The 72089-nt window shown below is 37.8% G+C and overlaps 2 protein-coding genes across 5 annotated transcripts; one reads left to right on the top strand and one right to left on the bottom strand.

Annotated features, from left to right (window-relative positions):
* Positions 1-1479: 1479 nt before the first annotated feature.
* On the bottom strand, positions 1480-2653 carry LOC138911637 (uncharacterized). Its single transcript, XM_070211018.1, has 2 exons — positions 1949-2653; positions 1480-1584 (listed from the first exon to the last, which is right to left on the bottom strand). The coding sequence occupies exons 1-2, from the start codon at positions 2651-2653 to the stop codon at positions 1480-1482; spliced, it is 810 nt and encodes a 269-aa protein (XP_070067119.1).
* Positions 2654-24224: 21571 nt separating this feature from the next.
* Positions 24225-68646, top strand: Stim (stromal interaction molecule). 4 transcript variants are annotated; one of them, XM_070211020.1, is made up of 6 exons: positions 24225-24336; positions 25571-25686; positions 25764-25930; positions 25993-26587; positions 27551-27598; positions 27666-27840. In XM_070211020.1, exons 1-6 carry the CDS (start codon positions 24299-24301, stop codon positions 27737-27739), a joined length of 1038 nt encoding a protein of 345 aa, XP_070067121.1. In that variant the 5' UTR covers positions 24225-24298; the 3' UTR covers positions 27740-27840. The 4 variants fall into 4 exon arrangements, with proteins under 4 accessions (XP_070067121.1, XP_070067122.1, XP_032289306.1 ...); XM_032433415.2 differs by lacking the exon at positions 27666-27840 and adding an exon at positions 27874-29344 and having other exon boundaries at positions 24234-24336; positions 25758-25930; XM_070211019.1 differs by having other exon boundaries at positions 24234-24336; positions 25758-25930.
* Positions 68647-72089: the final 3443 nt, after the last annotated feature.

The raw sequence follows: 72089 nt of genomic DNA, 5'->3' as shown, positions 1-72089 counted from the left end.
AGACGTTCCCTTGGAAGACTTGCCATCATAGGCTCGACAAAAATGGGCCTCGCTCTGAAGCACCTCACACATCTACTGACTGCTTTAGAGACTGTTCTTAATCCACCAATCGGCCAATATTTAAGTCTAATTTTGGCTAGAAGTGCACGGGGACCAGGGTGTAGATTCCTCTCAAGAAACTGAACAATGACAGCTAAGGTGATTGCATGACGCCGAGGCAGTATAATGGGGCGTTGCGCATCATAGTCCAGGGACGAATTGTTTAGCCGGCCACCGACGCGGAGGAGGTCACGTTCATCCAGAAATGGTGCAAGAGATGCAACGGAGCTGGATTTTTTCACATTTCCATGAGAATTAATCTTCTTGATGTCATTCCACAAGTTAGCTCTCTGTACAACCCGAAGAAGAATGCGAGTGCCGTCATGAATGTCTGTAACGGTGAGTCCATGATGCCTTATACGCCCTCATAAATTTGTACACATAGCCGAATGTGCACTGCATGGAACCAAAAGTTGGCGTGCTTGCATCCCAGAGTTAAATCTGCATATGGAGACTTAAGAATAAGTACTCTTTTGGAGCTTCAGGCTGACAGGTCGCCGGCTAATTTAGGCGACCATTTAATAGATACGATGGGCCATGAAACCAGAGCTCCGACTGGGCTAGGACGTCAGGAACTGTGCCTCTTGAAAGAATGTCAGCTGGATTTCGGTCTGTCGAAACATATCGCCACTCCATACTGGCAGTGACTTCTTGTATGGCAGCCACACGATTTGCCACGAAAACGTTAAATTTGAAGGGCTCATCTTTTATCCAGGATAGGACAACGGACGAATCGCACCAGCAGTAAAACTGACTGCCAAAGATGCCTGTGCGCTTGACTTCATGCATCAGACTAGCCAACAGCTTTGCTCCACACAATTCCAGTTTTGGGACAGTCAATGTTTTCAATGGCGCAACTCGAGACTTGGAGCAAAGGATACGACTTGTGGGTAGTGGACTCCTGGCCACTACGTAAATGAAGGCTCCATAGGCCTCCACACAGACATCGCAGAATCCATGTATTTAAACATCAGCTCCTTCGAAGAGTACTACTCTGGGAAACGATACATGGCGAATGTTGCGAAAACTGCTGCATAGCTCCCTCCAGGGCGTATCACGTGCAATCGGCAAGCTGTCATCCCAAGTTAATTTGTGCTTACAAAGCTGTTGAAGAAATATCTTTACCTTATGACTGGTCCCAAAAGTCCATGCAGAAAATGAAAATAGGACTTGGTCGATCGCTGGATCCCATACAAGACCAAGGGCCTTGGTGACATCGCTTCCACCATCGAACTTTAAGTACTGTTCCCTATCTTCATAAGCTATTCCATTGAGTACTTCTTGGTGACTGGAACACCACTTTCGAAGCTTGAAGTTTACACGAGACAATATCCCAGCCGTCTGACGAATTTTCTCTCTGGCTTCAGCAACTGAGTTGGCTCAGGATATCAAATCGTCAACGTAAAACTCCTGCTTGATGGCATCCGATCCAATTGGAAATACATCACGCTCATCAAAGGCCAACTGGTGCATTGCGCGCACGGACTGATATGATGCTGGTTTGGTCCCATATGTTACTGTATCTAATTTAAAGATTTCGATATCCTTCTGAGGCAAGTCCCTCCACAGGATGCACTGAAAGTAACTATCAGGCGAAGTCACTCGGACACAACGATACATTTTGCAAATATCAGCTGTGAGAGCAACAGGATATGTGCGGAAGCGAATCAGAATGTGAAACAACTTAGGTTGAATGATTGGTCCTCCCATCAGTATATCATTAAGAGAATGTCCAGAATCTGTAGTTGCTGAGCCATCAAACACAACACGCAACTTGGTTGTGGAACTGTCTTCTTACGCAATGATGTGGGAGGAAGTATATACAACAGCCACTCAACTCTGGACTAACTCGCGACATGTGATTTAGATCCAGAAACTCTTTGAATGCCGAATACTGCTCCTTCAGATGCGAATTCCGACCCAATTTTTGCTCAAGACTGAGAAAGCGAAGATGACCCTGGCCATAAGACTCTCCTAGAAGCTCTGCACTCCGCTTCAGAGGCAACCGCACTGAATACTCGCCGGATGGTAAACGGAAGAAGTTATTACCAAAATGCTGCTCGCAGTTCGCCCCTTCTTTGGTGGCCTTTACTTTAGGCTTTTCCAAGCTTTCAATTTCCCAAAACCGCCGAAACAACTCATCCAGACGGACGTCCAACTGACTAGCTTCGCTATTAGGAGTGCGGCCGGCAGCCAACAACGAGGTACTGCGCGGTCTCTCAAATCCACCGGTCACGACCCAGCCAAGACGAGTTTTTTGCAGAAGAGGTAGTCCTGGCAAAAGCACAATTTGCCCAACAGACAAAAGTTTATAGAAAAGGCTCGCTCCAATTAAGAGATCCACTCGCTGTGGTTTGTTGAACGCAGGATCAGCCAACCTTATGTTCGAGGAAATTTTCCAGTCTGATGTACCGATGACGAAGCTGGGCTGACTATCGGTAATTGTTGGAGTCACAAGAGCACCAAGGGTGGCTGAATAATCTGAGTCTTGTGACTTCATGTTAATCCTAACAGCTGATCCTTCAGTAGAGACGCTTGTGTCTCCGAGACCCATGACAACTTCCGACGACCTGGTTTTCCTTAACTGAAGTCTGTGCGAAACGGGATGTGACTATGTGCAACTGCGAGCCTGAGCCCCTACAGGGAAACAAGAAACCAAAACTATTCTTTACCAGTACCACTGCAGTGGCCAGGAGCACAACACCAGACTGAAGACCTTGGACAGCAAGAGAGGTAGTGGAGTGAGAGTGCGTCGAAGTGGCTGCGCCCAAATCAGCCGATGTATGTAATGGTGTCGGCGCGTAAGCTTCTCTTGAAGTGGCAAAATGCAACAGTTTATGATGCTTTCCTTCACAAGTACAACAATGACTACTACTGCAAGACCGAGTTTGGTGTCCCTTCCTTAGGCAGTTATAACAAAGGGCTAGCTTCTTGACTTTCCTATGCCGAAGGGATGGAGACAAATTTCAGAATTTTCTACATGTGTAGATCCCGTGACCAGACTTGTCACAAAAACTGAACCCATTTTGGTTAGTCTCAGCTACAAGCACTCTTTTGCTGTGGTTAGTGTTATGGTTGGATTTGCCCACCTGATAATTGGTTATATGGGACGACATGGCATGTTGCACGCTCTCCAGCCTTTGACTACGCCTTTCCAGAAATGTGAAGAACTAATCGACTGTCGAGATTTTGTCAATGCCTGCGGCCTCCTCCCGTTTGGTCTGAGTCTGGGTGTCCACTCTTTGAAGCAGCGTGTGGACTATTAAGCATCCCGAAATTTGCTCCAAACTGGCCAAATTCTGTAAGGCACGCATATGCGAATTGACCTTGTCCGAGAACTCACGCAGTTTTAAAGCCGACTCCGAATCTACCCTCTTGAGGAGCCAATCCCTTTAACGCGTACCATAATAACGTTTGGTCAGAAAACAAGACATAACATAAATTTTTATACCCTGAACCCATTAAAAATGGGTATAATGGTATATAGTATTTGTGCAAAATCCAAATGTATGTAACAGGCAGAAGGAAGCATCCCCGACCCCATAAAGTATATATATTCTTGATTAGCAATAATAGCCGAGTCGATCTAGCCATGTCCGTCTGTCTGTCTGTCCGTATGTATGAACGCAAGGATCTCAGAACCTATTAGAGTTAAAGACTTGAAACCTTAGGTGCTCCTAGTCACTGCGCAGATCGAGTTTGTTTCCGATAATCGATCTTACTCCGTTTTCCAAGCAATCGATAAGAATAGACATCGATATCCTGTTTTTTGGGCACTTTTGGTAAATAATAAGAGTCCCTAAACTTGACATATAGAAAGGGTTCAGGGTATCCACTAGTCGGGAACTCCTGACTAGAACCTCTTACTTGTTTTATATATTACGACGGCTGGCTGTTCGAATGCGGAAGTCGCGCCTTCCTGATGTCAACTCGAGCAACGAAGTTAGTCGACAGCCTGCCTTCAGCGAAGCTGGTTGATGGTACTTTGCGTCGCTTCAGTTTTGAAGAGCGGTTGAGCGAAAAAGTTTAGAACTTACGATCGACTCAAAGTGCTTGTGCTTTATCCATGAAATGCATGCTTTATTTAAATGATATATTACCCTAGATATTAACGATTAATTTTACAGGAATATTTAAAAACTTATATAATTTTTACACAAGGCGCTTCTTGCGCAATAACTATGTTAAGAAAATAGCACACATAGATTGATTTCACTTTTGTTTTTGGGCAGTGTATGCTCGAGTAAGGTTCTTGTCTCAGCCAATGTCGTACAAGCACCTTTGGTTGGTATACGAACTTTAAAATATATATATATACATATGTGTTGCTATTCACTGATCTGGCTTTAACTGGCAAGAAATTAATTTAGTTATTTTTCTAGCGCTAATCATTACCTATCCCAAATTTGTGTTGACATATGAATCAATCTGTATAAGTGCAACCATGTCATATTAATAATCGATGAATTGATATCTGAATGCAGCTGCTAACAGCTGAAACTTTGTGTCAATCTTTCTCTCTTGCGAATAAACTACGAAACTGAAGAGACGTGATCGCAATTGATCGCAGACGTCATTTGCAGCTTGGACAAAGCTTAAGGCGGCGCACCGGCCAACGGGACCGGTTGCGTAAGGTGTCCTTATAGAAATCTTGTAAATGTCAGACGGTCAGAATGTGTGCAGTCATTTAAACGCATTTTGTGAGATCTTAGATCAGCTGGCGTCAGTGGGCATAGATATGCCTGACGAGCTGAAATTAATCATCCTTCTTTCTAGGCTACCAAAAGATTACGAAAACTTTGTTGTCGCCATTAAGACGCGCGATGTGTTGCCAGAATTTGATATTCTGTACATAAAAGTAAAGGAAGAGGAAGAGAGAGAGAGCGTGCTTTTAGAAAAAACGTGAAAAGCAGTGGAAAAAGGACACATACAAAAAATATCGTATGCTTTAATTGTGGGAATCGAGGCCACATAAAAGCAGAGTGCCGAAGCATAAGTGGAATAAGGAAAAGAAGAGAAGTACGAGCAAAAAAGAAACACAAAAGAAATTCAGCTTGTTAGGTTCTTTTGACGCAAATGGATTTGATCGCTCAAAGTGGTGCTTAGATAGTGGCGCTTCAGGTCGCATGTGTTGTAACCGAGCTATGTTTAACAAGATGGAAAAACATATGTAGATGATCGGCTTGGCAGGAGACAGCTTTTTACATGCAGAGGGAAAAGGCGAGGTCAAGTTACAAACAGATTGCTATACAATTGTTGCCAACAATGTACTGTATGTTCCGTATCTAAAAGGCAAGTTTTCGTCAGTTAGTTAAATTATGGCACGAGGCTATGTTGCGCACTTTAGCAACAAACATGCAAAAATTATTCAGAATGACGAGTGCATTTTGATGGTCAAGAAGATGGGACATTTTGAAGGTAAAATCAACAACTGCTTTGCTGCGGCATGTGTGGACGGAGCACTTTGGCATAAGAGCTATGGCCACTTAAATTTTCGGAGCCTGACTGAATTGACCAAAAATAAAATGGTGCGTGGATTTTCATCCAAGGTGTCATGTAAGGCATGTATGCTAAGTAAAATACACGTACAACCATTTCCTCATTCAACAGAAAACAGAGCGAGTGAACTTTTGGCAATCGATATTTTCTATCATTCATCGATGATAAGTCTCGGCGCCTCCTTCTATATTTTCAATTTCAATTTCAATATTTGACAATTGGCAATTGATACCATATACGCCTCAGTTGAACGGCGTAGCTGAGAGGGCACACCAAAGCTTGGTTGAAATGGCACGTTGCCTGCTAGTCCATTCTGGTTTAAGGGGGTCTTTATGGGCAGAAGCGATATCTACAGCAGTTTATTTGCGCAACCGATCACCCACGCTTACAAATATTACGCCCATGGAAGCATGAAATGGTAAAAAAAACCTTCATTTTGCCATTTTAAAGTTTTTGGTTCCATTGCAGTGGCTTTGGAAAAGGGTTAGCGGCTAGGCAAATTCAGTGCTAAGGGACAAGAATACCGTATGGTCGAAAATGCCATAGAGTCAAAGGGATATCGTCTGCATAATCCGAGCACTGGGCGAATGGTCAAGAAGAGAGATGTGCTGTGCGATGAGCAATGCGACAGTGAGCAGGGCGATACTGGAGTCGTTACATTTGATTTGCCAACGTGTGCAGATAAAAATGAATGTCTATCGAGCGCAGGCATCGACAGGGATAGCTCATACGACGTAGCCAACGTTGGCTTAAATAATGGCAGTGGCTCAGACGACGAAGCCGCCGTCGGCTAAAATAATGGAAATGACTCAGATGACGAAGTCAATGTCGGCATCCAAAATGACAGTAGTAACGACAGTTTCGTCAGTGCAGACGAAGAACTACGTTTGGGGCCAGGGAGACCAAAAATTATTCCCACTGGAAAGCGTGGAAGAGCTAAGAAGGTATAATATTCTTGGAGCTGTGAAAGGCCACGACATAAAAATTCCTACATCCTACGAGGAGGCCATCAGCTGTTCCGATGCTGCATTGCGGCGTGAAGCAATGAACAGAGAGTACGACTCTCTGAAGTTGAATAAAACGTGGAAAATTCAGGAATTGCCAAAAGATCAATGCGCAATAGGGTCGCCTCGTTTCGATTTTTCATGTTTCGATTAAAAGTTCCATTTGGTATGTCTATACATTGTATGGTTAGTGGCTCCACTGATAATGCCCAGCCAAACAAGGTCCTATTGCTGAAGAAGGCCATCTATGGGCAAACAGGAAGGGAGTGGAACAGCAAGCTCGATGGAGCTCTGCGACAAATTGGATTTGTCCTTTGTGAACCTTGCTTGTACCAGAATAAGGACAGTCTTGATATGATACTTATGTACGTAGATGACCTTATCATAGCATGTCAAAATAGAGATGATCTGTATAGCATAAAGGCAAAGAAATCAGAATCTTTTGTATGCATGGACAAAGGACTCTCTTGCTCGCGATTCTGGATCAGTTGTCAGCGTTTTTGTGTGTCCATTTGGATTAGACCGCATGTCCTCTATCTATATCTTGTAAGGTTAGTAATAATACTGAGTGCCTACTATTGTTTGGTTTGCTGCTACGTGTGCGCAATTTTACAATATGCAACGTATGCTTCATGCTTTTCCTCAATGCCAGGTACTGACTTCATAATATTTAATGTGACATTCTATTATTTCGGCATCTTTAAAAATTTAAGACCCGGTCCCTGATGTGTTGTAAAATTAATTTTCCAGAACTTTTCATTTTTGTTCACTAGCATGTGCAGCTAGCTTCGATCGGACCATTAATCACTACTATTCATAATGGTATCACTCCATGTTAAAGTTTGTTGGATTACAAAAACTAAAATTTCTATATCATGTTCAATATTAAAACAATTGAAACGTCCTAGTCTGCAGTTCGGAACTCCCTAGTTAGACTGAATGAAGACTGCACAACTAGCATATTGGATATGGGTGTAGCATGGAAAACCCAAATACAGGAAAATAGGGGTATTCTGTTATGTTTGGATAGGTGGAATGTATCAAACAAATAAACAAGCGTCGGCAGCCAAAAATATAACCAACAGAATATTCACTTACACGTACCCACAAATGCTTAATTTACAAAAGCTCGATAATCGCACACTAACGTAGCTTACTGATCTCACCCTAACATCCAATATAATACGAATAAACGTTGTATGCTGTATACATGATATGCTCAAAAGTCACTTAAGCATGAAGGGATTTGGTATCTTTGAAACTAAAGGGTGTACAAAAACTAGTAAACGAGCAACTGCCATCCATAAACTATCTTTGTAAATTGAGCCAAATACCTAACATCTAACTAATGGCTGAGCAAAGGCGGGAATATACTTCTGTTGAATCGTGACATGGCCAACGTATACTAAGAGGAAATTGATAAACAGCTGCTAGTTATCAATCGAATGAAATCTGAGACTAGTTTCTAAAGCTGCGGAGAAATGCCTATCAAACCTATTCAAATGCAATTAGTGATATTCGGCCCCTCAATTTATTATATATAAGTTATTATTTATTATATATAAGTAAAAAGATTTTTGCGCTTTGTGCTGACCGGCATAGCTATAATTCGACAACTGATTTCCTAATGCTACATTTAAGCTATTGCGGCGAAGCGAGACGAATTCGTGCTCAGAGCGTGTGATAAAGCTTTATTGCGCTCTCGCTAAATTCCGCTCCAAAACTAACTTATACTAGACTTCAACTTTTTAATACATTCAATTAATGCCCGGATCTGCGCCAACACCGGCACCATAAAGCGTTTGGGACTTCATTAAATGTGTGACCGTGCTCATTTTCTGTCCTTTAAATTTTCCACCACTGACTGTCCTTAATTCTGCCACCCTAACGGTGTCGGCCTCTCCTGCGTGCACCGCCATCACTCTGCCAATTAGCAACTGCTGGGGCGGAAAATTGTCCTCGGTGACGACCAACAGCTCTCCCACGGTGACGTTTAGCAGGCTTCTTGGAGTCCAAAGTGGGGAAAGGTTAAAACCAATGCAGCCAGAAACCGAGAATGAGGGAGCAATCTTCAACCCTTTGGGATACCAGAACGTGATACGGAAAATTGGAGTGTACACCCCAGTTTGTCATATCAAGCAAACACGGCGGTGCTTAACAAGGCTACAGAGCCCAGCGGAAGAGCACTCGCCATGGCAGTAAATCGATAATGTACATTCTACTAATGCGACGCCGTGGATTGGACCGCTGACACCTGCGCAAATCAGTGCGCGTGATCAGCAATAGTTTTCCAATTTGTACAGGCCAATCAGAGAAATGGTTGATCTTATCAGCAGGAACAGTAGAGGGAATCGCAATGCCGAGCGCTTTGTAGTGGAGCACCCGAGATTTCGAGATTTGGGACTGGACATTAACTTCGAAGTTAGTTAAACAGGCGCTAAAAGACGGTTGCGATGATTTGGACAAGAGAAGGTCTTGGGCCTGTGGCGACTACCTGGTCAAGACCCAATCGGGATGAGAGGACGACCTCACCAACGAAGACGACGCCGATGTATGAAGTGGGTGAGCCCAACCAGATGCATACATTCATGGACGCCAGTATTAATGCTTACGCCGCAGTTGTATTTTAGCGGGCTGAGCTCAATGGCCAAGTACATTGCACTTTGGTACATTTCCATACCTCGTATGGCTCTGATGCCCGCTGTCTTAGTTCTGAGACTGCCCTAGTGTATCCAACAGGAAATGTCGGTACGCATACATAGACGAACATTTTGGACACATTCAAAGGATGTGCTGTACTGGATCCGGAAACGGAAACGGCCGAAATTCATGGCTCAATCAGGTGGTTCAATGGACCCCCAATTTTATACCCTGAACCCATTGAAAATGGGTGCAAAAAGGGTATTATGTATTTGTGCAAATCTATGTAACAGAAGAAACATATCCGACCCAATAAAGTATATATATTCTTGATCAGCATCAACAGCCAAGTCGATCTATAGCCATGTCCGTCTGTCTGTCCGTGCTTTCTTCCGTATGTACTAACGCAAGGATCTCAGAACCTATACGAGGTGGAGATCTGATATTTTAGATGTTGGTCCTCCTAGTGCCTGCGCAGATCGAGTTTGTTTCCAATAGTCGATAGCTTACTCCGTTTCCAATCAATCGATTTGGTATATAATAAGAACTATAGTCACAAAAATGCAAATTAATTTTTTAAATATAAACAAATATTGTACGCTACAAAAAGTAAGATATACTGTAGAAAATTTCATTAGGATCGGATAAGAAACACGTGATTGCGGAAACATGCGGAAATTCCATGAATTTCTATATACATGAACACACACACATTCATGCGCGTCTGTTTCAAATTCCATCGACAGCATTGCAATTGCGATTGTATAGTTTTCTATGTTGCTATTTTAATTCTTTTTTTTCTCATTATGACTTAAATATTGGTGTTGCTCTTCAGTTGTGGCGGCGGCATGTGGTGTGCTCTGTCGCGCTTTCGAGCCCTACCGAGGAAACTATTTACTTTGGTTGATGTGGCTGTTGTAGAGACAGGGGCAAGTAATGCGGTCAATTGCGAGTTCGAATCCAGCCAAAGGAACTTTTTTATATGTATTTTGGTGTTGGACTAGAACCTCTTGCTGTTTGTATCTATAAGAATGGCAGTGGCCACAAACGGAAATAAACCCTGCAATCAACATATTGTACCATGCTGAAGAACAGCCCAATCACACGTCGAACTGGAGCTGTCTCCTGCCTGATCTGCAGCGCTTCAGCAAGCTGGATAAATTAAGAGCCGTACAGCTATGCTTTCTGGATTTTGAGAAGAGGCTGCGCCTTAAACGTAGCAAAGTAATGGATGTCTTTTTTATCCGGAAATGCCAAGAAGAAGAGTTTTACAGTGAGATTCCCTGCCTGAAGTCGCGCCGCCGCTTAACCGATCACAAAAGGCTGATGTTTAAGTGCTCCCCCCAAATAGATGACTCGGGCCTTCTACGTATTAAGGGACGCATAGACAATATAAAAGAAGTTGAAGTCTGCGTAAAACGTCCGATAATTTTGCCAAGGCGACATCGATTGACGTATACGCTGACTTTTATCACCACATGTGTCATCACCTGGACAATAAAATCATCGTAAATGAACCTCGTCCGCTGTACCGGGTTTGTGGCTTTTTTAAAAGAAGTTTCCAATACGTTCCAAAACGTTCAGTAGAAGCGATGATGATTCACACATTTGTGCCCTTTTCGGCCACAAGCCCACCGCAGGCATGCCAAAGAAAAAAAACAAATACCGTGCACGACGCCTAAATGTATGAAAATGTCTCTGTCTCTCGACAAACTCTTGATCAGCTCATTCGCACGCATTTATGTGTGTATGTGTGTGTATCGAACTCGAAATTCAGAAATGCTAAAAACTCAAAATCTTCTCAAATTTGCATCGGGCAGGCAGGCAGGCAACCAACACGCAAACGAACGCATAAATGCTTCCATCCATATAGAAAAGTGCGTAACTGTGCGTGCCTGGCCGGCCCAAAAAGTTATCATGCACAAAAGCCAACGTTTAGGTACCCTTACGCTTTCAAGAAGCATGTCAAATACCAATTTGGCACATAAACAGGCCAAACCCTTTAATAACATCCCACAACTGCTTACTCGAAAGAGTGCACCTGTGCACAAGCAAGATGTGGCCAAAATTGAACACTTTCAATTTTTGGTCTTTCCTTAAAATTCTTCAATAAGTTTTTGTATTTTAAGCATAATAGGTCCCTACAGTAAACAGAAATCAAAAATTAATATTTCATTTGGGTCAATTCAGTGTGTAATAAATAAATTTAAATCAAATGCTTCTCATCATGTCTGACTGGACGAAGAAATACATGATAGAATATTTAAATGTGAGTACCTATTGCTACCACATGCACGAAAGGCACACAATTGATGAAATAACCTCTGGTCCCTTCGCGTCCAATGAGAAACGAGAAAGAAGGGCTATCGTCGGAATGCCAAAGATTTAATTCCCTTGCAGGCCAAACCTTTAATAATGCTTTGCTCGTATCTAAAAAGCACAGGAAAATAGTTTATGCCGACAACGGTTAAGGTATCTTGACAATCAACATTTTTCATACGGGGACCTCGTTTTTGACCGATCGTTCCTACGGTAGGTGTATGATGTAGTAGTCCGATGTTGATAGGATCTTGCATGTAGGGAGCATAGTAAAACTGATAAGTGCCGATTTTGGCAAATATATCTTGGAAACAACAAAAGTTTTCATTTATTTTCGATATAGATGTCTGCTGATAAGATTTTTCGTAGTAAAGTGAATCAAAGCGAATTAAAAATGGAACCAAATAATAGTCTAGTGGAGCTACATAAAATTGAAGTCATGGCCGCCGAAACGTGCTCAAGAACATCTTCCTCTGTTGCTTTTGAATCCCATAATTGTCAACAATCCAACAAATCTAAAAATCAGAAGCATTAGGGTTTTTTAACCAATCAATCAAGTCAGTTAGACGAGCCAAAAACAGGCATCACGTAAGCCCTTTATTTATAAAACACAGTTGTAAGTTTGGAAGAAAGACAATCTTAGCGAGGACATTCAATTTGATAGATCATCGTGTTTGGCGTGGCGTAACTTCAACGTGCAGTTTTCATGGACCTGTAAAGGGCGTGGATTTCTGTAATGGAGGATGTTCACTAACTTTACAAAGGTCTCTACGGTACAGCACCACAAAAAGTCGACAACCTACTTATGCCTGCAAGGAAACTATCGAAAATAATTGCGATTCTGGACAAAATCTACTACATTTACAATTTCTGGTCAATATCTTGCTCCAGGGAGCTAATAGCAACCGCGAATAAGTTTTAGATTTTCATTAATTTAATCGTGAAGTTAAATTTATCGGTACGTAACAAACTTTAATAATTTGCGAACGATTGGATGGGACCTATCTCCTAGAGAATATTTTCCCTAAAGTCGGAGGCAATAACAGAAACCAAACGCGACATTGGGACCTGTGCTGAATGGACGCAACAATCAAGCAAATATCAAGGTTTAAATGTTTCCAAAAAGAGCAACAACAACGAGAACCATCAAGAAAATCGACCAAAGTGCACAGTTTGTTTTAGAGAAAATACTCTTGACAGGAAATTTGTTTCAGCGGAATCAAAAAATAAATGATGCAAGAAAAACACAGCTAGTTACTGTTTCCTGAAATCTTGAAAAGAGTAATATACACCTTTAGTGGGCCTAAAGTTAGCCTGAATGAAGACTGCACAACTAGCATATTGGATATGGGTGTAGCATGGAAAACCCAAATACAGGAAAATAGGGGTATTCTGTTATGTTTGGATAGGTGGAATGTATCAAACAAATAAACAAGCGTCGGCAGCCAAAAATATAACCAACAAAATATTCACTTACACGTACCCGCAAATGCTTGATTTACAAAAGCTCGATAATCACATACTAACGTAGCTTACTGATCTCACCCTAACATCCAATATAATACGAATTAACGTTGTATGCTGTATACATGATATGCTCAGAGGTCACTTAAGCTTGAAGGGATTTGGTATCTTTGAAACTAAAGGGTGTAAAAAAACTAGTAAACGAGCAACTGCCATCCATAAACTATCTTTGTTAATAGAGCCAAATACCTAACATCTAACTCATGGCTGAGCAAAGGCGGGAATATACTTCTGTTGAATCGTGACATGGCCAACGTATATTAAGAGGAAATTGATAAACAGCTGCTAGTTATCAATCGAATGAAATCTGAGACTAGTTTCTAAAGCTGCGGAGAAATGCCTATCAAACCTATTCAAATGCAATTAGTGATATTCGGCCCCTCAATTTATTATATATAAGTTATTATTTATTATATATAAGTAAAAAGATTTTTGCGCTTTGTGCTGATCGGCATAGCTATAATTCGACAACTGATTTCCTAATGCTACATTTAAGCTATTGCGGCGAAGCGAGACGAATTCGTGCTCAGAGCGTGTGATAAAGCTTTATTGCGCTCTCGCTTAATTCCGCTCCAAAACTAACTTATACTACACTTCAACTTTTTAATACATTCAATTTATGCCCGGATCTGCGCCAACACCGGCACCATAAAGCGTTTGGGACTTCATTAAATGTGTGACCGTGCTCATTTTCTGTCCTTTAAATTTTCCACCACTGACTGTCCTTAATTCTGCCACCCTAACGGTGTCGGCCTCTCCTGCGTGCACCGCCATCACTCTGCCAATTAGCAACTGCTGGGGCGGAAAATTGTCCTCGGTGACGACCAACAGCTCTCCCACGGTGACGTTTAGCAGGCTTCTTGGAGTCCAAAGTGGGGAAAGGTTAAAACCAATGCAGCCAGAAACCGAGAATGAGGGAGCAATCTTCAACCCTTTGGGATACCAGAACGTGATACGGAAAATTGGAGTGTACACCCCAGTTTGTCATATCAAGCAAACACGGCGGTGCTTAACAAGGCTACAGAGCCCAGCGGAAGAGCACTCGCCATGGCAGTAAATCGATAATGTACATTCTACTAATGCGACGCCGTGGATTGGACCGCTGACACCTGCGCAAATCAGTGCGCGTGATCAGCAATAGTTTTCCAATTTGTACAGGCCAATCAGAGAAATGGTTGATCTTATCAGCAGTAACAGTAGAGGGAATCGCAATGCCGAGCGCTTTGTAGTGGAGCACCCGAGATTTCGAGATTTGGGACTGGACATTAACTTCGAAGTTAGTTAAACAGGCGCTAAAAGACGGTTGCGATGATTTGGACAAGAGAAGGTCTTGGGCCTGTGGCGACTACCTGGTCAAGACCCAATCGGGATGAGATGACGACCTCACCAACGAAGACGAAGCCGATGTATGAAGTGGGTGAGCCCAACTCAAACTGTACAGATGCATACATTCGTGGCCGCCAGTATTAATGCTTACGCCGCAGTTGTATTTTAGCGGGCTGAGCTCAATGGCCAAGTACATTGCACTTTGGTGCATTTCCATACCCCGTATGGCTCTGATGCCCGCTGTCTTAGTTCTGAGACTGCCCTAATGTATCCAAAAGGAAATGTCGGTACGCATACATAGACGAACATTTTGGACACATTCAAAGGATGTTCTATACTGGATCCGGTCCGATGCTTCAAAATTCCAGCAATTCGTAGTGCTACGCATCAGCTCAAAACGTTGCAGACGATGGCATGAATTGGACAGAAACGGCCGAAATTCATGGCTCAATCAGGTGGTCCAATGGACTCCCAATTTTATACCCTGAACCCATTGAGTGCCTCTCGTCTGTCTTATTTATCCGGATATGCCAAGAAGAAGAGTTTTACAGTGAGAATTCCTGCCTAAAGTCGAGCCGCCGCTTAACCGATCACAAAAGGCTGATGTTTAAGTGCTCCCTCCAAATAGATGACTCGGGCCTTCTACGTATTAAGGGACGCATAGACAATATAGAAGAAGTTGAAGTCTGCGTGAAACGCCCCATAATATTGCCAAGGCGACATCGATCGACGTATACGCTGACTTTTATCACCACATGTGTCATCACCTGGACAATAAAATCGTCGTAAATGGACCTCAACTGTACCGGGTTTGTGGTTTAAAAGAAGTTTCCAATACGTTTCAAAACGTTCAGTAGAAGCGATGATGATTCACACATTTGTGCCCTTTTCGGCCGCAAGCCCACCGCAGGCATGCCAAAAAAAAATAAATACCGTGCCCGTCACCTAAACTTACGCACCCATTAATGAAAATGTCTCTGTCTCTCGACAAACTCTTGATCAGCTCATTCGTACGCATTTATGCGTGTATGTGTGTGTGTGTATGTGTGTGTATCGAACTCGAAATTCAGAAATGCTAAGAACTAAAAATCTTCTCAAATTTGCATCGGGCAGGCAGGCAGGCAACCAACACGCAAACAAACGCATAAATGCTTCCATCCATATAGAAAAGTGCGTAACTGTGCTTGCCTGGCCGGCCCAAAAAGTTATCATGCACACATGCCAACGGTTAGGTACCCTTACGCTTTCAAGAAGCATGGCAAATACCAATTTGGCACATAAACAGGCCAAACCCTTTAATAATATCATACAACTGCTTACTCGAAAGAGTGCTCGTGTGCACAAGCAAGAAATGGCTAAAATTGAACACTTTCAATTTTTGGTCTTCACTTAAAATTCTTCAATAAGTTTTTGTATTTTAAGCAAAATAGGTCCCTACAGTAAACAGAAATAATCAAAATAAAATAAATTTAAATCAAATTCTTCTCATCATGTCTGATTGGACGAAGAAATACATGATAGAGTATGTAAATGTGAGTACCTATTGCTACCACATGCACGAAAGGCACACAATTGATTAAATAACCTCTGGTCCCAGTCTCTGATGTGTTTTAAAATGTTTTCCATTGCTTTTCATTTTTGTTCACTAGCATGTGCAGCGAGTTAAGCTTCGATCGGACCATTAATCACTACTACTCATAATGGTATCACTCCAATTGAGAGGCTCTAGTCTGCAGTTTTCATCTAAAGGATACCCTAAACCCTCTTCTGCCAACACCAAATGCAGCTCGAGCTACGTGGTCGTTTGCCTTGGCAGTGATAAAAAAATATAAAAAAAAATAATAAGATCCCACAATCTTGACCCCGTTAAACAACAGCCATACCAACACTTCGCGTCCAATGAGAAACGAGAAAGAAGGGCTATCGTCGGAATGCCAAAGATTTAATACCCTTGCAGGCCGAATCTTTTTATAATGGTTTGCTCGTATCTAAAAAGCACAGGAAAATAGTTAATGCCGAGTACGGCTAAGGTATCTTGACAATCAGCATTTTTTATACAGGAACCTCGTTTTTGACCGATCGTTCCTATGGTAGGTGTATGATGTAGTAGTCAGATGTTGATAGGATTTTGCATGCAGGGAGCATAGTAAAACTGATAAGTGCCGATTTTCGCAAATATATCTTGAAAATAAAAAAATTTCCATTTATTTTCGATATAGATGTCCGTTGCTGATAGGATTTTTCGTAGTAAAGTGACTCAAAGCGAATTAAAAATGGAACCAGATTTCATCGACCTGTAAAGGGCGTGGATTTCTGTAATGGAGGATGTTCACTAACTTTACAAAGGTCTCTACGGTACAGCACCACAAAAAGTCAAAAACCTGCTTATGCCTGCAAGGAAACCATCGAAAATAATTGCGATTCTGGACAAAATCTACTATATTTATAATTTCTGGTCAATATCTTGTTCTAAGTTTTAGATTTTCATTAATTTAATCGTGAAGTTAAATTTATCGGTACGTAACAAACTTTAATAATTTGCGAACGATTGGATGGGACCTATCTCCTAGAGAATATTTTTTCTAAAGTCGGAGGCAATAACAGAAACCAAACGCGACATTGGTACCTTTGCTAAATGGACGCAACAACAATCAAGCAAATATCAATGTTTAAATGTTTCCAAAAAGAGCAACAAACACGAGAACCATCAAGAAAATCGACCAAAGTGCACAGTTTGTTTTAGAGAAAATACTCTTGACATATGCAGGAAATTTGTTTCAGCTGAATCAAAAAATAAATGATGCAAGAAAAACACAGCTAGTTACTGTTTCCTGAAATCTTGAAAAGAGTAATATACACCTTTAGTGGGCCTAAAGTTAGCCTGAATGAAGACTGCACAACTAGCATATTGGATATGGGTGTAGCATGGAAAACCCAAATACAGGAAAATAGGGGTATTCTGTTATGTTTGGATAGGTGGAATGTACCAAACAAATAAACAAGCGTCGGCAGCCAAAAATATAACCAACAAAATATTCACCTACACGTACCCGCAAATGCTTAATTTACAAAAGCTCGATAATCGCATACTAACGTAGCTAACTGATCTCACCCTAACATCCAATATAATACGAATAAACGTTGTATGCTGTATACATGATATGCGCAGAGGTCACTTAAGCTTGAAGGGATTTGGTATCTTTGAAACTAAAGGGTGTAAAAAAACTAGTAAACGAGCAACTGCCATCCATAAACTATCTTTGTAAATAGAGCCAAATACCTTACATCTAACTAATGGCTGAGCAAAGGCGGGAATATACTTCTGTTGAATCGTGACATGGCCAACGTATATTAAGAGGAAATTGATAAACAGCTGCTAGTTATCAATCGAATGAAATCTGAGACTAGTTTCTAAAGCTGCGGAGAAATGCCTATCAAACCTATTCAAATGCAATTAGTGATATTTGGCGCCCTCGATTTATTATATATAAATTGGTGGCTTAAAAAGACGAGAATTTTTGCGCTTTGTGCTGATCGGCATAGTTATAATTCGACAACTGATTTCCTAATGCTGAATTAAAGCTATTGCGGCGAAGCGAGACGAATTCGTGTTCAGAGCGTGTAATAAAGCTTTATTGCGCTCATGCTCCGCTCCAAAACTAACTTATACTAGACTTCAACTTTTTAATACATTCAATCAACACCGGCCACCATAAAGCGTTTGGGACTTCGTTAAATGTGTAACCGTCCTAATAATTCCGCCGTCACTCTGCCAATCAGCAACTGCAAATTGTCCTCGGTGACAACCAACAGCATTCCGACGGTGACGTTTGGCAGGCTTCTTGAAGTCCAAAGTGGGGAAAGTTTAACACCAATGCAGCCAAAAACCGAGAATGAGGGACCAATCTTCAACCCATTGGGATACCAGAACATGATACGGAAAACAGAAGTGTACACCCCAGTTTGTCATATCAAGCAAACACGGCGGTGCTTAGCAGAAGAGCAGTCGCCATGGCAGCAAATCGATAATGTACATTCTACTAATGCGACGCCGTGGAATTGACCGCTGACATCTGCGCAAATCAGTGCGCGCGATCACCAATAGTTTACCAATTTGTACAGGCCAATCAGAGAAATGGTTGATCTTATCAACAGGAACAGTAGAGGGAATCGCAATGCCGAGCGCTTTGTAGCGGAGCACCCGAGATTTCGAGATTTGCCACTGGACATTAACTTCGAAGCTAGTTAAACAGGCGATAAAAGACGGCTGCGATAATTTTGACACCTTTGACCTTTGACCTTACCAACGAAGACGAAGCCGATGTATGAAGTGGGTGAGCCCAACCCAGACTGTAAAGATGCATACATTCATGGACGCCAGTATTAATGCTTACGCCGCAGTTGTATTTTTGCGGGCTGAGCTCGTTGGCCAAGTACATACCTCGTATGGATCTGATGCCCGCTGTGTTAGTTCTGAGACTGCCCTAATGTATCCAACAGGAAGTGTCGGTACGCGTACATAGACGAACATTTTGGACACATTCAAAGGATGTTCTATACTGGATCCGGTCCGATGCTCGAAAATTCCAGCAAGTCGTAGCGCTACGCATCAGCTCAAAACGTGGCAGACGATGGCATGAATGGACGGAAATGGCCGAAATTCATGGCTCAATCAGGTGGTTTAATGGACCCCCAATTTTATACCCTGAACCCATTGAAAATGGGTGCAAAAAGGGTATTATGTATTTGTGCAAATCTATGTAACAGAAAAAACATATACGGCCCAATAAAGTATATATATTCTTGATCAGCATCAACAACCGAGTCGATCTAGCCATGACCGTCTGTTTGTTTCCAATAGTCGATAGCCTACTCCGTTTCCAATCAATCGATTTGGTATATAATAAGAACTATAGTCACAAAAATGCAAATTAATTTTTAAAATATAAACAAATATTGTACGCTACAAAAAGTAAGATATACTGTAGAAAATTTCATTTAGATCGGATCAGAAACACGTGATTGCGGAAACTAGCGGAAATTTGATAAATTTCTATGTACATGAACACACACACACATTCATGCGCCTCTTGTTCGAATTCCATCGACAGCATTGCTAGTTTAATTCCTTTTTCTTCTCATTTTAACTTAATTATTGGTGTTGCTCTTCAGAGGTGGCGGCGGCAAGTGGTGTGCTCTGTCGCGCTTTCGAGCCCTACCTAGGAAACTATTTACTTTGGTTGATGTGGCTATTGAGTAGAGACGGGGGCAAGTAATGCGGTCAGTTGCGAGTTCGAATCCAGCCAAAGGAACTTTTTTTTATATTTATCTTGGTTACTACTAAAGCAAACGAGCGCGTAGCGCGAACTGCATATGGTGTTGGACTAGAACCTCTTGCTGTTTGTATCTATAAGAATGGCAGTGGCCACAAACGGAAATAAACCCTGCAATCAACATATTGTACCATGCTGAAGAACAGCCCAATCACACGTCGAACTGGAGCTGTCTCCTGCCTGATCTGCAGCCCTTCAGCAAGTCGGACAAATTGAGAGCCGTACAGCTATGCATAATGGATTTTTAGAAGAGGCTGCGCCTTAAACGTAGCAAAGTAATGGATGTCTCTTTTATCCGGATATGCCAAGAAGAAGAGTTTTACAGTGAGAATTCCTGCCTAAAGTCGAGCCGCCGCTTAACCGATCACAAAAGGCTGATGTTTAAGTGCTCCCTCCAAATAGATGACTCGGGCCTTCTACGTATTAAGGGACGCATAGACAATATAGAAGAAGTTGAAGTCTGCGTGAAACGTCCGATAATTTTGCCAAGGCGACATCGATCGACGTATACGCTGACTTTTATCACCACATGTTTCATCACCTGGACAATAAAATCGTCGTAAATGGACCTCAACTGTACCGGGTTTGTGGTTTTTTTAAAAGAAGTTTCCAACACGTTTCAAAACGTTCAGTAGAAGCGATGATGATTCACACATTTGTGCCCTTTTCGGCCGCAAGCCCACCGCAGGCATGCCAAAAAAAAATAAATACCGTGCCCGTCACCTAAACTTACGCACCCATTAATGAAAATGTCTCTGTCTCTCGACAAACTCTTGATCAGCTCATTCGTACGCATTTATGCGTGTATGTGTGTGTGTGTATGTGTGTGTATCGAACTCGAAATTCAGAAATGCTAAGAACTAAAAATCTTCTCAAATTTGCATCGGGCAGGCAGGCAGGCAACCAACACGCAAACAAACGCATAAATGCTTCCATCCATATAGAAAAGTGCGTAACTGTGCTTGCCTGGCCGGCCCAAAAAGTTATCATGCACACATGCCAACGGTTAGGTACCCTTACGCTTTCAAGAAGCATGGCAAATACCAATTTGGCACATAAACAGGCTAAACCCTTTAATAACATCACACAATTGCTTACTCGAAAGAGTGCACGTGTGCACATTCAAGATGTGGCTAAAATTGAACACTTTCAATTTTTGGTCTTTCCTTAAAATTCTTCAATAAGTTTTTGTATTTTAAGCAAAATATGTCCCTACAGTAAACAAAAAAAATCAAAAATTAATATTTCATTTAGGTCAATTAAGTGTGTATTAAATAAATTTAAATCAAGTTCACTTACACTTAAATAGTCGCAGGCACCCTTAGGGCGATCGGGAGCTTCCGACTAAACCCTCTTACTTGTATTTATTTTAATTGATTACTTGAATTTCATTAGCTAAGATGATTTTCACAATCTATACTCAATCCGTATTGATACAAATTGATTTTTATCAGCAGAAAATAAGAAGCATTACTTCAACTATTAAACAGTAGCCAGTAGGCAGCTTTCTCACATAACACTTTGCGGACAAACATGACCTGACTACTTTAGAATACCAGCAGATCACTAGACTCAGAGCGAAGAGCAAATTGTAGAAGAATTTCATCAAAATATTAACAATCACCTATCTCTCATTCTTACTAAAGTTGGCCCTGCTCATAGCGGGGAATGGTCAGCGACTTCCCGAAGGTATCCTGAAAGCAACGATTTTATTTGGGGTAGAGAAAGTTCGGTCGAGAAAACGTGATGCAAACTTTTATAATTGTTACATTGCACGCGAAAAGGATTGTGCATAGGATAGTCTGTTGTGCACGTGGATAGGAAAAAGGGGCGATAATTTCTGGTTGGTCTAGCCGGAACAGAAGACGCCCTGGCAGAAAAGGAGAATCTATGTCGCCAAAATTCAACTTATGTAAAAGGACAACACCGAGAATTGTCCTACGGTTGGTTAACGATGGAAGGTTGAGAAGAAGCAGCCTGCTAGAGTAGGATGGCAACCGAAGATTAGGGTCGCAATTCAAACCTCGTAAGGCAAAAAGCAGAAATTGCTTATGAGCAAGTTTAATACGATCCTGTCTATTAATATACTGCGGAAATCAGATGCAAGAGCAGAATTTAAGGATACGGCGAACAGAAGAGATGTACGGAAGTTTCGTTATTAAAGGATCGTTAAGCTCAATAGACCATCGCTAAATGAATCCAAGTACACCTTTTGCCTCATTAACGATGGAATCTATGTGAAGATTGAAACAGAGTTTAGAATGAAAAATAACGCCTAGATCCTTAACTGTTTGTAAACGTTGGTGTAGGTGTAGTACTTTTAAATGTCATAAACATACGCTTTGAACAATTAAGATGCAATTGATTGGCCGAACACCAAAGTTGGATAGCGTTCAAATCGTCTTGAAGACGAGAATTATGTAGGGGGTTAGTGTATGATAGAAAAACTTTGACATCGTCCGCATACATGAGTACACGAGCATGTGATATAACAGAGGGGAGGTCATTCTTAAAAAGAGTAAAGAGTAAAGAGTCATCCAAGATGACTACCTTGAGGAACACCAGAAGTAACGTGAACCCATTTAGGGGTAGTCAGCCTCAGCATTACTCTTTGGATCCTACCTTTTAAATAAGAATTAATCCAAAGCAAAAGAGACGGAGGGAAACCTATTCGGTCAAGTTTAATAGTTTAGTAAAATGTTATGGTGCAAAATTTAAAAAGTAAGTCAACTCAAGCAGATTGGTCGTAGTTGACCGATTCTTTATGAATCCATGTTGAGCAGGAGAAACAACTGATTTGCAGAAATGCTGCATATTCTTAATTATGTTATAATATATAATATTAAGATTTTACATTTTTTAGATGTGACAATCTGGGAGTAAACCAGGATAGATTTGAAAAAGTAGTCGAAGGAATTGACTTGGGAATACACACATCATATAAGAAAGACCAATCGGTTGCATAAATAAACTGATTCAGCAAAAAATAATTTCCTTTGCGGAACCAACAGCGGGGCTTATTGGCAATCTCTAAAGTTCTATCCAAATGATTAAAAATTGAATTGATTTGAAACCACGAAACCACGAAAGAATGCAGTCTATAGAATCGTGCTGTGCTGAGGGCACTAGATAATTTTCAGCAGTGAATAATGACCAAGAGATATTCAGCAAATTAAAATCAACCAACAGCAAAAGTAGGTCATTATCACGCACGTGTGAAGAAACTTCTTTAATACAAGTAATATGTTTCATATAAACTTGAATATTAGAAGAAGGAGGGACATAAGAGCATGTTATATAAATATTCCGTGTAGGAAAAGACACCTTAACTGAGAGAATCTCAACGTCAGTACGAAAACAGAAAAGTTCTGACTAGAGAGTGGCTTTAACGGCAATTAACACCCCACCACCTCGAGTCGGCCGATCATTTCTATACAAAATAATGTTATTCGACAAAATCTCAAAATCAGATATGGTTGAGTTTAACTATGTTTCTGAAAATGCTATTATATCCGAATCAAAGGAAGTGATTCTTAAGCTTTGAAATGAGACCTCTAACATTATGATAATGAATAAAGATTTGGACAGAAGATGAAGCTAGTTTTTTGGGGCAGATATGGTACCCTTCATTGAAGAGACTGGAACAAATGATTGTTCCACACAGGAGTGTGGAGGCCAAAATTTGGGATCACAAATGATTGGGAGCATATCATGTGAAACATTTATTTTGAATGATGATATTTCACGAGGGGTGGAGAACTTAAATTTGGTTATTGACACGCTAGCAGAAGATTTGCTCAATATAGGCTGCCAATGACTCAGAAGTGGTGTCCGACGAAAGTCGAGATAGTGGTGTCCGACGAAAGTCGAGACACAAAAACTTCCCTACGAGGGGCAACTACCGTTAAAGAAGGCGATAAAGACGACATTGGAGATACGTTGCTTGGAAGGGATAAGAAAGGCATAGGTGTCTGAACAGACGTTGAGGGCAATTGCAAAAGTTGAGGCTCCAACTGGCGATTTGTTGGAGACTCGAATTTATATTTGCCAAGCAACTCGAAACTCGAGTCAAAATTACTCGAGAGTTGCTTAGCCACGTTATTTAATTTTAGGAACTGATTTCTCACAGAATTATACATTCTGGAGAAATCAATTTGCTTGTCGATGCATTTTGGGCATGACCAACTCAAGCCGCCGCAACCCTTCTTGGCAATCGCAGCGATCTTGTCGCAATCACGCCCAGTGAAACCTGCACATCTAGCATGCATCATATTCTCACACAGCCAGAAATTAACAAATTGCAACAGTGCAGAATCATCAGCCTGCTTGGACGTGCACGGTTTCTTACAGCACGACATAATTATTGAATGCGTATGCAAGCTGCGAAAGCGCAGAGCAAAACGAAAATGGTGCACAAGAATGAGCAAGTAAACACTCAAAAAACAATTATTCGTACACAAACAAATTGTTTGGAGCGAAAAGCAATAGAAAACATTTGCGAGAGCGCGATGAACAAGCAGAAAGTATGCACCGACCACACGCACAAGGAAGTGTATGTACAGGGGAGCATCAAAGCAAAGGGATCAAAACAGGTAATTACAACAAAACAGAGCTGACGCCACTTTTTAAAAATGCAATAGTTAACAGACTTACGCTGCACAACAGATAACACTTTGCTCAATTTATAAAAGCTTTTTAAATAAAGCACCGAAAAATGCAAAATTATAAGCAATCAATCACTTTCAACTGAGAACTTATATGAATGATATAATAATATTCAGCAAAATAATGAATCCAATACAAAATATTTGGACACAATCCATACAACTCTGCAAGAAGCCAATATAAAATACCAATTAACTGTAAGCGAGTTCCAGACATATAAAATTAAAAACCTTAAATATATAGCAATAGCAATAGCGAAAACAATAGCACTTGAAAACATTAAGAGGCCTAAGAGCATTTTACAGGTAAGCCGAAAGATTCAGCAGTTAAGGACATAAAAAAAAACTCCCGCATGATATTCTGTTTTAATATGGCTTACCAAAATATTTTGTAATGGACAACGAAATTAACTATATTAATAGTTCCGACAATGGACAAGTTGAAAGATTCCATTCCACTTTGTTCGAAATAAAAACAAGTAAGAGTTTCTAGTCGGGAGCTCCCGACTAGGGGATACCCTGAACCCTCTTCTTCCAACATCAAATGCATATACATATATATTCTATTTTAGAAGCTATATGTCAAGTTCGATGACTCTAGCTCTTATTATTTATCAAAATTGCCCAAAAAACAGGATATCGATATCAATTTTTATCGATTGCTTGGAAACGGAGTAAGTTATCGATTGTCGGAAACAAACTCGATCTGCGCGGGCACTAGTAGCACCTAAATCTAAAATTTCAAGTCTAGCTCTTCTAGGTTCTGAGATTCTTGCGTTCATACATACGGACAGACAGACAGACGGATATGGCTCGGATCGACTCGGCTATTGGTGCTGATCAAGAATATATATACTTTATGGGGTCGGAGATACTTCCTTCTGCCTGTTTCATAGATTTGGATTTTGCACATAACCTTATAACCATTTGTAATGGGTTCAGGGTATAAAATGCTTTAGACCATACATATAAGTTTCATAGTAGGTTTGATAACAGAGTAAAACATTTAATTTTGTTACCTATTGATATTAAGTTCAAAGTGGGAGGAAGACAGTCTTGAGTGCGTGGGTGGGGATAACCCTGTGTACAGCACTGCTGAATGAAAAGATCATATCAAGATAAATGTATTCATTATTTCATTTAACTTCTATTCTTCTTCCAGGTTGGCTGTAAATAATCTACATTATGTAAGCAATGTCCTAGGCATAAAAGACCCAATACATAAGCAAAAAATATCTCTTAAAGCTATGGATGTTGTTCTATTTGGACCGCCACGAGGTAAGCAATAAGCACAGTTCTGTATGATTAAATGTAAGGCAATTAATTGGGCAATCGATTGTTATTGACAGAAACAGGCACTCGCTGGAAGGATTATATTCTTGTCACTCTTTTATTAAGTGCTATAATAGGTTGTTGGTATGCCTACCAACAAAATAAAAATGCTAAGCGGCACTTGCGTCGCATGGCACAGGACATGGAAGGATTACAACGGGCTGAACAAAGTCTACAGGAAATGCAAAAGGTACACTACTGAATTGAAAATGGCAGAATAACAATTTTGTATAAGTATAAACTTTTTTTTAGGAATTGGAGCTAGCTCGTATGGAGCAGGAAAATGTTGCAACGGAGAAAATGGATCTTGAAAGGCGCCTCAAAGAAGTGCCTTCCCTTAGTTCGTCTAGCTCAGATCTTGAGGTACAGCAGCTAAAAAAAGAAATTGAAATGTTGCGCAATGAATTAACACGTGCTGAGTTCGAGCTGGTTGATAATTGCTGGGCGCCCCCCCAGCAGTTGCAATCATGGTTACAGTACACATATGAGCTAGAAAGCAAGAACCATCAAAAAAAACGCATTTGTGCTGAGAAACAACTTCAATCCGCTCGCGAAGCATGTGAAAAATTACGTAAAAAGCGATCAAGCTTGGTTGGCGCTTTTGTTTCAACCCACGGTAAGAGCATTGATGACGTTGATCGCTCTATTGTCGAAGCTCGTAATGCTCTTGGAGAAGTAACCAACGAGTTACAGGAACGCCTGCACCGTTGGAAGCAAATTGAAACGTGCCTAGGCTTAAATATTGTCAATAACAACGGATTAACATACTTAGAGAATGTTCTCTATAGCCGTAATGGTGGCATTACTGGCAGCATCGGTGGTATCAATTCCGCAAAGGGTTCTAGAGGTACAAATTATTAATTCATTTTTATGCCCTGAACCCATTAAAAATGGGTATAAGGGTATATTGTATTAGTGCAAAATCCAAATGTATGTAACAGGCAGAAGGAAACATCTCCGACCCCATAAAGTATATATATTCTTGATCAGCACCAATAGCCGAGTCAATCTAGCCATGTCCGTCTGTCTGTCCGTCTGTCCGTATGTATGAACGCAAGGATCTCAGATGTAGGTCCTCCTAGTGCTTGCGCCGATCGAGTTTGTTTCCGATAATAGATAACTTACTCCATTTCCAAGCAATCGATCAAAATCGATATTGACATCCTGTTTTTTTAGCAAATTGGGTAAATAATAAGAGCTAGATCCACCAAGCATGATATGTTGCTTCTAGAATGTTATATATATGTCAAGTATCTTTCATTTTATGCATATCGCCAGCTCCCTGCTGCCACCCAGGGCTATAAATCAAGTTAATAATTCAACTTTCATTGCAAACCAATTTAAGCCACAGTTTAAATGCGATTGACTTTTTCAGAATACACAAATATTCTATGGTACAATAAGATATACTGTAGCAAATTTCATAAAGATCTGTTAAGAAAAATCCAAAGTTATATGCAACTGCGCAATTGAATGGGGCAGCAGCTTTAAGAATTTCTGTATACATGTACACACACACACATTCATGTGTGTCTGCTTCGCATTCTAACAGCATGGTAATTGCGACTTTTCTCTGTTATGCTACTTTAGTTCCTTTTTTATCATAAGTGTTTAGTTATTGGTGTGGCTGCTGAGTAGAGGCATAGTAAATTCTGCGGTCTGTCTCGAGTTCGAGCCCTACCGGGGATAGTATTTTTTGCTTTTTTTTTGGTGTTTGAATAAGCAGGTTCAGGGTATTTCCTTGTCGGGAGCGCCCGACTAGAACTTCTTGTTAATATTGAAAATATCTTTCATATGTTTGGAATTACAGCGCGGATCACATGCAGCACGGACGACTTAGATGATGATTCAGTACAAGGTAAGATGCATTTTGAGAATTTTTCACTGCTTGCCACGGAGTAACTTTGTTGCGTTTGACTGGAAAGACAGCAATGGAAAATCCTACCTTGCGGACCCAACAAACCTACATTTGATTGACCAACAAACATATTTTAAATAGTTATATTCACCTAATTACTTTTTAAAATTATTTGTTATGTTTGCTATACTTATATACATATGCATACGAAATACAGTTAGTCAAGCGACTATTAATATTAACGTCTTATTATATAATTTCATTATGAAATCAAGGCTGCAAATCGGTTGTTGGGAGACATACATCATTCTGGAGATTTTAAAACTTAAAAACATATATGTATGTGACTCTGTATAAATTTTGAAAATATTAAACTTCGTTAACCACCACTAAATTTGTTTATCCCATATCTCCTTCTTGGTTTGCAGCGTTTGCTTACTCCCAATTTTTAAAATGGTTACTGTCAATGCAAAAAAACGTTTAACGGAAGCTACATCAATATTATATTATCGCATAAAATATATTTATATTATTCAGCTAACAGCAGTCATTCTTATTAAATCGTAAGCTGTTCTACAATTGTTTTACACTATGTTAGTATATATAATTGCTTTAAAAAGAGTGACATGCTGCTTTCAAAAAAGGTACAAATGTAATATGATCACGCGAATTGTGTTTCCTAAAAACTTAAAAAAAAACTAGTGAAACTTGTAAATGTTCTAATTAAAACAAAATTTGAATTACGTGCGTACATAAATACATATCGCTTATTCACTTTCGTCTGTCATAATTTCAAAAAGATCATTTGCATTTTTGTTATACCCTGAACCCATTAAAAATGGGTATTAGGGTATATTGTATTTGTGCAAAATCCAAATGTATGTAACAGGCAGAAGGAAGTATCTCCAACCCCATAAAGTATATATATTCTTGATCAGCATCAATAACCGAGTTGATCTAGCCATGCCCGTCTGTCTGTCCGTCCGTCCGTATGTATGAACGCAAGGATCTCAGAGCCTATAAGAGCTAGAGACTTGAAATCTTAAATATAGGTACTCCTAGTGCCTGCGCAGATCGCGTTTGTTTCCGATAATCGATAACTTACTCCTTTCCAAGCAATTGGTACAAATCGATATCGATATTCTGTTTTTTGGGCAATTTTTGTAAATAATAAGAGCTAGAGTCACCAAATTTGACATATAGCTTCTAAAATAAAATATATATATGCCTTTGATGTTGGAAGAAGAGGGTTCTGTAAAATGAGCACTTATTGTCAATGATAAATAAGTCAGCACGTCAGTGCTGTTTTGTATCTTTGTTCAGAATGAATTTATTCACTTGTTATAATGTTCGCTTAGCCTATGGATATACATACAGATATACTTATGCTGTTATTCGTTAACAGCTACAAAGAGAGGGAGAGTGGATAGCTCGCATATGCCTGTATTAGTGAGCATATATATTGCTCACGGAATGCGCTCAGACGGAGCGTGGGATATGCATCATAAGCATAAACGGTCAGCTAGTGAGGCTAGTGAACCGCGCTGCGTAATATGAGACCGAGCCAATACATAATGTGGCTCTGGGCTCGTTTACTATACTATTGTTATTGTATGCAACAAAGTGCTGCATACTTTATGTTTAAGTATTTATATTTAAGGTATTCTGTAAGGGCATATACGCACTACACCTCCCTTTTTAGAGAAATAACGTAACATTATGAATGTGTAGTTATTAAATGAACTTAATTATTGTGGGTTTTTTTTTTTATAAAAAATTGAAAATTTTTTTTTTTTTTTATATAATAAGAAATTCTAAATGTTGGAGTATAAAAGTACAAAATTATTTAGGGTGTAAAAATTTATAATTCGTTTAGTTGTAAAAAAAAATCAGGCCGTCATATATTTTTATTTTATTTTATTAAGAATTAAAAATTTTTAATCCATTCTTATGAACTTTTTGTTTTTTATCTTTACTATCTTTAATAAAAATGTTGTCATTATTTTCTATTTTCTCTTTTATATATGGTCCTAAATATACTGGGTCTAATTTTTGCCCTGTTTCATTTCTTATAAGTACTTTATCTCCTACTTTTATTTCAACATTTTTTTAATTTTTCATTACATGCTAATTTTCTAAAAACCTTGGCTTTTTCTAACATAATTCTAGCTCTTTTGTATGCTATTTCTAATCTAAGCTTTATTTCCTTAGAGTAGTCATCCAAATTATACATAGGATCTATGTTATTAGTTTTGTTTAAGTCTATGAACTGTTTTGGTAGTCTGCCAAATACTAGTTCGTATGGACAATACTCATGCGTTGCTGATGGTGTCGTATTGAAGCAATAAGTGAAATATTGAACCCAGACATCCCAATCAGATTTGGCTGCAGAGATGTATGAACGAATGTATTCATTAAAAGTTCGATGACTTCGTTCTATTGTCCCTAATGTTTGATGATGATATGCAGTAGAGGTGAGATTCTTGATCTTCAAATACTTGCATAAGTCAGTTAAAATCTGGTTTTTATACTCTGTTCCCATGTCCGAGATGAACGTCTTCATTGGACCAAACATGAGTATGAAATTTTCGAATATAGCTTTTGCGACATTATTTGCGCTTTTGCCCTTTATTGGAATGGCTACTAAATATTTTGTAAGGTCGCATATTAATGTGACTATGTATTCATTACCATTTTCCGATTTGGGTAGCGGACCAACTGTATCCACTATCACTATATCGAAAGCATTCACAGGTGTTTCTGTGCGAGTCAGAGGAGTTTTTGTGTGCGTCTTTGTTTTAGACATTTGGCATTTTTGACATCTACGTACGTACTATTTTATATGACGTGTCATATTTTTCCAGTAGTAGTGTCTTTTTATTTTCGCTAACGTTCTTGTTATGCCGCTATGACCTCCTTGAATTGGGTCGTCATGGTATGTAGACAATATTTGTTGTATCTCTTATTCATCTTTTATTTGGGTCACCGGCTGGAGTAGCGCTACTCTTAAAGATTTTAATATTTTATTGCCCATTTTGAGTTGGCTAATTTTTAATATGCCGGCTTCTGTTTCAAGCCTTTGGCAGAACTGACCTTAGTCGGGGATTCCATTAGTATATAAATCGCTAACTTCAATTCTTGCGATAGTTTTATTTTCATGTTTAAATAAACATTTAGATTCTGTTATGCGCAAGGTCACTACTTTTCGTACTTCATCATTGCTAATGACTTCATGTACGTTGGGCTTAGATACATTTTTATGACTTTGCCTTGGCAGAAGTTTATAATTTTCTACTGTACAGTTTTTATTTTGTCTACTTTGTCGCCTGGTAGTGACTTTCAGGACTTTATGATGCATAGCTTTGAGTTCCTTTATATTAATACGCGAAAGTGCGTCTGCTACGAAATTATGTTTCCCCTTTAGGTATTCTATCTACTGTGAAGTCGTATTCTTCAAGCTCTAGCCGCATGCGAGTTAATTTCGAACTGGGATTAGTCATAGAAAAAAGATATGTCAATGGCCTGTGATCCGTTTTAACAGTAAAGTGTTTGTCATAAATATTTGTTCTAAAATGGGTAATTGCCCAATGAATTGCCGCTAACTCTTGTTCTGTTGTGCTCTTATTGCTTTCCCCTTTTGTAAATGAACGAGATGCATAAGCTATTGGAAGCTGAATACCGTCACGGTTTTGAGTTAGAACCGCTCCGCAAGTTTGTTTACTAGCATCTGTTATAATGCAAAATTCTTTGCGAAAATCAGGATATTGTTATAATGTGGGGTGCATAAGTGATTCTTTAAGGTCTTGGAATTCGTTTTGGCATTCACTTGACCGTTCAAAAGGAACATTCTTTTTAGATAATCTAGTTATGTGCCGTGAATAATCGGCGAAGTTTTTTATAAATCGAAGATAATAATTGCAGAATGCTACAAATCGTCTCGCGCTATCCACATCATGAGGGACAGGATAATTTTTGATGACATCAAATTCCTTGTCATCTGGCAATACTCCTTTGTCAGTGCATTTGTGACTTAAAAATGTCACTTCATGCATGAAAAATTAACACTTTTCTGGATGCAACTTTAGGTTATATTTCCTACATATATTAAAAGCATAAGTTAAGTTTCTAATCATGTGTTTTTCGAAACATTCTATCACCATTAAATCATCCATACAAAGGAATGCCTGAGAAGGTTCTAAGCCCGAGAATGCTATTGTCATCATTCTTTGAAATGAATTTGGTGCTATTTTAAGACCAAATGGAAATCGCGTGAAGCGATATGCCCCATTGCTCATTGAAAAAGATGTTATAATTCTAGAATTTTCTTCAAGTTCAATTTGGGGAAAACCTGACATTAAGTCAAGACATGAAAAGTATTTAGCTATGCCCAGTTGGTCTAGAATATCATCAATTCTGGGGAGCGGGAATTTATCAGAAAGTAATTTTTTGTTGATTGGGCGATAGTCAATTACTAATCGCCATTTCTTTTCTTCCGAATTTGGTAATGATATTTTCGGAACTAACAAGAGTGGGCTGTTATACTCGGAGACAGATGGTTCAACGATTTTGTCATTTATTAATTTCCCTACTTGTTTTTGAATTTCTTCGAAGTGGCTATGCGGGATTCTGTAGTTTTTAATATAAATGGGTTCATCATCTTTAAGTCTAAATGTTTGTTTTTAAAAATTATTTGTCGCTATTGGTTCTGTATACTTGGTGTATAATTCTGTTAGTTGACTTTTGAATTGTTCGGGAAATTTTTTTTTTAATTTTGAAAGTACTTGTTCGCTTCTATTTTCTGGATTAGTGTTATGAATGTCACAAACTGTTAAATTTTCATATTGGATTTTGTTTACTTTGGCCAATTGGTCGAAATTAGTTGTGTTTAGAAGGCGAATGTATACAAGTTATCACCCAGCCCGCAAGGCAATTCTTATTGAAATTATAACCAACATTTCAGTATAAGTCGCTATCCCAATTACTTAGCCCTTTCAGACTTATTAGACCCGTTTCAATCACTACGTCCACTTAACGCACAGCTGCAGCTCTGCTAACATAAATATCAAGATTCCCGGCTCTAACATAAACATAACAGCGTAACCACTTAACATAAAGATTCATATTTTCATGCGCAATTCATAACGTAAACTGAAGACCCAGTCTCTAGAGCGCAATTGCTAACGTAAACATGACTCAAAGCGTCTAGCTTACGCACCCCACCCCTTTGTTTCAAAAACTTTAAATAAAACAGAAAGAAATTACGCCACAAATGAAAGGGAATTATACGCCATTGTATGGGCATTAAAAAACCTTAGGAACTACTTGTATGGTGTTACAAACTTAGAAATCCAAACAGACCATCAACCACTTTCTTTTGCAGTTTCTGCACGAAACCCTAACTTAAAAATGAAAAGATGGCATGCTTTCGTAGAAGAATTTTCCCTTAAAATATTTTACAAACCAGGATCTACCAATTTCGTCGCTGGCGCATTATCAAGGGTAATAATCAATCATATTTCCGAAGAAGAACCGTCGTCCGATAATGAAACTATGCATTAGGCCGACAGTAGTTATAAAAGCGTAATTGAAGAAACACACAAACCATTGAACCAATTTCAACAAAAACTACTTGTTTCTAAAAACAACATAACAATTCATGAAAAATATGAAGTTTTCAACTTAAGAAGACATATTATAGAATACGACACAGTACACAATTTAATAATCATACTTAAAGAATTTCTCGAAGATTTATACGAAATCCAAAACTCATTAAAAAACACTTTTAACAACAAATTTTTATTTACTAAAAACTTTGTCCTGGACATCGAAAACAAAAATGACCAAGAAATTATAATAGAAGAAACACATGCTCGTGCTCATAGAGGCTTGGACGAAAATCTTAAGCAAATTCTCAAATACTATTATTGGCCAACACTATATAAAACCCTTAAGCAACACATACGCTACTGCGAAATTTGTAATAAAAATAAATATAACAGAAGCCCTAATCAAATTCCTATTTCTAAAGCCCCTATTCCGGAGAGAGAAGGTGAACAATTACATACTGACATTTTTTATGCTCAAAAATTAACATTCTTGACATGCCTAGACCCATATTCTAAATTTTTAGTGATTAAGGAAATCAATGACAAATCAGATATGGCAAACAAAGTGTTGGAACTTATCCAAACTTTTCCTTTCGGTAAATCCATAATGATGGGCAATGAACCAACGTTTTCCTCGACATAATTCAAATCGTCGTCTCGTTCAGGTATAGCGATTTATCATGCAGACCCCAGACACAGTTTAAGCAACGGTCAGGTAGAAAGAGTTCATTCAACAATTATCGAAATTTCTCGTTGTATTCAAGAAGAATACAATATAATGGATCATTCCGAAGTCGTATACCGAGCAGTTAAAGAGTATAATAACACAATTTAATCGACAACTCAACAAAAGCCATGTAACATATTATTTAACAAAAAAGAACACCCAAAATTGTCAGAAAAATTAAAATCAGCCCAAGCCAAGATGTTAGAGTACCATAACAAAAAGAGGTCACAAAAAAATTACCAAGAAGGTGAAATAATTTATGAAAAAAAAAAAAACATGGCGAACGAAACAAACTACAACCTAGATTTAAAAAACAGGTAGTTAAAGAAGACTTAGGAAATAAAGTCAAAATAAACAATAGGGATCATATTATTCACAAAGACAATATCAAATTCTAGCCTATTTTATGTTTTTTAATGTATTTTTAGAATGCACATTTTCTGTATCTTATCTGTTTTACTGCCGTTTTGCGGTGCAGACATTATCAATTATTCAAATGATGACTATGTCCTACTTGAGGATACAGATAATCTTTTTTATACGAAGCATACGGAGAAGTTTTTCACGTTACTAACCTAAGTTTTTATAACGATATTTTTGAAAAAGAATTAAATTTTTTTAAAAAGAAAAACAATACAATTGATTGGGAAGTAACCTTGGAATTGAATTTAATCAAAACACTCCTTTCTGAACTTACACCTCACAAAATTGCCAAACATAGAATCAATGAACTAGGCACAATTTTTAAATTGATCACAGGAACACCAGACCATGATGACATGATAACTATTCAAACTAAAATCAATGAACTTGTTCAAAACAATAATATGCAAAATCAAATCAATTCGGCAATTTTCAAAGAAGTCACTAAAATCACAAATCTTTTAAGAGATATTAAATTTAATCAGGAATTATTTATGAAAAAATATCGACTTATCACTTGACCTACAAAATCTGCTGGATACTATCACATTTTCCAAAGCCGCAATATTGAATCCAAAAATCTTAAATAAACAAGACATGATAAATGTATTTAATCACGAAGCACTCTATCACTCTAATCGATCTTTTAGACATTTCCTCTTTTTCGATCGTTTTATACCAAGGTTTAATCATAGTTTTTATAAAATACCCTACAATTAATTACAATTGTAAGTTATACAACGCTAAAGCCATATCCCAAACAGATGGAAAATTTTTCGTTAACGACAAAATTGCTAAATGTAATAACACGTTTTACCTCATTGATAACTTTAAAAGAGAAATTTATAATAGTTTTGCCCACATTAATTTTGAACCAAACTGTTTTGTAAATCTCCTTAATAAAAAATTTACAAGTTGTATAAAATTATCCGAAAAAAATAAACCAATAGATTTATAAGAGACGGCGCTATTTTAGTATCAGGCACAAACTGTATTAACTTACAGGCATTTACCTTGTTAGATTTAAAACCATAGTAACCATAAACAATTTTACCTACACCAATGTAAAAGAAAAAATTCTTATTTATGTAAAACACAATAAATTCACATACTACTTAGTTGGTGAATATCAATACTATAATATAATTAATAATAATACTGAACTTCAATTAGAAAATACAAATATACTATTAAAAATTGTTATAAAATTATAAAGTAATCATTAAAAAGAACCTTTTTATTATATATACTAATTTTTATTTTTACTATGGTTAAGCTTCTTGAACGCTGCCCTTTAATAAATCTAAATCCCCTCAAAATACTGAAATTGAAATCGTCAAGTAATCAAAAGTACCATAACACTCAAACTACAGAAACAGAGCTTGACATATTAAACCAATTAAATAAACAAATTGAATCTTTAATAAGTAAGAGGTTCTAGTCGGGAGCTCCCGACTAGGGCATACCTTGAACCCTCTTGTTCCAACACCAAATAAATTAATAAAAAAAAGTTCCCTTGGCAGGGCTCGAATTCGCAACTGACCGCATTACTTGCTGGCGACTCTAGTCAACAGCCACACCAGCAAAAAAAAAAGAAAAATAATACTTTCCCCGGTAGGGCTCGAACTCGCGACACCACCACCGCACCACCTGCTATGCGTCTACTCAGCAGCCACTCCAATAATTAAGTACTTATGATAAAAAAAGTAAGAGGTTCTAGTCGGGAGCTCCCGACTAGGAGATACCCTGAACCCTCTTCTTCAAACATCAAATGCATATATATATATATATATATGTATATATATATATATATATATATATATATATATTCTATTTTATAAGCTATATGTCAAGTTTGGTGACTCTCGCTCTTACTATTTACCAAAATTGCCCAAAAAACAGGAGGCCGATATCGATTTTTATCGATTGCTTGGAAACGGAGTAAGTTATCGATTATCGGAAACAAACTCGATCTGCGCAGGCCCTATGAGCACCTACATCTAAAATTTCAATTCTCTAGCTTTTATAGGTTCTAAGATCCTTGCGTTTATACATACTGACAGACGGACGGACGGACAGACAGACGGACATGGCTAGATCGACTCGGCTATTGATGCTGATCAAGAATATATATATTCTATGGGGTCGGAGATGCTTCCTTCTGCCAGTTACATTCATTTGGATTTTGTTCAAATACAATATACCCTCTTAACCATTTTTAATGAGTTCAGGGTATAAAAAGGAACTAAAATAACATTACAGAAAAAAGTCGCAATTACCATGCTGTTAGAATGCGAAGCTGACGCGCATGAATGTGTGTGTGCACATGTGCTCCTAGTGCCTGTGCAGATCGAGTATGTTCGAGTTTCAGATAATCGATAACTTACTCCGTTTCCAAGCACTCGATAAAAATCGATATCGACATCCTGTTTTTTTGAGCAATTTGGGTAAATAATAAGAGAGCCACCAAACATGATGTGTTGCTTCTAGAATATTATATATATGTCAAGCATCTTTCATTTTAAAGCTGTCGCTACCTCCCCGCTACCACCCCAGAGCTATATATCAAGTTAATAGCCCAACTTTTATTGCCAACCAATTTAAGCCACAATTTAAGTGCGATTGACTTTTTCAGAATACACAAATATTCTATGGTACAATAAGATATACTGTAGAAAATTTCATAAAGATCGGTTAAGAAAAAACCAAAGAGGCGTAGCAAGTGGTGCGGTCTGTCACGAGTTCGAGCCCTACCAGGGAACGTATCTTTTTTTGCTGGTGTAGCTGTTGAGGAGAGTCAACAGCAAGTAATGCGGGCAGTTGCGAGTTCGAACCCTGCCAAGGAAACTTTTTTTTATTAATTTATTTGGTGTTGGAATAAGAGGGTTTTCCTTAGTCGGGAGCTCCCGACTTACTTCTTACAGCTCACTTGTTTTTTTTTTAGTGTTTTTCCAGTTGATCAGACCCTTTTTTTCATGAAACGTTTCATTGAATATATTTAATATATATATTAATAAATTAAAAAAAAAAAAAAAAACACAATAATGTCAACAAAAAGTTTAATAAAGAATATATATTTAATGGAATTCAATGGAATTGAATAAAATTGTTTCCATTATTCAGAAAAAACGTTCTGAGTTTGATAGATCATTTAGGTGCCTCAATAAAAGTGCGCTAATATCAAACCAAACAAAAATAAAACATGTTCAAGTTCTAGTAGAATCACACAACAAAGTGCGTGACATTGTAAACAACAATGAATGTAGGTTAAGAGATTTACATTTAACACAATCAATTGACGTGTTAAAAAGGCTGCGTAAAAATAATTATTAGACACATTTCGGAAAGATATAATTTTCAAATATTTGTTTCGATGCGCTAAATACACCAGCAACATTCGAAATCACTGATTTAATGGATTATATATATTTTTTTTTAGCCTATCCTTATGTACTTTTTGTTTCTTATCTTTACTATCTTTAATCAAAATGTTGTCATTATCTTCTATATTATCTACTATATATGGTCCTAAATATACTGGGTCTTATTTGTGCCCTGTTTTGCTTCTTATAAGTACTTTATCTCCTACTTTTATTTCAACATTTTTTTAATTTTTCATTACATGCTAATTTTCTATAAACCTTGGCTTTTTCTAACATAATTCTAGCTCTTTTGTATGCTATTTCTAATCTAAGCTTTATTTCCTTAGAGTAGTCATCCAAATTATACATAGGATCTATGTTATTAGTTTTGTTTAAGTCTATGAACTGTTTTGGTAGTCTGCCAAATACTAGTTCGTACGAACAATACTCATGCGTTGCTGATGGTGTCGTGTTGAAGCAATAAGTGAAATATTGAATCCAGACATCCCAGTCAGTTTTGTCTCCAGATATGTATGAACGAATGTATTCATTAAATGTTCGATGACTTCGTTCTATTGTCCCTAATGTTCGATGATGATATGCAGTAGAGGTGAGATTTTTGATCTTCACATACTTGCATAAATCCCGTGTCTGAGATGAACGTCTTCATTGGACCAAACTTGAGTATGCAATTTTCGAATATAGATTTTGCGACATTATTTGCGCTTTTGCTTTTTATTGGAATGGCTTATAAATATTTTGTATGGTCACATATTAATGTGACTATGAATTCATTGCCATTTTCCGATTTAGGTAGCGGCCCAACTGTATCCACTATTACTATATCGAAAGCATTCACAGGTGTTTCTGTGAGAGTCAAAGAAGTTTTTGTGTGTGTCTTTCTTTTAGACATTTGGCATTTTTGACATCTACGTACGTACTCTTTTATATGACGTGTCGTATTGTTCCATTAGTAGTGTCTTTTTATTTTCGCTAGCGTTCTTGACCTTCTTGAATTAGGTCGTCATGGTATGTAGACAGTATTTGTTGTATCTCTTTTTCATAGTTTATTTGGGTCACCGGCTGGAGTAGCGCTACTCTTAAAGATTTTAATATTTTATTGCCCATATTTTTAAAAGAATCTTTTGAAAATGATTTAAAGATCTATTTGCTCTGTGCCATTTTGAGTTGGCTGATTTTTAATATACCGGCCTCTTTTTCGAGCCTTTGGAAGAACTAACCTAGGTCGAGAATTCCATTGGTATATAAATCGCTAACTTCAATTCTTGCGATAATTTTATTTCCATGTTTAAATAAACATTTAGATTCTGTTATGCGCAAGGTCACTACTTTTCGTACTTCATCATTTGTAATGACTTCATGTACGTTGGGCTTGGATGCATTTTTATGACTTTGCCTTGGCAGAAGCTCATAATTTTCTACTGTACAGTTTTTATTTTGTCTACTTTGTCGCCTGGTAGTGACTTTCAGGACTTTATGTTGCATATCTTTGAGTTCCTTTATATTAATACGCGAAAGTGCGTCTGCTACGAAATTATCTTTCCCCTTTAGGTATTCTACTGTGAAGTCGTATTCTTCAAGCTCTAGCCGCATGCGAGTTAATTTAGAACTGGGATTAGTCATAGAAAAAAGATATGTCAATGGTCTGTGATCCGTTTCAATAGTAAAATGATTGCCATAAATATATGGTCTAAAATGGGGAATTGCCCAATGAATTGCCGCTAACTCTTGTTCTGTTGTGCTCTTATTGCTTTCCCCTTTTGTAAATGAACGAGATGCATCAGCTATTGGGAGCTGAATTCCGTCACGGTTCTGAGTTAGAACTGCTCCGCAAGCTTGTTTACTGGCATCTGTTATAATGCAAAATTCTTTGCGAAAATCAGTATATTGTAATAATGTGGGGTGCATAAGCTTTTCTTTAAGGTACTGGAATGCGTTTTGGCATTCACTTGACCATTCAAAAGGAACATTCTTTTTACATAATCTAGTTATGTGCCGTGAATAATCGGCGAAGTTTTTTATAAAACGACGATAATAATTGCAGAATGCTACAAATCGTCTCGCGCTGTCCGCATCATGAGGGACAGGATAATTTTTGATGACGTCAATCTTCTTGTCATCTGGCAATACTCCTTTGTCAGTGCATTTGTGACCTAAAAATGTCACTTCATGCATGAAAAATGAACATTTTTCTGGATGAAACTTTAGGTTATATTTCCTACATACATTAAAAACATCAGTTAAGTTTTTAATCATGTGTTTTTCGGAACATCCTATCACCATTAAGTCATCCATATAAAGGAATGCCTGGGAGGGTTCTAAACCCGAGAATGCTATAGTCATCATTCTCTGAAATGAATTTGGTGCTATTTTAAGACCAAATGGTAATCGCGTGAAGCGATATGAGCCATTGCTCGTTGAAAAAGATGCTATATTTCTTGAATTTTCTTCAAGTTCAATTTGGTGGAAACCTGACATTAAGTCAAGGCATGAAAAGTATTTAGCTCTGCCCAGTTGGTCTAGAATATCATCAATTCTAGGGAGCGGGAATTTATCAGAAAGTAGTTTTTTGTTGATTTGGCGATAGTCAATTACTAATCGCCATTTCTTTTCTTCCGAATTTGGTAATGATTTTTTCGGAACTAACAAGAGTGGGCTGTTATACTCGGATACAGACGGTTCTACGATTTTGTCGTTTATTAATTTCCCTACTTGTTTTTGAATTTCTTTAACGTGGCTATGCGGGCTTCTGTAGTTTTTAATATAAATGGGTTTATCATCTTTAAGTCTTAATGTTTGTTTATAGAAATTATTTGTCGCTATTGGTTCGGTTTCCAGTCCGAACACATAACTATACTTGGTGCATAATTCTGTTAGTTGACTTTTGAATTGTTCTGGAAAATTTTTCTTTAATTTTGAAAGTACTTGTTCGCTTCTATTTTCTGGAGTAGTGCTATGAATGTCGTAATTTTTTAAATTTTCATATTGGATTTTGTTTACGTTGACTAATTGGTCGAAATTAGTTGTGTTTAGAAGGCGAATGTATACATGTTTGGATGCTGCTATTGTATTTGCAACATAAATTCCATTATGTATTTCTTGATTAGGAACAAATATATAATCATTTACTGTATTAATCTCTATTTTTCGAATTACTTGGGATCTGGCTGGCAAGAGAACTGTGTTGTTGCCAGCACTATATGTTATCGGAACATGAATTGGATAATTTAAATTTTGAGATCTAATTATAAACCAGTCTTCACTTGGTTTGAAATCTAATTGACAATTGAATTTTTTAATAAAATCAATGCCTATTATTCCATCACACGGTATTGAAAAATCAGAATCTACTAAATGAAATTCGTGTGGAATAATATATTTTGTGTATTGAAGTTCTATTGACGTTGTTCCTTGAGATTTTATTACACCTTGGCCTATGCCTTGGATGTTTATAATTTTTTCTTCTTGAATTTTGAAATTGTCTGAATTTATTTTTAAAAGTGAGATATCTGCACCAGTATCTATTAGGAATGTGAGTTTATTTTCAGTTGAATGATTATAAAAAGTGACAAATATATTAAGACTGTAATTGATGGAATGAACCTTTACATTTACTGGTTGTTTCCTAAAGGGTTCTGAGAGTTTTCCGGCGTATTTTGCGCCATTCTCACATTGTTACTATTATAACCTTGGTTGGAGTTACCTCGGCCTCTTCCTCTATTTTGGCCTCGTCTTCCTCCACGGTTATTGTAATCATTGTTATTGTTGTTACCGCCTCGGTTATAATTGTTGTGGTTGTAATTTCTGCCACGATTATAATCTCGGCCTCCTCTATTATTATTGTTTGCACCTCGTTGATAATACAGGACAGTGTTACTCTGACCTGTTATCTCCGTGCAGCTATTGACAAATTTGGATACGGCATCATTCATATTTGTGAATGTGCCTGCCTGCATGATAAGTTTTACCTTATCAATCGAACAATTTTGGGTCATAGCTTTTACAGCTGTTGTAGTGCTGTATTTGTTTGCAAGTGATTGGCTTAGACCTTCACTGATATAGGCGCCTTCAAGGGCCTTTGTCAGTTTTTCCACCTCTTGGGTGTATTGGTTAGCCGTTTTATTTTTCTGTTGCAAGTTAAGAAGCTTAGCAGATACAACTTCTACCGATTCTCCTTTTACCGCACTTGATAGTTGCGTAATGATTGCAGCAATTGTCTGCTCATTACTTAGGCTTATGGGCGTTAGCTCATGTGTGCCTTTTAAGGTTTCTAATAGATTCAAAGAATCTAGAAAACTTTGTAGATTTTCTGGCTTACCGTCAAACTCTGGTATCAGAGATGTGGCTAGCTTGATAAATTCTACAACTGTTTGTGCCATGTTTACTAATTTTGTATCTTCTATTTGGTCGTTTGTCAGTAGTGACTTATCAAATGTTACCGGTGTATTTAACACCGATGAAAGATAAAGCTGGAGATCATACTTTTTATTTAAGTTTACCAGATTATCCCTTAGACGCTGTAAAACGTCTGAAGTTTGGACTCTCTGTAAACTTGTCAGTTTATTTTGACACTCGGTAACTAGACTCCTGATTTCATTATACTCATATACAAGGATCTCAGTATGTTTAATTATGGTGGGTCTTAAAACTGGTGCGCTTTTATTAAGGCACTTGTATGATTTATCGAAATTTTCCCTATGCCGCTTTATCTTTTCTACTATTTGGGACCAGTCCATGTAAGGTTCCGCTACTTAAATATTTTATTTAAGCAGTGGCTTAGACCTTGTCTAAGTCGTTGGCTCGACTCATGTAACGCTTCCTCAGTGATTTTTTATAAAGAACATAAATCTTCAGAAGGATGTCTACTGAAGTTATCACAATGAGTATTATTAGCAGTATGTTTGTTAACTGCACATGGGGAGTGGTGTCTACGACTTCTACTACGTTAACTACATTGGCAGTGTTATCATCTGCCTTTGATTCTTTTCCCCCCATATTCCTATATAAATATTCTTGCTTTTTGATTTGACTACTACCTATGCAGACGTACTAAAACAATTGTTGTCTGCCCTAGAATCGGATGCTCGTCAATAATTGTTTTTATTTTGACGTAGGGTAGTGTGGACAAGATTATTCCGCTCTCTATTTTAGAACATGAATAGAGTGGACTTGTCACTGTGCCGAATGTTTCTATATATTCGTATTCGAACTCATATACTGGTATGAATTCTCTATGCCTTTGCAAAATTTGTATGGCTCGCATACGAAAGTCTGTATAGTCGTTATATACCTTGTTAATCTTGTCCTTAATCATGCTAATTCTTGATCATAATTTTGAATTACCTAATGTGACAAACTGAACGAATTATAACTTTTTAATTTCCTCTTTTTGATATTAATATTCATATATTTGTTGTTTGTATCGTTCATTTGAGGTCTTAGGAATTATCTTAAAAAAAAATTTACAAATGCGTAATGTTAAATTTGTTTTGGTTTACTTTTACAAGACAAGTTGTTGTTTGTATCGTTCATTTGAGGTTTTATTACTATATTTATTGAATTTGATGCTTTTATTGTTTTACAAGTCGGGTTTTGTTTTGCTTGTTTGTTTTCTGCTTAAAACGCATCTAAAAAATTTTTTTTTTTACAATCTGTATTTTTCCTACCTATTGTTTCGTACTGGCCAAACTTCTTGACTCAATTGTCGTCGGGCATTACAATTTTTAAGTTTTATTTATTACTATTTAATTTAATATGTTGGTAATGTTTGGATTTAATAATGATTTCACAAAAGCACGTTAGTGCTGGTTGACTTGGGTTTTTAGAATCAAGGTTTCAATATTTCTTATAACACAAACTACCTAGCATTTCGCATAGCTTTACGGTCTATGCTGCTAATCGGGCGGAAGTGTTTCCGCTCAATTTTACAAAATTTTTTTTTTATATTTAATTAAAAGTAGTTAAGGATATAGCAGCAACTGTTGTTCATCGTTGCATCAGCTGGGCGTCGCCGGATGTGGCACGCTGATGCTCCATCGTATGCGCAAGTGGCGGTGTGCCTCTCGCACTTATTCCGATGGCACAGCTTGTTGCGCTGGCGGTACCGGTGCTGGTCTTCGCACAGGTGTTTATTTGTTGGTTATAATGTAATGTTTGGAGGTGCTGGCTGTGCAGTGTCTGCACGTATATTCGCAGAAGGGGCTGTCGAGTGGGCCTTCGCAATCCTGTGGGCACATTCGTTTTTCTTTTGGTAGGCTGGTTGCGTCAATGGGTGTAACTTTATTAGTTGTTTGGTTTATTAGAACTTTTATATTTGAGTGAGTAGTGGTGTTTGGTTTTCTCTGCTTAATTTAATTTTCTTCTGAGCTGTCGACCATGCGGGTGTTGGCTGTTTTGTGTATAGCAGCCACCTTAGGTGCGCTATTCTTTTATTAATTTTATTTTTTAAGCCACCGCGTTTATGAACCGTAACACTCACTCTCTACTCACTTAGAATACGGGATGCCTCTCGTTGATCATGAAGTTCCTTTTTCACTTGGATATTATAGATGGCCTCTTTGTTGGCCATGAAGTTCCTTTTCAAATTGTATATTATACATGGCCTCTTTGTTGGCCATGAATTTCCTTTTCACTTGGTCTACTTCCTCCAGGCAGGGATGCGTGACCAAGTCACGGTCGCCATGTAAAATGAGCACTTATTGTCAATGAAAAATAAGTCAGCACGTCAGTGCTGTTTTGTATCTTTGTTCAGAATGAATTTATTCACTTGTTATAATGTTCGCTTAGCCTATGGATATACATATATACTTATGCTGTTATTCGTTAACAGCTACAAAGAGAGGGAGAGTGAGTAGCTCGCATATGCCTGTATTAGTGAGCATATATATTGCTCACGGAATGCGCTCAGACGGAGCGTGGGATATGCATCATAAGCATAAACGGTCAGCTAGTGAGGCTAGTGAACCGCGCTGCGTAATATGAGACCGAGCCAATACATAATGTGGCTCTGGGCTCGTTTACTATATTATTGTTATTGTATGCAACAAAGTGCTGCATACTTTATGTTTAAGTACGGGGTATTCTGTAAGGGCATATACCCACTACAGTTCAGGGTGTCCCTTAGTCGGGGGCTCTCGACTAGAACCTCCTAATTGTTTAGTTTTCTATTAGGTATTACTTTGCTGAAAAAAAAAGTAATTTATTATATATTGTTATTACTTTAAGGGTATTCAGAATATGAACCTTGCATAAGAAATAGTAAATTAATGCAAAAATCGATTTTATTGAATTATGACAATCTTCAAGTAGATGAGCGATATATGTATTTGTGTTTGTTATTTGATCTAAATTGTAATTTAGATTTGAATCTAAATTGTAAGGATATATGTGTTAATACTTATATATGATTTCCACCTGCAATTCTTTATGTCCTTATCTTTCATTGTTACCTTGTGAAATACACATTAAGAATCTCTTACTTTAAATAAACACTGGGTTGTTTTTCTCATTTTTTTCCGTAAACACTTCTTTTGTTTAAAAAATTTGGGCGTTACATTTGTCGATTTTTGAAATTTTTCAATTGTTGTATAAGTATATCGTGGCTAACGCTACTCTTTGTTGTATAAACCTCCATGTATTTGAAAAAATATTTAAAACGCGATGAAAAATACAAATAGTTTTTCGAGTCATCATTTTTGAAAATAATAATATCATAGCATAGATTTATAATAAAAACAAGTAAGAGGTTGTAGTTGGGAGCTCCCGATTAGGGGATACCCTGAACCCTCTGTTTTCAACATCAAATGCAAATATATATTCTCTTTTACAAGCTATATTTCAAGTTTGGCGACTCTAGCTCTTATTATTTACCAAAATTGCCCAAAAAGAGGATATCGATATCGATTGCTTGGAAACGGAGTAAGTTATCGATTATCGGAAACAAACTCGATATGCGCAGGCACTAGGAGCACCTACATCTAAAATTTCAAGTCTCTAGCTCTTATAGGTTCTGAGATCGTTGCGTTCATACATACGGACGGACGGACAGACAGGCGGACAGACGGACATGGCTAGATCGACTCGGCTATTGATGCTGATCAAGAATATATATACTTCTGCCTGTTACATACATTTGGATTTTGCACAAATATAATATACCCTTATACCCATTTTTAATTGGTTCAGGGTATAAAAATACAGGCCGTTTTATGAGTTTTATTTATTTTCTATATAGTAATATTTGATCACCACGCCCAGCAAGGGATTTTGAAAATTCGTATTTAACAAGGCATACAGTAAAAAAACCTGTATCACAACACATTTCAAAGCTAGAGTCATCAGGATAATTTATTTTTTAATTGGGTTAATTTTTATACTGTTTTACATGGCTTACTTTTTTTTAGCAAGCTATGTTTTTTAGTCTCAAAAGTTGATTCGTATTTTTCCACGTTAGTAAAAAGAATTTATAATTAATACTTAAAGATGGTCTATTACTCAAAAAGAAACTAATTTTAATATTAAACTATTATCTGTATAGAAGTGTACACTGAAATCGTGATGGATAATACAATTTGTGTAATATTAAAATATGAATTGTATTTGCTTAGGAAATCCTGTCGACATTTTAGAGAATCTACACACTATGGAAGCGGAAAACTCACCATATTGCTTACCACAAAAATCAAAATTGAAATTTAGGTTGGAGTAAGTATTGCTCTTTAGTGATTAGTTCAGTGACTTGAATTTCCTCCATCCTGTGTAAAAATTTATTTGTCATATATGTATAACTAAAAAGTTTGCAAAGTCATTAGGTGCAGAATTCTCAATGCCCAGAAATAATAATGTGATCAGCAAATATTTTGATAAGACCTTCAAACTATGAGTACTGTATTATGCTCAGACTTGTTGCCAATATGGCACATTAAGCGACAGAGTAAAAAAGCATAGTAATAATGCTGATCGTAAAGTAGTAAAGTGCTGCATCCTATCTCCTGCCCAACCGGCCGAGGGGCGCAGTCGTATAACGTGCGACACAAAACGGGAGATCCCGACTAGGCAATACCCTGAACCAAAGACAATATAAACACTAAGATGAGTATCGCCCTTACATTTGAATGCGACGCAAAATTTCTAGCCTGGCCATTCATCTGGCCCTTGAGGCTTCGTACAGCATGCCTGCCGACTGGTTGTTCGTTCCCCAAAGACCAGACGAACGAATGCCGAAGTCGCGGCTTGCTGATGCTGACACGAGCTTCGAAGTTAGTCGCCAGCCTGCCCTCAGCAAAGCTGGTCGATGCTGCTTTGCATCGCTTCGTTTTCGAAGTACATTGAGCGAAGATATTTACTACTTAGGATCGACGCAATGTGCTTGTGCTTTATCCATGAAATGCATGCTTTATTTGAATGATATATTACCCTAGATATTAACGATTAATTTAACAGGAAAGTTTAAGAACTTATATCATTTTTACACAAGGCGTTTCTTGCGCAATAACCTTGTTAAGAAAATAGCACACATAGATTGATTTCACTTTTATTTTTGGACAGTGTATGCTCGAGAAAAGTTCTTGTCTCAGCCAATAGCGTGCGTGCACGTTTCGTTGTATGCGTGAATTATACATGCATAAGATCTTTAAAGTCTGTATGTATGTGTTGTTCTTCACTGCTCTGGCTTTAGCTGGCAAGAAATTAATTTTGTAAGTTTTCTAGCGCATATCATGACCTATCCCAAATTTGTGTTGATATATGAATGCATTTTGTGTACTTTGCATCAGCTGGGCGTCGCCGGATGTGGCACGCTGATGCTCCCTCGTATGCGCCTCGTGGCGGTGTGCCTCTCGCACTTATTCCGATGGCACAGCTTGTTGCGCTGGCGGTACCGGTGCTGGTCTTCGCACAGGTGTTTATTTGTTGGTTGTAATGTAATGTTTGGAGGTGCTGGCTGTGCAGTGTCTGCACGTATATTCGCAGAAGGGGCTGTCGAGTGGGCCTTCGCAATCCTGTGGGCACATTCGTTTTTCTTTTGGTAGGCTGGTTGCGTCAATGGGTGTAACTTTATTAGTTGTTTGGTTTATTAGAACTTTTATATTTGAGTGAGTAGTGGTGTTTGGTTTTCTCTGCTTAATTTAATTTTCTTCTGAGCTGTCGACCATGCGGGTGTTGGCTGTTTTGTGTATAGCAGCCACCTTAGGTGCGCTATTCTTTTATTAATTTTATTTTTTAAGCCACCGCGTTTATGAACCATAACACTCACTCTCTACTCACTCAGAATACGGGATGCCTCTCGTTGATCATGAAGTTCCTTTTTCACTTGGATATTATAGATGGCCTCTTTGTTGGCCATGAAGTTCCTTTTCAAATTGTATATTATACATGGCCTCTTTGTTGGCCATGAAGTTCCTTTTCACTTGGTCTACTTCCTCCAGGCAGGGATGCGTGACCAAGTCACGGTCGCCATGTAAAATGAGCACTTATTGTCAATGAAAAATAAGTCAGCACGTCAGTTCTGTTTTGTATCTTTGTTCAGAATGAATTTATTCACTTGTTATAATGTTCGCTTAGCCTATGGATATACATATATACTTATGCTGTTATTCTTTAACAGCTACAAAGAGAGGGAGAGTGAGTAGCTCGCATATGCCTGTATTAGTGAGCATATATATTGCTCACGGAATGCGCTCAGACGGAGCGTGGGATATGCATCATAAGCATAAACGGTCAGCTAGTGAGGCTAGTGAACCGCGCTGCGTAATATGAGACCGAGCCAATACATAATGTGGCTCTGGGCTCGTTTACTATATTATTGTTATTGTATGCAACAAAGTGCTGCATACTTTATGTTTAAGTACGGGGTATTCTGTAAGGGCATATACGCACTACAGTTCAGGGTGTCCCTTAGTCGGGGGCTCTCGACTAGAACCTCCTAATTGTTTAGTTTTCTATTAGGTATTACTTTGCTGAAAAAAAAAGTAATTTATTATATATTGTTATTACTTTAAGGGTATTCAGAATATGAACCTTGCATAAGAAATAGTAAATTAATGCAAAAATCGATTTTATTGAATTATGACAATCTCCAAGTAGATGAGCGATATATGTATTTGTGTTTGTTATTTGATCTAAATTGTAATTTAGATTTGAATCTAAATTGAAAGGATATATGTGTTAATACTTATATATGATTTCCACCTGCAATTCTTTATGTCCTTATCTTTCATTGTTACCTTGTAAAATACACATTAAGAATCTCTTACTTTAAATAAACACTGGGTTGTTTTTCTCATTTTTTTCCGTAAACACTTCTTTTGTTTAAAAAATTTGGGCGTTACATTTGTCGATTTTTGAAATTTTTCGATTGTTGTATAAGTATATCGTGGCTAACGCTACTCTTTGTTGTATAAACCTCCATGTATTTGAAAAAATATTTAAAACGCGATGAAAAATACAAATAGTTTTTCGAGTCATCATTTTTGAAAATAATAATATCATAGCATAGATTTATAATAAAAACAAGTAAGAGGTTGTAGTTGGGAGCTCCCGACTAGGGGATACCCTGAACCCTCTTTTTCCAACATCGAATGCAAATATATATTCTCTTTTAGAAGCTATATTTCAAGTTTGGCGACTCTAGCTCTTATTATTTACCAAAATTGCCCAAAAAAGAGGATATCGATATCGATTGCTTGGAAACGGAGTAAGTTATCGATTATCGGAAACAAACTCGATATGCGCAGGCACTAGGAGCAGCTACATCTAAAATTTCAAGTCTCTAGCTCTTATAGGTTTTGAGATCGTTGCGTTCATACATACGGACGGACGGACAGACAGGCGGACAGACGGACATGGCTAGATCGACTCGGCTATTGATGCTGATCAAGAATATATATACCTTATGGGGTCGGAGATGCTTCCTTCTGCCTGTTACATACATTTGGATTTTGCACAAATATAATATACCCTTATACCCATTTTTAATGGGTTCAGGGTATAAAAATACAGGCCGTTTTATGAGTTTTATTTATTTTCTATATAGTAATATTTGATCACCACGCCCAGCAAGGGATTTTGAAAATTCGTATTTAACAAGGCATACAGTAAAAAAACCTGTATCACAACACATTTCAAAGCTAGAGTCATCAGGATAATTTATTTTATAATTGGGTTAATTTTTATACTGTTTTACATGTTTTTTAGTCTCAAAAGTTGATTCGTATTTTTCCACGTTAGTAAAAAGAATTTATAATTAATACTTAAAGATGGTCTATTACTCAAAAAGAAACTAATTTTAATATTAAACTATTATCTGTATAGAAGTGTACACTGAAATCGTGATGGATAATACAATTTGTGTAATATTAAAATATGAATTGTATTTGCTTAGGAAATCCTGTCGACATTTTAGAGAATCTACACACTATGGAAGCGGAAAACTCACCATATTGCTTACAAAAATCAAAATTGAAATTTAGGTTGGAGTAAGTATTGCTCTTTAGTGATTAGTTCAGTGAGTTGAATTTCCTCCATCCTGTGTAAAAAGGTATTTGTCATATATGTATAACTAAAAAGTTTGCAAAGTCATTAGGTGCACAATTCTCAATGCCCAGAAATAATAATGTGATCAGCAAATATTTTGATAAGACCTTCAAACTATGAGTACTGTATTATGCTCAGACTTGTTGCCAATATGGCACATTAAGCGACAGAGTTAAAAAGCATAGTAATAATGCAGATCGTAAAGTAGTAAAGTGCTGCATCCTATCTCCCGCCCAACCGGCCGAGGGGCGCAGTCGTATAACGTGCGACACAAAACGGGAGCTCCCGACTAGGCAATACCCTGAACCAAAGACAATATAAACACTAAGATGAGTAACGCCCTAACATTTGAATGCGATGCAAAATTCTAGCCTGGCCATTCATCTGGCCCTTGAGGCTTCGTACAGCATGCCTGCCGACTGGTTGTTCGTTCCCCAAAGACCAGACGAACGAATGCCGAAGTCGCGGCTAGCTGATGCTGACACGAGCTTCGAAGTTAGTCGCCAGCCTGCCCTCAGCAATGCTGGTCGTTGCTGCTTTGCATCGCTTCGTTTTCGAAGTACATTGAGCGAAGATATTTACTACTTACGATCGACGCAATGTGCTTGTGCTTTATCCATGAAATGCATGCTTTATTTGAATGATATATTACCCTAGATATTAACGATTAATTTAACAGGAAAGCTTAAGAACTTATATCATTTTTACACAAGGCGTTTCTTGCGCAATAACCTTGTTAAGAAAATAGCACACATAGATTGATTTCACTTTTCTTTTTGGACAGTGTATGCTCGAGAAAAGTTCTTGTCTCAGCCAATAGCGTGCGTGCACGTTTCGTTGTATGCGTGAATTATACATGCATAAGATCTTTAAAGTCTGTATGTATGTGTTGTTCTTCACTGCTCTGGCTTTAGCTGGCAAGAAATTAATTTTGTTAGTTTTCTAGCGCAGATCATGACCTATCCCAAATTTGTGTTGATATATGAATGCATTTTGTGTACTGAGGTTGGCTCCGCAGAAAATACCCGAAGGTCATATTTAGTTATTACCCCATTATGATTATAATGGTCTCCTCGCGGTGTTCCTTGCGTACTTTGTTCTTTATAATTCGAACAACAAAAATAATAAAATAAAAAAAAAATAATTAAATGTATCTTTGAAAAAATAATAATTTAATTAATAATTTCAAATATAAAAAATAAATAAATAAATATTTGCATCGACTTAAAAATACAAATTTTTTCGTACGGAGTACACAAAATGCATTCATATATTAACAGAAATTAATATACGATCTTCAGGAATTACCTTAGACCGTATACCTTTATTTGTTTGATTTGTTGTAATTACAGCTCTTTTACTTCTTTTATTTCTTCCTGTTTTAGCGGGAGCTATTACTATATTATTAACAGACCGAAATCTTAATACTTCATTTTTTGACCCAGCTGGTGGAGGAGATCCAATTCTATACCAACATTATTTTGATTTTTTGGTCACCCAGAAGTTTATATTCTAATTTTACCGGGATTTGGAATAATTTCTCATATTATTAGCCAAGAATCAGGTAAAAAGGAAACTTTTGGATATTTAGGAATAATTTATGCAATATTAGCTATTGGATTATTAGGATTTATTGTAGGTCGTGATCTGCGCTAAAAAACTAAGAAAATTGTTTCTATGCCAGCCAGAGACTTTGCCAGAGCAGTGGATAACAACACATTCAAATATGCTGTTATGTATGTATTATTCACACGCATACAAACATAATTGCTTGCACGGCCCTCATAGAGCCGAAGCTGAGAGCAAATTCTATTTTTAGCTTTTTCGTTCTCTCGGCTGTGACAGCGCAATGCTATTAATTTCGTTTTCGTTCTCAATTTTCAAAAAATCAAGCTGCATAGAAGCATTTTGTTGTATGGCGTTACTCATCTTAGTGTTTATATTGTCTTTGCCTGAACCTTCTTATACGAACACCAAGTAAATAAAAAAAAAAAGTTTCCTTGGCTGGGCTCGAACTCGCAACTGACCGCGCCGCTTGCTGTTATATGCTGTTATAATGCGAAGAAGACGCGCATGAATGTTGTGTGTACATGTATACAGAAACTATTAAAGCTGCTGCCCCATTCAATTTCGCAGTTGCATATAACTTTGGTTTTTTCCTAATCGATCTTTATGAAATGTTCTACAGTATATCTTATTGTACCATATTTGTGTATTCTGAAAAAATCAATTGCATTTAAATTGTGGTTTAAATTGGTTGGCAATAAAAGTTGGGTTAATAACTTGATTTATAGCTATGGGTGGTAACGGGGAGGCGGCAGTAGGTATAAAATGAAAGATACTTGACATATATATAATATTTAGAAAGCAACATATCATGTTAGGTGACTCTAGCTCTTATTATTTACCAAAATTTCCCAAAAAACAGGATATCGATATCGATTGCTTGGAAACGGATTAAGTTATCGATTATCGGAAACAAACTAGATCTGCGGGCACTAGGAGCACCTACATCTAAAATTTCAAGTCTCTAGCTCTTACAGGTTCTGAGATCCTTGCGTTCATACATGCGGACAGACAGACATGGCTAGATCGACTCGGCCATTGATGCTGATCAAGAATATATATACTTTATGGGGTCGAAGATGCTTCCTTCTGTCTGTATACATTTGGATTTTGCATAAATACAATATACCCTTATACCACTAACCATACAATGTATAGACATACCAAATGGCACTTTTAATCGAAACATGAAAAATCGAAACGAGGCGACCCCAATGGTACCTGCGACCATTTTAGTGTGCCCAGACACTGCTGAGACTGCTGAGAGTGGCAGTCGAACGCCGGCCTCAAAAGCCGAACGTTCAGTATGAAGCCGCATCTCGCTCAGCGCACAACGACGCGGCTGATGCGTTTTCTTAATATATGTATGTATGCCATTTTTAAATCCTTACAGCCCTAAAACATATATGTGTATGCATGTGCCTCGCTCTCACTCATTGCTTCGCGCACTTGCATCCATCTCTTTCTCCCTGCATAGCTTTCCACAAAACCCCGAGATCTACAAACATTCATACGTTTGTGTTGTGTGGATGTGCGCACAAATAGATCGCGGCGTTTGTCGCGAGCCAGAGGTTATTTCTTCAATTGTATGCCTTTTGTGCCTGTAGTAGCAATAGGCACTCACATTTAAATGCTCTATCATGTATTTCTACGTCCAGTCAGGCATAATGAGAAGAATTTGATCAAATTTTATTTAATACACAATTAATTGACCTAAACAAAATATTTATATTTATTTTCTGTTTACTGTAGGGACCTATTTTGTTTAAAATACAAAAATATCTAAGTCGTATTTCTGCAAAGGTAATTCATCGTCGGCTTGTCGAAGAATTTAAGAAAAGACCAAAAATTGACGCACCCTCTTTCAAGTAAGCAGTTGCGTGAAATTATTAAAGGGTTTGCCCTGTTCATGTGCTAAATTGCTATTTTCCATGCTGGTTGTAGGGGTAAGGGTACCTGATCGCTGGCATGTGTGCATAACTTTTTGGGTCGGCCAACCACGCACACTAACACTCATTACTTATCAAATTTCTCGCATGGCCTTTTAGCTTTGTTTTTATAAGGCTTATGGCCGTTAGCTCATGTGTGCCTTGTAAGGTTTCTAATAGATTCAAAGAATCTAGAAAACTTTGTAGATTTTCCGGCTTACCGTCAAACTCTGGTATCAGAGATGTGGCTAGCTTGATAAATTCTACAACTGTTTGTGCCATGTTTACTAATTTTGTATCTTCTATTTGGTCGTTTGTCAGTAGTGACTTATCAAATGTTACCGGTGTATTTAACACCGATGAAAGATAAAGCTGGAGATCATACTTTTTATTTAAGTTTACCAGATTATCCCTTAGACGCTGTAAAACGTCTGAAGTTTGGACTCTCTGTAAACTTGTCAGTTTATTTTGACACTCGGTAACTAGACTCCTGATTTTATTGTACTCATGTACAAGGATCTCAGTATGTTTAATTATGGTGGGTCTTAAAACTGGTGCGCTTTTATTATGATTTATCGAAATTTTCCCTATGCCGCTTTATCTTTTCTACTATTTGGGACCAGTCCATGTAAGCTTCGGCTACTTAAATATTTTATTTAAGCAGTGGCTTAGACCTTGTCTAAGTCGTTGGCTCGACTCATGTAACGCTTCCTCAGTGATTTTTTATGAAGAAGATAAATCTTCAGAAGGATGTCTACTGAAGCTATTACAATGAGTATTATTAGCAGTATGTTTGTTAACTGCACATGGGGAGTGGTGTCTACGACTTCTACTACGTTAACTACATTGGCAGTGTTATCATCTGGCTTTGATTCTTTTCCCCCCATATTCCTATATAAATATTCTTGCTTTTTGATTTGACTACTACCTATGCAGACGTACTAAAACAATTGTTGTCTGCCCTAGAATCGGATGCTCGTCAATAATTGTTTTTATTTTGACGTAGGGTAGTGTGGACAAGATTATTCCGCTCTCTATTTTAGAACATGAATATAGTGGACTTGTCACTGTGCCGAATGTTTCTATATATTCGTATTCGAACTCATATACTGGTATGAATTCTCTATGCCTTTGCAAAATTTGTATGGCTCGCATACGAAAGTCTGTATAGTCGTTATATACCTTGTTAATCTTGTCCTTAATCATGCTAATTCTTGATCATAATTTTGAATTACCTAATGTGACAAACTGAACGAATTATAACTTTTTAATTTCCTCTTTTTGATATTAATATTCATATATTTGTTGTTTGTATCGTTCATTTGAGGTCTTAGGAATTATCTTAAAAAAAAATTTACAAATGCGTAATGTTAAATTTGTTTTTGTTTACTTTTACAAGACAAGTTGTTGTTTGTATCGTTCATTTGAGGTTTTATTACTATATTTATTGAATTTGATGCTTTTATTGTTTTACAAGTCGGGTTTTGTTTTGCTTGTTTGTTTTCTGCTTAAAACGCATCTAAAGAATTTTTTTTTTTACAATCTGTATTTTTCCTACCTATTGTTTCGAATGGCTGTACTGGCCAAACGTCTTGCCGGTCGACTCAATTGTCGTCGGGCATTACAATTTTTAAGTTTTATTTATTACTATTTAATTTAATATGTTGGTAATGTTTGGATTTAATAATGATTTCACAAAAGCACGTTAGTGCTGGTTGACTTGGTTTTTTAGAATCAAGGTTTCAATATTTCTTATAACACAAAATACTACCTAGCATTTCGCATAGCTTTACGGTCTATGCTGCTAATCGGGCGGAAGTGTTTCCGCTCAATTTTACAAAAATTGTTTTTTTTTATATTTAATAAAAAGTAGTTAAGGATATAGCTGCAACTGTTGTTCATCGTTGCATCAGCTGGGCGTCGCCGGATGTGGCACGCTGATGCTCCGTCGTATGCGCAAGTGGCGGTGTGCTTCTCGCACTTATTCCGATGGCACAGCTTGTTGCGCTGGCGGTACCGGTGCTGGTCTTCGCACAGGTGTTTATTTGTTGGTTGTAATGTAATGTTTGGAGGTGCTGGCTGTGCAGTGTCTGCACGTATATTCGCAGAATTGGCTGTCGAGTGGGCCTTCGCAATCCTGTGGGCACATTCGTTTTTCTTTTGGTAGGCTGGTTGCGTCAATGGGTGTAACTTTATTAGTTGTTTGGTTTATTAGAACTTTTATATTTGAGTGAGTAGTGGTGTTTGGTTTTCTCTGCTTAATTTAATTTTCTTCTGAGCTGTCGACCATGCGGGTGTTGGCTGTTTTGTGTATAGCAGACACCTTAGGTGCGCTATTCTTTTATTAATTTTATTTTTTAAGCCACCGCGTTTATGAACCATAACACTCACTCTCTACTCACTCAGAATACGGGATGCCTCTCGTTGATCATGAAGTTCCTTTTTCACTTGGATATTATAGATGGCCTCTTTGTTGGCCATGAAGTTCCTTTGCAAATTGTATATTATACATGGCCTCTTTGTTGGCCATGAAGTTCCTTTTCACTTGGTCTACTTCCTCCAGGCAGGGATGCGTGACCAAGTCACGGTCGCCATGTAAAATGAGCACTTATCGTCAATGAAAAATAGGTCAGCACGTCAGTGCTGTTTTGTATCTTTGTTCAGAATGAATTTATTCACTTGTTATAATGTTCGCTTAGCCTATGGATATACATATATACTTATGCTGTTATTCGTTAACAGCTACAAAGAGAGGGAGAGTGAGTAGCTCGCATATGCCTGTATTAGTGAGCATATTTATTGCTCACGGAATGCGCTCAGACGGAGCGTGGGATATGCATCATAAGCATAAACGGTCAGCTAGTGAGGCTAGTGAACCGCGCTGCGTAATATGAGACCGAGCCAATACATAATGTGGCTCTGGGCTCGTTTACTATATTATTGTTATTGTATGCAACAAAGTGCTGCATACTTTATGTTTAAGTACGGGGTATTCTGTAAGGGCATATACGCACTACAGTTCAGGGTGTCCCTTAGTCGGGGGCTCTCGACTAGAACCTCCTAATTGTTTAGTTTTCTATTAGGTATTACTTTGCTGAAAAAAAAAGTAATTTATTATATATTGTTATTACTTTAAGGGTATTCCGAATATGAACCTTGCATAAGAAATAGTAAATTAATGCAAAAATCGATTTTATTGAATTATGACAATCTTCAAGTAGATGAGCGATATATGTATTTGTGTTTGTTATTTGATCTAAATTGTAATTTAGATTTGAATCTAAATTGTAAGGATATATGTGTTAATACTTATATATGATTTCCACCTGCAATTCTTTATGTCCTTATCTTTCATTGTTACCTTGTAAAATACACATTAAGAATCTCTTACTTTAAATAAACACTGGGTTGTTTTTCTCATTTTTTTTCCGTAAACACTTCTTTTGTTTAAAAAATTTGGGCGTTACATTTGTCGATTTTTGAAATTTTTCAATTGTTGTATAAGTATATTGTGTCTAACGCTACTCTTTGTTGTATAAACCTCCATGTATTTGAAAAAATATTTAAAACGCGATGAAAAATACAAATAGTTTTTCGAGAGTCATCATTTTTGAAAATAATAATATCATAGCATAGATTTATAATAAAAACAAGAGGTTGTAGCTGGGAGCTCCCGACTAGGGGATACCCTGAACCCTCTTTTTCCAACATCGAATGCAAATATATATTCTCTTTTAGAAGCTATATTTCAAGTTTGGCGACTCTAGCTCTTATTATTTACCAAAATTGCCCAAAAAAGAGGATATCGATATCGATTGCTTGGAAACGGAGTAAGTTATCGATTATCGGAAACAAACTCGATATGCGCAGGCACTAGGAGCAGCTACATCTAAAATTTCAAGTCTCTAGCTCTTATAGGTTTTGAGATCGTTGCGTTCATACATACGGACGGACGGACAGACAGGCGGACAGACGGACATGGCTAGATCGACTCGGCTATTGATGCTGATCAAGAATATATATACCTTATGGGGTCGGAGATGCTTCCTTCTGCCTGTTACATACATTTGGATTTTGCACAAATATAATATACCCTTATACCCATTTTTAATGGGTTCAGGGTATAAAAATACAGGCCGTTTTATGAGTTTTATTTATTTTCTATATAGTAATATTTGATCACCACGCCCAGCAAGGGATTTTGAAAAACCTGTATCACAACACATTTCAAAGCTAGAGTCATCAGGATAATTTATTTTATAATTGGGTTAATTTTTATACTGTTTTACATGTTTTTTAGTCTCAAAAGTTGATTCGTATTTTTCCACGTTAGTAAAAAGAATTTATAATTAATACTTAAAGATGGTCTATTACTCAAAAAGAAACTAATTTTAATATTAAACTATTATCTGTATAGAAGTGTATACTGAAATCGTGATGGATAATACAATTTGTGTAATATTAAAATATGAATTGTATTTGCTTAGGAAATCCTGTCGACATTTTAGAGAATCTACACACTATGGAAGCGGAAAACTCACCATATTGCTTACCACAAAAATCAAAATTGAAATTTAGGTTGGAGTAAGTATTGCTCTTTAGTGATTAGTTCAGTGAGTTGAATTTCCTCCATCCTGTGTAAAAAGGTATTTGTCATATATGTATAACTAAAAAGTTTGCAAAGTCATTAGGTGCACAATTCTCAATGCCCAGAAATAATAATGTGATCGGCAAATATTTTGATAAGACCTTCAAACTATGAGTACTGTATTATGCTCAGACTTGTTGCCAATATGGCACATTAAGCGACAGAGTTAAAAAGCATAGTAATAATGCAGATCGTAAAGTAGTAAAGTGCTGCATCCTATCTCCCGCCCAACCGGCCGAGGGGCGCAGTCGTATAACGTGCGACACAAAACGGGAGCTCCCGACTAGGCAATACCCTGAACCAAAGACAATATAAACACTAAGATGAGTAACGCCCTAACATTTGAATGCGACGCAAAATTCTAGCCTGGCCATTCATCCCTTGAGCCCTTGAGGCTTCGTACAGCATGCCTGCCGACTGGTTGTTCGTTCCCCAAAGACCAATTATACATGCATAAGATCTTTAAAGTCTGTATGTATGTGTTGTTCTTCACTGCTCTGGCTTTAGCTGGCAAGAAATTAATTTTGTTAGTTTTCTAGCGCAGATCATGACCTATCCCAAATTTGTGTTGATATATGAATGCATTTTGTGTACTGAGGTTGGCTCCGCAGAAAATACCCGAAGGTCATATTTAGTTATTACCCCATTATGATTATAATGGTCTCCTCGCGGTGTTCCTTGCGTACTTTGTTCTTTATAATTCGAACAACAAAAATAATAAAATAAAAAAAAAATAATTAAATGTATCTTTGAAAAAATAATAATTTAATTAATAATTTCAAATATAAAAAATAAATAAATAAATATTTGCATCGACTTAAAAATACAAATTTTTTCGTACGGAGTACACAAAATGCATTCATATATTAACAGAAATTAATATACGATCTTCAGGAATTACCTTAGACCGTATACCTTTATTTGTTTGATTTGTTGTAATTACAGCTCTTTTACTTCTTTTATTTCTTCCTGTTTTAGCGGGAGCTATTACTATATTATTAACAGACCGAAATCTTAATACTTCATTTTTTGACCCAGCTGGTGGAGGAGATCCAATTCTATACCAACATTATTTTGATTTTTTGGTCACCCAGAAGTTTATATTCTAATTTTACCGGGATTTGGAATAATTTCTCATATTATTAGCCAAGAATCAGGTAAAAAGGAAACTTTTGGATATTTAGGAATAATTTATGCAATATTAGCTATTGGATTATAAGGATTTATTGTAGGTCGTGATCTGCGCTAAAAAACTAAGAAAATTGTTTCTTTGCCAGCCAGAGACTTTGCCAGAGCAGTGGATAACAACACATTCAAATATGCTGTTATGTATGTATTATTCACACGCATACAAACATAATTGCTTGCACGGCCCTCATAGAGCCGAAGCTGAGAGCAAATTCTATTTTTAGCTTTTTCGTTCTCTCGGCTGTGAGAGCGCAATGCTATTGATTTCGTTTTCGTTCTCAATTTTCAAAAAATCAAGCTGTTGTATGGCGTTACTCATCTTAGTGTTTATATTGTCTTTGCCTGAACCTTCTTATACGAACACCAAGTAAATAAAAAAAAAAAAAGTTTCCTTGGCTGGGCTCGAACTCGCAACTGAACGCACCTCTTGCTGTTATATGCTGTTATAATGCGAAGAAGACGCGAATGAATGTTGTGTGTACATGTATACAGAAACTATTAAAGCTGCTGCCCCATTCAATTTCGCAGTTGCATATAACTTTGGTTTTTTCCTAATCGATCTTTATGAAATGTTCTACAGTATATCTTATTGTACCATATTTGTGTATTCGGAAAAAATCAATTGCATTTAAATTGTGGTTTAAATTGGTTGGCAATAAAAGTTGGGTTATTAACTTGATTTATAGCTATGGGTGGTAGCGGGGAGGCGGCAGTAGGTATAAAATGAAAGATACTTGACATATATATAATATTTAGAAAGCAACATATCATGTTAGGTGACTCTAGCTCTTATTATTTACCAAAATTTCCCAAAAAACAGAATATCGATATCGATTGCTTGGAAACGGATTAAGTTATCGATTATCGGAAACAAACTAGATCTGCGAGCACTAGGAGCACCTACATCTAAAATTTCAAGTCTCTAGCTCTTACAGGTTCTGAGATCCTTGCGTTCATACATGCGGACAGACAGACATGGCTAGATCGACTCGGCCATTGATGCTGATCAAGAATATATATACTTTATGAGGTCGAAGATGCTTCCTTCTGTCTGTATACATTTGGATTTTGCACAAATACAATATACCCTTATACCACTAACCATACAATGTATAGACATACCAAATGGCACTTTTAATCGAAACATGAAAAATCGAAACGAGGCGACCCCAATGGTACCTGCGACCATTTTAGTGTGCCCAGACACTGCTGAGACTGCTGAGAGTGTCAGCCGAACGCCGGCCTCAAAAGCCGAACGTTCAGTATGAAGCCGCATCTCGCTCAGCGCACAACGACACGGCTGATGCGTTTTCTTAATATATGTATGTACGCCATTTTTAAATCCTTACAGCCCTAAAACATATATGTGTATGCATGTGCCTCGCTCTCACTCATTGCTTCGCGCACTTGCATCCATCTCTTTCTCCCTGCATAGCTTCCCACAAAACCCCGAGATCTACAAACATTCATACGTTTGTGTTGTGTGGATGTGCGCACAAGTCGATCGCGGCGTTTGTCGCGAGCCAGAGGTTATTTCTTCAATTGTGTGTCTTTTGTGCCTGTGGTAGCAATAGGCACTCACATTTAAATGCTCTATCATGTATTTCTACGTCCAGTCAGGCATAATGAGAAGAATTTGATCAAATTTTATTTAATACACAATTAATTGACCTAAACAAAATATTTATATTTATTTTCTGTTTACTGTAGGGACCTATTTTGTTAAAAATACAAAAATATCTAAGTCGTATTTCTGCAAAGGTAATTCATCGTCGGCTTGTCGAAGAATTTAAGAAAAGACCAAAAATTGACGCACACTCTTTCAAGTAAGCAGTTGCGTGAAATTATTAAAGGGTTTGCCCTGTTCATGTGCTAAATTCCTATTTTCCATGCTTGTTATAGGGGTAAGGATACCTTATCGCTGGCATGTGTGCATAATAACTTTTTGGGTCGGCCAACCACGCACACTAACACACTTTTCTATATGGATGGAAGCATTAATGCGTTTGTGTGCGTGTTGGTTGCTTGCCTGCCTGCCCGATGCAAATTTGACAAAATTTGAAGATTTTCGCATTTGTGAATTTCGAGCTCTAGACACACACACATATACACATTCACAAATGTGAGCTGTGTTCGAAATTCACAAATGCCAAAAACTTTAAATTTGGTCAAATTTGTATCGGGAGGCAGGCAGGCAGGCAGGCAACCAACACGCACACAAACGCATTAATGCTTCCATCCACATGCCAGCGATCAGGTACCCTTACCCCTACAACCAGCATGGAAAATAACAATTTTGCACATGAACAGGGCAAACCCTTTAATAATTTCACGCAACTGCTTACTTGAAAGAGTGTGCGTCAATTTTTGGTCTTTTCTTAAATTCTTCGACAAGCCGACGATGAATTACCTTTGCAGAAATACGACTTAGATATTTTTGTATTTTAAACAAAATAGGTCCCTACAGTAAACAGAAAATAAATATAAATATTTTGTTTAGGTCAATTAATTGTGTATTAAATAAAATTTGATCAAATTCTTCTCATTATGCCTGACTGGACGTAGAAATACATGATAGAGCATTTAAATGTGAGTGCCTATTGCTACCACAGGCACAAAAGACACACAATTGAAGAAATAACCTCTGGCTCGCGACAAACGCCGCGATCGACTTGTGCGCACATCCACACAACACAAACGTATGAATGTTTGTAGATCTCGGGGTTTTGTGGGAAGCTATGCAGGGAGAAAGAGATGGATGCAAGTGCGCGAAGCAATGAGTGAGAGCGAGGCACATGCATACACATATATGTTTTAGGGCTGTAAGGATTTAAAAATGGCGTACATACATATATTAAGAAAACGCATCAGCCGTGTCGTTGTGCGCTGAGCGAGATGCGGCTTCATACTGAACGTTCGGCTTTTGAGGCCGGCGTTCGGCTGACACTCTCAGCAGTCTCAGCAGTGTCTGGGCACACTAAAATGGTCGCAGCTACCATTGGGGTCGCCTCGATTCGATTTTTCTTGTTTCGATTAAAAGTGCCATTTGGTATGTCTATACACTGTATGGTTAGTGCTTATACCCATTTTTAATGGGTTCAGGGTATAATGATTGGATGACAAGTTCCCACTTCCAGGACTTGATCCTTATCAAGCATTTGTATATATGGATGACTTGATAGTTATAAGTTGTTCCGAAAAACACTTGGTTAAAAACCCAACAAATGTTTTTAATGTGTCGAAAGCACAATATTATACATCCAAAGAAATGCTTACTTTTTAATGTACGATGTGACTTTGCTAAGTAGCAAGTGTACTGACAAACGTATCTAACAAGATTACGACAAGTACGATGTCATTGAGATATACCCATTTCCGACACAAATGGCGCTAGAAGATTTTTTGCATTTTCCAATTATTAGAGACGGACAGCTGAAAGATAATAAATTCAGTTATCATTGCTATAATACCCTGATTTTAGTTAAGAATTTTGCATTACAACTGTAAGTAATCGCACGGAGCAGTTCTTACATAAGAAAACAATGGTACCACCAGAGACAATACAAACACTAAGATGAGTATCATACATTTGCATGCGACGCAAAATTTCAAGCTTGGCTGCACGATTTCGCAAGACTTTCCAGCCGACTGGCTGTTCGAATGCCGAAGTCGCGGCTTGCTGATGCTGACTCGAGCAACGAAGTTAACCAGCCTACCTCCAGCAAAGCTGGTCGATGGTACTTTGCGTCGCTTCGTTTTCGAAGTACATTAAGCGAACTTACGATCGATGCTTTATCCATGAAATGCATGCTTTATTTAAATGATATATTACTCTAAATACGAACGATTAATTTTACAGGAAATTTTAAGAATTCCATAATTTTTATACAAGGCGCTTCTTGTGCAATAAATATGTTAAGAAAATAGCACACATACATTGATTTCACTTTTGTTTTTGAACAGTGTATGCTTGACCAAAGTTCGTGTCTCAGCCAATGGCGTGCAAGCACCTTCGGTTGTGTGCGTGAATTATGCATGCATACTTAAAATATGTACATAAGTGTTCTTATTCACTGCTCTGGCTTTAGCTGGCAAGCAATTAATATTGTTACATATCTAGCGCTAATCATAATCTATCGCAAATTTGACATATGAATGCATGTTTTGTACTGAGGTTGGCTTTATAGAAAAAAACTATTTTAAAATTTATGGGGTCGGAAATGCTTCCGGCTGCCTTATATACCCTTTTTACCCATTTTTAATACGTACAAAAACCGTTAGTCAGTTTATCTAAAGTCATGAAATATGTAATTACTTTTGTTAATAATACATAATTCCATTATTATTTTTAAAAGATGATGTATATAAATAACTGGTTACATGGCGCTCCGTTTGGCCACTATCCAAACAAAATATAGACTGGACATGAGTACAGGAAAGTAGGCACAAAAAGTATCGGTGGCATCTGGTCCAAATTCGCGAGTAAGGGAGTAAGCTATAAATATGATGTATTTTTGAACCGTTTACTCTACAGGAAGGTGCTTGGCGCACTCTCTTCCATATGATTTGTGCGATAGAACGGCAACGCTGTTAACTTTTATCTCGCTCGCACTTACTCTCAGCTCTCAATTTCTCTCTTTATGTTTAGGGATCGTTTAAATGTGTGTGTGTATGTTGTCGACAAGCAAAACTGCGCACAAATTCAATTTTTCTTAAATGCTGAGGCATATCTACCCCTTTGAAGGCACGAGTAATATGAAATAGAGAAAGGGTTTGCCACGTCGATGTGAAATTTTTGCATTTTAGCTCGTTATCGTTGGTAAGGGTACCCAAGCGTTGCCATGTGTGCATTTAAAATATTTTGGACTCGCTGTTCACACATACTTGCATATTTTGTATATAAATAGAAGCATTTATGCGCTTGTGTGCCTATTACTTGCCTGCCTGCCTTTCCCCGATGCAAATTTTGCAAGATTTTGGAATTTCTGATTTTCGACCTCTACACACAGACACACACATACAAATGTCTGTGAACGGACAGATCATGGGCGCAAAAGAAAATATCATTATTGTCACGCATCTGACGCGCGCCCTTCTTTTTACGCGATTATATATTGATAGTTTTAATAATTTTGGTGATCAGTCACTTGACGTACATTTGCAGATGCAGGTGCTTGCCAAAAGTTGACCCTTTCGGCCCAACGGGCCAACATTCATTCATCAAAATCATAAAAAAGAAGGGCGTGCGTCAGGCGAGCCAGCAATCGAATATTGTAAAAAGTGGAAAGGTCGCCAAAACCATCAATAAATATCAACGGAAGGCACGCCGTATGCATAGCAGCCAACATGAGCTACGCAAAAATCAAAGCTAAATATAAGGATTTCAAAAAAAAAAAAAAACAATTAAAAAATTCCAGCTAACATTGTACCCTGAAGACGGTTTGCCGATCTGCAACCGAAATATATCGGAAACAAAACTTAAATAAAATTATTTTAATGTTTGTTTTTACAAGCCCGGACCTCGAGCCAGCCAACGAATATTGTACCATAGAATATTTGCGTAATCTGAAAAATCCATTGCATTTAAATTTTGGTGACTCTTGCTCTTAATACTTACCAAAATTGCTCAAAAAACAGGATGTCGATATCGATTTTTATCGATTGCTTTAAACAGATAAAGTTATCGATTGCTTGGAAACGGAGTAAGTTATCGATTATCGGAAACAAACTCGATCTGCGCAGGCACTAGGAGGACCTATATCTAAAATATCAGGTCTCTAGCTCTTATAGGTTCTGAGATCCTTGCGTTTATACATACGGACAGACGGACAGACTGACAGACAGACGGACATGGCTAGATCGACTCGGCTATTGATGCTGATCAAGAATATATACACTTACTGGGGACGGAGATGCTTCCTTCTGCCTGTTACATACATTTGCATTTTGCGCAAATACAATATGCCCTTATACCCATTTTTAATGGGTTTAGGGTAAAATAAGACTATCTACCTGATTAATAGTTTAGAATGGAAGACTTTATACGAAGAAGAGAAAACTCCGAGAAGAATACTCTCTAATGCTTGTTGTAGAGTCGACAGCAAGTCATGCGGTCAGTTGCGAGTTCGAACCCTGCCAAGGGAACTTTTTTATACCCTGGAGCCATTAAAAATGTAATGGGTCTAATTTTTTCTTTTAACGTGCTTAATACGTCAACTGTCTGTGTTAAATGCAAATCTTTTAATTTTGTTGCATTGTCACATAAAAGTTGACGGCTGATATTGTAGGAATCTACAAGAATTTTAACGTGTTTTATTTATTAAACTCCTCACGTTGTTCCTTAAGAATGGTAACGATTTGGGTCCTATCCATATATAGACTTTTTTATTTATCTGTGCAATCACATAATAATAATGTTATTGTATGCAACAAAGTGCCGCATACTATATATTTGGATACAGGGTATCCATTTCGGGAATATACACACTAGCAACTACTTCCAATGAAGTTAATGATCTAGGTGTCATCCTTGATCACAAACTTAAATTTGACTTCCATGTTAAAACCGTGGTCAATAAGGCCAGAATGATTATGGGTTTCCTCAAGCGATGGTCGAATGAGTTTGACGATCCGTATAGACAAAAACAATTCATGTATCTATGGTACGACCTATCATGTATCTGGTCACCACAATATGCTATCCAACAGGACAAAATTAAATCTGTTCAGAAACCATTCTTGTTGTTTGCCCTTCGTAGCTTATATTGGAATCCTCGTGTGCGCTTACCGTCATACTCCAGCAGTCCTTTAATGATTATCCATCATGGTTAACCGTAGAATTATGCTGTGTGCAATATATATTCATAAATTAATTACTGTTGAATTCGACTCTTCTGTGTTGAATAGCCAATTCAATTTATTTATCCCTACTAGACTAACATGTAGTTTTGTACCCTATCGATTCAATTTAAATAACTATGTTTTGCTTGAACCGTTCTGGGTAATAGCACTAACCAAACAACATATAGACTGGACATGAGTACCGGAAAGCAGTCACAAAATGTATCGGAGGCATCTGGTCTAAACTCGCGAGTAAGGAAGTAAGATATACATATGATGTATTTTTGAACCGCTTACTCTACAGGAAAGTGCTTGGCGCACTCTCTTCCATATGATTTGTGCGATAGAACGGCAACGCTGTTAGCTTTTATCTCGCTCGCACTTACTCTCAGCTCTCAATGCTCTCTCTATGTTTAGGGATCGTTTCAATGTGTGTGTTTGTGTATTTGTCCGACGAGCAAAACTGCGCACATTTGTGCGCACAATGATTTTGATGAATGAATGTTGACCCCTTATTCCCGGCAGCAGCTCGTTGGGTCGAATGGGTCAACTTTTGACAAACACCTGCATATGGAGGTCAAGTGACTGATCACCAAAATTATTAAAACCATAAATACATATATAATCGCTCCTTTTTTTTAATGTGGTATATTTTAATATGTTAAAGATTTTTATTTTTACTCAAATTTCATTCATCAAAATCATTAAAAAGAAGGGCGCGCGTCAGACGCGTGCCAATAATGTATTTTCTTTTGCGCCCATGATCAGCCCGTTCACAGACATTTGTATGTGTGTGTCTATGTGTAGAGGTCCAAAATCAGAAATCCTAAAATCTTGTTAAATTTGCATCGGGGACAGGCAGGCAGACAAGCAACAGGCACACAAGCGCATAAATGCTTATATTCATATACAAAGTATGCAAGTATGTGTGAATAGCGAGTCCAATATATTTTAAATGCACACATGGCAACGCTTGGGTACCCTTACCAACGAAAGCGAGCTTAAATGCAAGAATTTCGCATCGCCGTGGCAAACCCTTTCTCTATTTCATATTAGCCGTGCCTTCAAAAGGGTAGAAATGCCTCAGCATTTGGGAAAAATGGAATTTGTGCGCAGTTTTGCTCGTCGGACAAATACACACACACACACATTGAAACGATCCCTAAATATAGAGAGAGCATTGAGAGCTGAGAGTAAGTGCGAGCGAGATAAGAGTTAACAGCGTTGCCGTTCTATCGCACAAATCATATGGAAGAGAGTGCGCCAAGCACTTTCCTGTAGAGTAAGCGGTTTAAAAATACATCATATATATATCTTACTCCCTTACTCGCGAATTTGGACCAGATGCCTCCGATACTTTTTGTGACAACGCTGTTTGTATGTGATGTCCAGTCTATATGTTGTTTGGTTAGTGGTAATAGCTATAACAAGTAAGAGGTTCTAATCGGGAGCTCCCGACCAGGGAATACTCGGAACTTTCTTCTTCCAACATCAAATGCATATATATATTCTATTTTAGAAGCTATATGTCAAGTTTGGTAACTCTAGCTCTTATTATTTACCAAAATTGGCCTAAAACTGAATATCGATATCGATTTTTATCGATTGCTTGAAAACGGAGTAAGTTATCGATTATCGGAAACTCGATCTGCGCAGGCACTAGGAGCACGTACATCTCAAATTTCAAGTCTCTAGCTCTTATAGCTTCTGAGATCTTTGCGTTCATACATACGGTCGGTCGGACGGACGGAAGGACGGACATGGGTAGATCAAATCGGTTAATGATGCTGATCAAGAATATATATACTTTATGGGGTTGGAAATACTTCCTTCTGCCTGTTACATACATTTGCATTTCGCACAAATACAATATACCCTTATACCCATTTTTAATGGGCTCAGGGTATAAAAAAACTTTTCGCTATATAGCCTCATACATCTTTGACTAATTTGAAGTAAGTCTTGTTAAGTTTCCTCTCCAATATATAACTAGCTGAAGCTGGTGATCTGGTAAACAATAAAATAGGGTAGAAATATAATAGGGTAAAAAAAAGAAAAAAAAAAATTGAAAATATCTCCCATAAATTTGGACTAACAGCGCGGATCACATGCAGCACAGATGACTTGGATGATGATTCAGTACAAGGTAAGATGCATTTTGAGAACTTTTCAGCGCTTGCCACTGAGTGAAAAAATATACCTTGCGGACCCAATATTTGATTGACCAACAAACATATTTTTAATTTCACCTAATTACTTTTGAAAATTGTCTGTTATATGCATATGAAATACAATTCGTCACTCGACTATTATTCGTAACATTTTATTATAAAATTTTATTATGAAATCAAGGCTGCAAACCGGTAGTTGGGAGACATACATCATTCGGGAGATTTTTATGCTTTAAAACATATAGGTATGTGATTCTATATGAATTCAGAAAATATGAAACTTCGTTAACCAATAACTCATTGATTCGGGATCGGAAGCGACGATCATCTCGGAACGAGTTTTCAATGTTTTTAAGCTTCCTTTCCATCCAGTCCGAACAGATGTGACCAGCCTAAGTCAAGCATTCTCAGCCAACTCTCAGAAGTTTTATCACTTCACGATTGGCTCCCCTACTAAACCGAGGATCCAAATTGAAATCTCTGCTTTCGTTTGGTTGGCAATTTGCAGTTGCCTCCATTTCCACACAGCATTCTGAGGGACCTACTAAATATTCAGTTGACTGATCCCTCACTCCACACGAGCTCGCAGATTGACATGCTGCTAGCAGCAGACATTATCCCGCCAATCCTCTTTGTCGGCACACAATCCAACATATGCGGTTCGCTTTTGGGCAAGAAGACCATTTTAGGCAGGGTCTTGACTGGCTCAGTAGTTAAGTCGAATGCCGCGAGAATTTCTTCGTTTTTCACAAGGATTTCAGTCAGCCACGAACTATATTTAGACGATCTTCTCACAAAGTTCTCGGAGGGGGAAGATCTGCCAGCCAAACTAGCAAAAGAGTCAGGCTTCATATGCGAAAGTAACTTGACGTGCACCACCAAAAGCGATAAGACTGGCAGATACATAGTTACGTTGCCTTTCAAAAATCCTGATCACATCCACTTGCGACATCAAGGTCCATCGCATCTATTTGGACTTACAGCGCGGATCACATGCAGCAGTACAAGGTAAGATGCATTTTGAGAATTTTTCAGTGCTTTCCACGGAGTAACTGTTGCGTTTGACGGAAAAGACAGCAATGGAAAAATCTACCTTGCGGACAAACATCTTTTTAATTTTACCTAATTACTATTGAAAATTATCTGTTATATGCATATGAAATACAGTTCGTCAATCAACTATTATTCGTAACATTTTATTATGTAATTTGATTATGAAATCAAGGCTGCAAACCGGTAGTTGAGAGACATACAGCATTCTGAAGATTCTTATGCTTAAAAATATATATGTATGGGATTCTATATGAATTTAGAAAATATTAAACTTCGTTAACCAATAAATTTGTTTATCCCACAATCTCCTTCATGGTTTGCAGCTTGTTCATATCGCAAAGAATGCTGCATTGCATAATGACCGCTACCCTGTAGTTTTATGGCTACTTCCAGGCTCATTTATGTAGCCTAAGAAAACTCGCTGAGTCGCCAATTTTGTAGTTAAAGCTAGTCGAAATAAACCAGTGGAGCGTATAAACGTATAATTGTGATTGTTATCATCAAGATAAGTTTCAAACCCTCTCACAATTGTGGAGCATCAAGGAATATCACCCTCTGATATTTTCATGGTCCTTCGAGCCGGATCGCCTATCTACAAAAAGAATTTCTGGATTTCAAGCCCCGGAGTTACCAGCTTGAGCTCGGTGGTCAATTTTTTCTTTTCCACACTACATAGGCCAGAGATAAATACTGCTTCAGTATAAGAGGTTCAAGTCGGGAGCTCCCGACTAGAGGATACCCTGAACCCTCTTCTTCCAACATCAAACGCATATATATATTCTATTTTAAAAGCTATATGTCAAGTTTGGTGACGCAAGTTCTTATTATTTACCAAAATTGCCCAAAACACAGGATATCGATATCGATTTTTATCGATTGCTTGGAAACGGAGTAAGTTATCGATTATCGGAAACAAACTCGATCTGCGCGGGCACTAGGAGCACCTTCATCTAAATTTCAAGTCTCTAGCTCTTATTGGTTCTGAGATCCTTGCGTTCAATCATACGGAGAAACGGACGGACGAAAAAAATTCTTACAAAGTGAACATTAAGTCGCGGTCACACCAACAGTGCCGCGCAGTGGACATAACAAAAATAAAATAATAAAAATAATAAGCTAATCACCAATAATAATAACAGTGACAGTGAGTTAACAAATGCAGTTGCGCGGTGAACACTACAACAAGAAACAATAAGCTGCAGTTACAGTGAATCAGCGATCATAATCTCGTGATTCACAAAAGTGCGCTCAAGCGAGTGCGATTTACATATATTTTTTACACCGAAGCCGCTGGAGCTTTTCGGGCAGCGGAGACTGCGGCGAAGGGAGCGACTACGAATAACAAGTGCGTGACTGCGGCGTTGGACCCGCAAACGTGGCTGGTGTAGTGACTAAAATAAATCATAAAAATAAGTAAGTGGGCACTTTAGCCAAATCTGTTATTAAATCTGATCGAATTAAAAAAAAAAAAAAAAAAACAAAAAAAAAAAAACAAAAGAAACAAAAAGAGGAGAAATCTTGCATGCGTTATATTTTGCAACAAATTATCTGCTAGAATAAGAACAAAAGTTTTTGAGAATTCGATTTTACAGCAGTTAACAAAGTTTGTAAAAAAAAAAAAAATTACTTTGTGTTACTTTTTATGCCACTCTAAAAAGTGTGCTGCAACGGCACATACTTTCTTGCTTATACGCTTCTCGTGGTTCAGAGCTGAGGCGTAATTTGACCCATCTTTCGACTTTCTGTTTTGTTTTTGCATACACTAGACCGCGCGTGCATTTATTTGTTTTTGCTTTTAATACCCATTAACTCGTCTTTTTGTAAGTATAGGACCCCCCGCAAGAGCTCTAGCGACTAGGATTCTGGCTGTGACAACCGCATCAGAGTCCCAGATTCACAATTTGCCCCTACAGTCCCCCCAACTTCGAACAAAATGGATCCAGAGCAGCTTAGAGAGATAATTCAAACGGCCATAAGCAATGCCCTAACAGAACAAGCTAATGCAAAATTATCTGAACAAATGGCAGCAGCAAACGTTGCTGCCCCACAAGTAGTAGCGTATGCTGCTATTGAGATTAGAAATGACATTCGCTGCGCAAGGGCAACATTTTTTCTTTTATCGGACCTGTCAACTTTCGATGGAATAATAGGCGTCGACCTGTTAACACAGGCAGGGACATCGCTTTGCTTAGCGTCAGGTCAGCTTAAATGGGGTTAAGAAATTGAACAAATTTCTTTTCACACATGCACTAATGTCAATTTCACAATTTCAACGAATATTGCTCTGATGCACCTCCTTTAGTAAAGAACAAATTCCTGAAACTGCTGAAAGACTGGAAAAGGGCCTTTGCAGACCCCAATGAGGCCCTACCATACAATAAGTCGGTGGTGGCCACCATAAGAACAATAAATGAGGAACTCATT

Source organism: Drosophila virilis, unplaced genomic scaffold, assembly GCF_030788295.1.
Source record: "Drosophila virilis strain 15010-1051.87 unplaced genomic scaffold, Dvir_AGI_RSII-ME tig00001758, whole genome shotgun sequence".
Lineage (NCBI taxonomy): Eukaryota > Metazoa > Arthropoda > Insecta > Diptera > Drosophilidae > Drosophila > Drosophila virilis.
The sequence above is the reverse complement of the archived record's forward strand: the minus strand, read 5'-3'. Positions and strand labels throughout refer to the sequence as shown.

Excerpts from the sequence above, each read along its gene's own strand:
- Stim (XM_070211019.1), top strand. The coding sequence starts at position 24,299 with ATGTACAGGGGAGCATCAAAGCAAAGGGATCAAAACAG. Across the intron at positions 24,337-25,570 it reads AAGCAAAGGGATCAAAACAG|GTTGGCTGTAAATAATCTAC; the intron begins GTAATTACAACA and ends TTCTTCTTCCAG. Across the intron at positions 25,931-25,992 it reads GTCTACAGGAAATGCAAAAG|GAATTGGAGCTAGCTCGTAT; the intron begins GTACACTACTGA and ends ACTTTTTTTTAG.
- LOC138911637 (XM_070211018.1), bottom strand. The coding sequence starts at position 2,653 with ATGGGTCTCGGAGACACAAGCGTCTCTACTGAAGGATCAGCTGTTAGG. Across the intron at positions 1,585-1,948 it reads ATCTAAATCACATGTCGCGA|TCCGTGCGCGCAATGCACCA; the intron begins GTTAGTCCAGAG and ends GCATCATATCAG.